Source organism: Lycorma delicatula, chromosome 5, assembly GCF_047948215.1.
Source record: "Lycorma delicatula isolate Av1 chromosome 5, ASM4794821v1, whole genome shotgun sequence".
NCBI classification, from domain to species: Eukaryota; Metazoa; Arthropoda; class Insecta; order Hemiptera; family Fulgoridae; genus Lycorma; species Lycorma delicatula.
In genome coordinates, this window is record NC_134459.1 from 166,967,685 (window position 1) to 167,039,773 (window position 72,089).

Below are 72,089 nucleotides of genomic sequence, written 5' to 3' on the forward strand. Positions count from 1 at the left end.
AAAATAAAAGAAATCAGAAATACCAGAGATCGTATAAAGAGAAGCCTCTGTATTTTTATATTGAATTACATATTTATTTAATGATATGTTAAATTAATAAAAACTGAAAAATAATTAAGAAAATAAAATGAAAATTATAATAAAAATCAAAGCTAAATGTTAATCGCTATTGTTTTTGTAAACATGTCAGCAAACAATTTTTTAATAATAATACTGGAAGCATTATTTCCAAAACAAATTAAATCATTGAATGTAGTATGTCAAGAGATGATTCACTGTACTCACATGTTTTTATATATTATACATTTTACGTAGTAAAGGTAATAATTGTTTAGATCTCATAATAACTTCTGATGAAACTTGGATTTATCATTTGAATCAAAATACAAATGTCAGATTATGAAATGAAATCACCCGAGTTCGCTCGCTAGGATGAAATTCAAAACCGACGCGTCAGCTGGTAAAGTGATCCTAATGGTATTTTGAAATTATAAATCCCCCGTTAATGCGTTATTTTAAACGATATTATTCGATCAAAAAAGTGGGTACCGTTTTGGCGTGCTGGAAAATAAAGTGAAATACAATAAGAAAGAAATATCGTAGTTTTCTGTCAAGATCCTAGTTCTTCTGCATGATAACGCCCACCCTCGTACTGTTCCAAAGACACGAGTTACTATTCAAAAGTCAGGTCGGGGTTGTTGCTACATCCACCTTACAGTATCAATCTCACCATCAGATTTTGTTGTTGAGCCTCTCAAACATTGTTTTCATAGCACCGAGTTCGCCAGCAATAAGCAGGTCGAGAATGCAGTATAAAAGCGGGTAAAACATTGAATTGAGCTATTCTTTACTAATTTAATAAGAAAGCCCACAGAAAAATGAGACAAGTGCTTAAATGTGGCCTGAAAGTATGTAAAAAAGTAGTGTAGTTTCATTGTCTTCAATGAATAATAATTTTTCTATAGCCATTTGTGTATTTGTTAAACGACCCCTGAAGAATAGGAAAAAATGGAAAAATTAATGAAAACAGATTACTACAGTTACATCGTTCTGTTTAAGGAACTTTACTGGAAGAAATCATAATAAACGGGTATGACTAAAATTGCTTCACAATCATACATATAAATGAATTTCTTAAAGATAGATTTAAAATACAATTTGCCATTACAAGATCAAAAATTTGATCATGGATAAAAAATGAGAGAAATTGTTAATTAAATGGTTCTTTAAGACAGCAAAAGGATAACAAAAAATAAAATAAAACCATCGTTTGTGGCATATTATTAAAAAGGAAAGTTATTTTCGAGAGAACTGTGAAAGTTTCAACGTAGATTCAAAGCAATATAAATACCGCAACATTAAAGGAACTACATCTTTAACAGAACATTATTTTATAGGTATTGCTTTAATCGGTTAGTTTTAATTATATAATTATTCTAAATAATAAAAGAAATTAACACCCTTTCATAAAGCAGGTTTTCTGGATTCGAATTTCGAATTCTGATTAGATATAACAATTTTTATACGTTAAGCATTTCGACGCTATTTCTCTAGCATATACTAAAACAAAGTAATTTCAGTGGTTAATTCTATATCAGATTGGGCATAATTTTATAATATGATTTTATCAAGTCAGATAAAATATAATAATATATTTAACAGATAATTATATTTTATTTTTTTTTCTCTTTTGATGGGTTTGATGCAGCTCTCCAAGATTCCCTATCTAGTGCGAGTCATTTCACTTCGGTATACTCTCTACATCCTACATCCCTAATAATTTGTTTTACATATTCCAAACGTAACCTGCCTGCACAATTTTTCACATCTACTTGTCCCTGAAATATCAAAGCGACTATTCCAAGATACCTTAATATGTGGCCTGTAAGTCTGTCTCTTCTTTTAATCACACTTTTCCAAATGCTTCTGAATCTTAATCACAAAAAAAAACAAACCTGAGTGGTTTAATCAAACAGAAAAAGATCTAATGAAATTCCAAATCACAGAAAGCACGCACCTTGACCAAACTAACAAAAAATCGCCAAGGAAAGGAAAACGAGAATCCAAACCAAAACTAAACCTAAGATCAAATTCTCCGTAGAAGAAAGGAAAGTAAAAACGGAAAGAATGAAACAATTCTGCGCATAAAGAAAGTCACAGAACACAAAAATGTGATCTGACCCTCAGCTCAGGTGAAACGAAAAAGAAGAAAAAATTTCTATGATTGAAAGAAGAAATCAAGAATTAGATGAACACTTTTATGATAATTTATATAATACAAATATTTGTAAAATTAGGAGAAAGTATACCAATTAACGAATACATAAAAAAAAAATTGAATGCTGTAATGGTATTTCTAATACTTTTATTACATTGAATTATTTTCAATTCTTTTATTTTACTGTTACAACAAATACGTTGATTGAAGAATTATTATTATTTATAGAGTGCTTCACAAAAAAAAAAAAAACAGAAAAAATTCCAAAATAGTTCTAAAAATGAGAATAAAGTACTTTTCACCATGTGTCCCTTGCAGAAATGGGCCCATAAAGTTTATAGTTTCTCACTTTTCCTGATTTGAAATATATATTAAAAAAAAGTTGCAAAACTAGTTGTCTTTTCAGAAATATTAATTAATTTTTGTTTCTTAATATTTTACTTTCTTTAGGAATAAAGATAGAATATTAAAGAAGAAAGTGTGGTGATCGTGTCAAAAATTTGGTATCGAGTTATTTGCAAATCTTTGTGTTTTAGGGCCTAACTTGTTCATCTAGACTAAAAAAAACATACGTATGTATGTATGTGCGTGCGTACGTATGTATATATATATATATATATATATATATATATATATATATATATGGCTTTTTATCTCAGGATTGACCGAACCAATTTTCTTCAAATTCGCCTCAGATATTTCTTATACGGGGGAGTGATCATATTCATTTTTATTCAAAGTTCATTAAGTGAGTGGGGGATATCATGAAAAAGACAATATGGATTTTTTTCATAGGTGTTTTAGAGAAAACGTTATAAGAAATTTGTTACGTAGAATGTATATGTAAAAAAATTCAAAACATTTTTTCAAACAAGATATTATATGACTATACATACAGTTCTACTTCCGTCGTAGTAGGAAAAGTAATGCAATTTTTGCCAGTTTTTAACATTAACATAACAGTTAGCATTAAGCTAACAGTTTTTAACATTACATTAGGTAATTAAATAATGCTATTAAAGTTTCGTTCTATTTTCTGTTTTATTTATATTTAATAATTAATTTTTTTGTAGATTTTTTAAATATCTCATCGATTTTTGTTTCAGTTTAAAACTATTTAACACAGAATTTGACTGGCACATATAGATCTGTTTTGTTCTTAATATAAATAAAATTTCCTTATCTCCTTCGCATGTTTAATTGAGTTATTTATGTAAACTTTCTTGCAATTAAATTCTCTTCTCACTTTTTTTTAGAATTTTATTTACTTTTTTTAATTTTGGAGGCAATTTAACAAGGTTATTGGACTACAAACTCAAAATAAGGGGGTTTTGCATTACCAGTATTTTTTTACAATAATTATCTTAAAAAAATAACTTTTGGGGTTTAATTTATTTAATTTTTCAGGTAAAACCTTTTATAAAATCCTTAAAATTTACACCGTAACTCAGGCTTTTGCTTATCAGAAATCACAATAAAATCTTTTACAAACTGTAACTGTAAAATAAAAACTTTTCGTGACCCATATTTATAAAAAATGTTTTCTTTTATAAATTTTTGAGTGATTTTTTTTCTTAAAAAAAAAATCATTTGATGACGATTTTTTCATAATTATTTGTTCTACCTTAGCCTAATTTTAAGGATAATGAAAAAACATGTCTTGGGCTTTTCTTCTGCTTTGTAAAGTATTTTTTTCTATTTTGTCTTAGACTAAAATTAAATAAGAAAACCTTAACGTATGTTACACTAATTGAATTTTCTAGTAGTATTCTTATATTAAGGACTTGTTAAGAAAATGAACTCCGATTGTTTTTACTTAGAATCTCTCCATTTTTCCAGAGGAATAACCGAAGAAGAATGAAATTTAGTATTTTTTCCTTAGGTAAGGGTTTGGACAAATGGATTTTAATGATAATATCAATTCGAGAAATCATAATCCATGGCTTGTTTTCATTTTAAAATACTGAAACAATTAATGGAGGAAAGCCAAGCAATGTTCAAAGGAATTATGATTGTTTATTATCCTACCAACTCTTATTTTAACAAGTCTCTTGTCATAATGGGAATTTAAATTCTAAACTTAGTTTCAGCTTTGTATTAAGGGTTGATAACATTAAAACTATGAGACATATAATAAAGTTGCAATATTTAAAAAAAAAATATCTGTAGTAATCTGTTTTTTCATTTACAAGATGAGTTCCAAAATTTCCTAAATTCCAAAAATACCCGAAACAACCTATAATTTAAAATGAAAAACCTAATCTTCAATGAAGATATAAAAATTCTATACGAATTATAAATGCTAATCTCTTACATTTTTATGGTCTTTTTGATAATATTTTTTTAAATTTCTATAATATAAACTCAAATATAAATAAAGAAAAGATGCACTGACTACTTAATTGATGCCAGAACAGTATTATTTTGACTGAAAACAGGATTAAACACTTTCACAAGATTGGCTTATTACACTGTTGTATGTCTTTTCAAAAGCAACATTTATGATAGGCATTAATTCTGGAAGAATTAGTTTCAACCTTCTGAAGAAGAGTTTATAAAATACTTATTACAACACTGGTAAAAAAATATCACATCATATGGCCTTTTTCCGGCTTTTAAGATACGATCAGTTGTTAAATAAAAATATAAAATTTTATATGCTAGGAACTCCCTTTATCAGCTCCCCTTTATCTCTTTATCTTCTTCCTGTCTGAATTTCGTGGACTAAAATAATTACTGACGTAGACATCTGAAAAGAGAAATTCAAGAAATTTTTTTTCGTTATCTTCTTTTGTAATAGTGAAAGACTGATAAGGTAGTTTTTTGGAAAAAAAATATTAATTATCCTTTTATAGATTTCTTTTATTATATCAATTACATCTTTAACCACCGGGTTAGTCTAGCGGTTAAACTCGTCATATTAAATCAGCTAATTTTCGAAGTCGGTATTTTTAAGGAAAGAAGAACTGTAGCGAATCGTGGGTACAAACCAAAAAGCCGGATAGCAGAATTCAGATGATGGAGATGAGGTTTTTACGATGGTAGTTGTAAAAAACAAAATTGAAGAATGTATTAAAGTTATTTTAGAAATATGTAGGAATATTTATTCCATAGTCCTGTTTGAAATGCGTACTTGAAACTCTTTTTCTAATGTTAAACTTATTAATTTAAAAAACCTCCCCTCAAAAAAATTTTTAATATGTTATTAAAGTGGATTATATCTATATAAAAAAATTATAATTAATGATTTTTTAGTAAAATTAATTAAAATAACTGACGAATTTTTACATTTGCATGTTTTCCAAAGAAAATGATGTACAATAAGCCTTCACATGATGTAGGATTTCTTCTAGTAATGTACTTTAGATTTTTCTTGTATTGTATGTAGTTTTTTATCACAAAAGACTTCATGAATAACCAAAGATGAAGATTGTTTTTATCTTTCTTTAATAAATTTAGATTTATAAATATTTACTACACGACAAACTTAACCAGATTATTAGCATACTTATCTACATTGGAAAGTAGGCAATAAAAAACTGAATAAAAATACAGAATAGGTTTACTATTTATTTGTTACAGTAACAACAAGCTGACGATTACTCATAGAACGGCGATGGAAAATAATGGTATCTTTTAGCGTATGAAAAATGCCACGCCTAATTGAGAACTCAATAGCTTCAGTAAGCTACTTTACCTATATTTGAGTGATAGCATTTTTTCTATCACCCATGTAAAAAAGTTCATATCGTTTCAATGAAACTGAGGAAATTTATTCTATTTTCACGTTGCTGTAAAAATCTTTCACATATTTTAATAAGCTAATATATAAGGAATGTATATTTTACTGTAATATATATTAAAATGTTATATTTTTAACATTCAGTACTTTTATAATAAATAATTAATGTAATAAGCTGAAATTAATTTAGAGTGAGTTCGACTAAATTAATTTTTATAAAAGGTTTTCTTTCTTAACGTATAGAACCAAACAGACTAAAATTAATGCTTCGTCTTTTATTGAAAGTTATATGATCTATGAAAAACAAAATTATTAATTAATTCATGACATGATATAATTAAGAAGGAAACAAATATTTCCCACTGATTTTTAATCATTATTTCCTACAATGGAATGATAATGTTAAAAAATTAATTAAATTTTTTTTTTATTGTAAGAAGTATAATAATAATAACCCTTTCGGCTTAATACCATTGGGTATGTGGAATTGACAGACAGTTTTTCTTAAATGAAAATAAAATTATATTTTACAATCTATAAATTAATCATTTTTAAACATTTAACCGATTTAATCGTTTTAATACATTATAACTAGCAATATATAGTTACTTGCATCTCTCATCGCGGTCAAGGGATATTTATCCGATCAGGGTTTGCTTCACTCGCCCTTCCCATCCACCTGTGTTTATTAAACTCGTGCTTGTGAGGATAATAATAATAATAAATAAAAATTAAAGCCTGTTCAATTTATAAAGAATATCAGTGTATTGTGATCTCTTCAGAGCAAGAGTTTGGTCAGTACAGGACCAGAAACTTTCAGTGATCTGAGAATGTGGGTTTCAAAGCAGTCGGCCTCCATTTTAAAAATATTATTTATACCTGGTTATCTGTACTTCGTACGGGTAAAAATGCATTTTGCCCGGTTCTTAGCGTTACTTTGTTTCCCTTTTGCCTTAAAATGGTAGGCATATCTTCTGTGTGTTGGACCCGTTTGTGAAGGTTCTCTCGCTAACCTCTGCGCGTCGACAAAATGTTCACCTCATCCGTCGTCGCAGTGCCGCAAACCGTTCAGAGAAGGTCCGCGTATGATCGTCCCGCCACCTTCACCAACACAGTCGCAGTTGGGAGCCCCCTCCGATTTCTTCGCTTGGGGTCAACCCCCCCCCCCCCCCATAGCTCCCAACGAAGACCCATCATAATGCATTCGAGGCTTAGTGGAACTCCTCCCGGTCTAGTATCCAGCCACTTTATTAATGTATTGCCCATCTTCCCCTAAGGCCCACAACACAAATTCTAGGATTTACAACTTACTTTGCGGACTCCGCGATACGTGAGACCAACCTCTCCTCACCGTCGAAGAGTGGAATGCTCTCACGATGTTAATTCCACCCACTGTTATCACCTCACCAGCCAGATCCTCGGCAGAATTACTAACAGCGATTATCTGTCCCGCCCGCAGCGACCCCGACCAGGGCATCTCCTCCAACATCTTTGAATCCGTCCAAGATTCCGCACCCTGGGCCAAATCTACCATCCAGGCTAGTTCATCAGCACCAGCAACATTCTCAAGAAAATATTCAGTAGCTACAAATCTCTCCTTGGGCTATCGATGAAAAATCCACCGAGGAAAATCCCCGTCATCCACTCCCATGTCCATTACTTTCCGTACGACCATGGGAAGTCTTCACCCCAAAATGGAGCCAGCCACTATCCTCCGTCTGTACGGCCTTCGATTCTATCACCACCAACGTTTGGGTGGCCACCGTTACCGCCTTCACTGGCGTCCTCGTCCCCGGCGAGGGTAGTTCCTTCAGGACATTCCACAATCGTTTAACCATTAACACAAGACTAACAAACAAATAACATTATATTATCTATATAATTATGTTAAATTATATTAACTGAAGCACATAATTTAGCTGCTTTTACTATTATTGCATTATAATATATTGATGAGTTTGTATTATTTTTGTTAGATAAATTTATTTATTTATTTTTTAATTTGATTGAACAGTAATCCCTCGTATAACACGGTTCACAGATTGAAGAAAGATTCGCTTAACGCGATTACAGTTTCCATGTAAAACAGTTTACAAATTCTTTTAAATCTACGAATTTATATTGGAGAAATTTTTTTGTCCTGCATATATATATATATATATGTACACGATTATAAACCTATTGTACCATTTTTGTTTAACATTTACTTGCTCAGCTAATTCCTTGTACTATACAGCGCCGGATATTTAAAAAGTATACTGATGTTTTAAGGTTTTAGTTTATTTACTATATTTATTTTATATTGAATATTATTTGTTAGTTATTTTTGAAGATTGTAGTATAATTTTACATTTATTCATTTCATACTTTTTAAAAATTATATATAACTATTGATTAAAGATAATTTTTAAATTTTCATAATTTAAGTTAACAGTTTAAAGTTTACTCGTTTAACAGTTTAATAAAAATGAGAGACAGAACAGTATGTTCTTACATAATTGTCTTCAAGAAGAATAAGAAGCGGCTATGTGTTTTACAAAACTATTTACATAAGACCCTTATAATTTCGTAAATCCTAGAAACCTGTCCGCATAAAATTTTTAGACACAGAAATCTATGGATATTGTAGGTACGCATTTAATCCTTTGCATTGGAAGGATTTTTTGAGCTTATAGAATAGAAATTAAAAGCAATTTAATCAAGATACACTCACAATTAACATAAACAATACAATACAAGTTAACACGTTGTTCCCGTATAGAAGCAAGTCGAGTAGAGAAACATATCATGTACTCGTACGGGGCTTGTTGAGTATATAGGATTTTGTATCTGTACCTACAGATTTCTATGTGTACAAATTCCTTCAGTAACAAATTTGTATGAATTTACCAAATTATATTAGGGGAATTTCCTTTAAGCGCGTAGATAACACGAATTCTTTTAGATTTTTTTATTTTTTTTTAAATCCAATGGACGACAAATTAAATCATGTAATAAATTTTGTTCACGTTGAATGGAGAGGAGGGCGTGTATGACATTGTTTGACAACGAGATTGTTCAATTAATTGGAAAGGAACTGATATAATTCAGGAGGGAACGGTGCAATTATTAGTTGATATTAAACCAAACGCAAATGACGGTAATAATACCGACGATTCTGGTTATAATGAGGTCATAAAATAATTAGCTGAAAAAAAAAGCTGAAGATCTTTAGCACGCTTTATTTTAAGGAAAATGATCCCTCAATAGAGCACTGTGGAAAAGTTTCAAGAAAATTGGATATTTGTTTAGCATCATATTATAAAGTTAATCAAAGATTGCAGTACTGTGATAAGTAAAGTCTTACAAAATAATGATCACCTACGAAATTTTATCCTGGAAAACCGCGATGAGGATTAGAAATACTTCATTCTGTCTGCAGTACATAATCGTATCTGTAATGAAGTGCAAGTACAACTTTTAATCGTTATAATTTCGTATTTCGTTTTTTAAGTTTTCTTTAGTTACGTGAATTATATGATTTAAATAAACAATTTACTTGTTGCATATTTTATTTTATTAATAATAAAAAAGGCTTCAGAACCTATCCCCCTTTTTTGTATGTAATGTGAGTCTAGTATAACGCGATTCGTTTAACGTGAAGTTTCTGTGAAACCAATCAACCTCTTTGAGCAAGAAATTACTACTGTATTTATATGGAGGAACGAACTTATTTCTTAGGTAATATTTTTTCACTTATCATTTTTTTTTAGCTTTAAACTGTATTTCTGGTTCAATATTTTTTTCTTTTTTGGATATTTATGTTTTATGCTAAAAGATAAATGTTAGTTTATTTAATATGGTTTTTTAGAAAAAGTATGATTTTTTTAAATTTTAATTAGGGTTTTGTACTAATTTTTCAGTTTTTATTAACTATGTTTTCTTTATTGAGTAAATAATCACCAGTATTGTTTAAACGTAAATTTTGGATTTGTTCATTATATATATGAAACTGATAAATCTTTAGTTACTTTTAAATGAATGTAATGCAATTAATTACTGTATTTATCTATGATAAGTTATATATCTAAATAAGTTATCTATAATAAGTTTAATTTTTGGTAAAAATAATTTGTTTAGTTATAATTATTTATTGGACTTTTTTTAAAATCAGGAATTTTATTACGTTTTTACTTAAACTTTCAGCTACTTTCGTTAAATTTCATGGTTTTTTTTAATGTAGAAGTTTGAGATTTACTATTTTTATTTGTCTTAAAAAAAACTAATTTATTACTTAAAAATTAGAAAATATTTTTCTATATATACTATTTAACACAAATTTACAATAAATTTAGTTTCAATTAAATTCTCTAGTCAATCTTCTAATTTTTTTGCCAATCCTTGAAAACTTTCATATCGTATCTTATTTCAAATTTTAAGAACGCATAGATACTGTATATTTTATGAAATTTTTATTATACAATCATCATACTTTATTATTAACATGATAGTTTTTTATAATAGAAATTATCAGCATTTCAAATTTCTTTCCTAGTAATTTCTAAAATATCATTGGAGTGGTCATAAATACGAAATACGTTGAAAAATTTTTGGTTCTATAAAACGTATTATTATTATTATTTTATACCTCTGTTGCAAATTAAATTTTATATTCTCATTATAAATTAGTCGTATTTTGAGGCAGGATTAAAATTAAATAAGAAAATTATTTTTTTATTAGTGACTGGTGACGGTAAAAATTCACTAACATTAGTGTCATATTGGAAGGTAATATGACATCTTAGGTAATATAATCTTAGATAATATATCTGAAGGTAATATCTTGAATTCTTTGTAGATATTAATAAATATTTATAGTAAATTAAATTTAAAAAAAAAAAAAAAATTATACCACTATATGATATTTTTTTTATTTCTGCATTTAATATTCACTCTATATGACGTAAATATAAATATAATAATATGCATTCCCAATAAACAACAATTTTCAATATTCAGTGCGACTAGAAATTATAAAATTTGAGTGTTTATAACTTTTTCGTCATGTAAAATACAAGTTTTGATGATAAAATTTTAGAGATCTGAGTTTTTATAATAGAAAATCTAACCGTATATAGAATTGCAAATTTTCATGTTAGCTTTTCATAAGATGGAATTTTGAATTTAGTTAAGTAGATAATTAATATGGATAATAAATTGGTCAAAATTCTTTTTTATATTACAAATATTTATATACGGTCACTTTAGTATACCATGAAAGTTTGCAAGATATTGTTCAATACAGCCAGGGATCTGTGAAGAAATTTTTATTTCGGTATTATTCATTGTACGTTGCATTTTCACTTAGGATTTAATAAATTAATTTAATACTTTTTAACAGAAACTTAAAATGTAAATTTCAATTTTATAAAATAGTTTAATTTTATCTTCTTTGGTCTTTGCACATAGTAAATTTATAGTCAAATATCTTTAGTATAGTTTTGACATTTAGATCTACATAGATTATAGTATTTTATGTTAACGGAGTGGAAATATAGTTTATGAAGTTCAAACACAGACTGTATTAGGATTTTGGTTTTAAAATAACTTTAATATTTTCTTAATAAAAATTATAATCCTTCATATCCCTTATCAGGGTATAATAAAAATAATTTGGATTATTCCTAATGAAAAAGATATTCCTTATCAAAAAATAATATGAAATAATATTCCTTACTGTAAAATAATTTACGTGGAATAATAATAATAAATGTAATAACCCTCCGCTAAATAAAACTTACTAAGTAACACAATTTTAACCCCCATGTAATTAATCTATTTCAGTCAAATAAAAAAAAGCGAATTCGTATACAGTACATCTTATTTATATTTAATTACATCATGTGAAATTAATAACTTCTATAAGTATCTATAATTATCTTACATTATTGTGACATCCAAAAATATAATAGGTTTATAATCGTTATCGAATTTAAAAGTAATTTATATATTTATCGTCTAGATAACATATTTTTAACAGTAGTAAAACAAGGGGTCTTTCAAACAAATTAAATACAAATAATTGACAGATTGTGGTGGAGAGAGTAATTTTTTTTTATTTTTATTTTTCAAGCGTCATTTGTTTTCAGTAGGTTATGATAAATCCTCATGGAACGTTATATCCCGCAACATAGTTTACAAATAATAAAAATTTATTATCGAAATATGGAATCGAATACACCTGTGCATTTTTTATGATATTTATGGGATTCATAATTCGCCAACCAAAAATACTATTCATCGTTAGGTAAAGAAGTTCAAAGATAATTTTCTCTACATCATGCTGAAACAACAAATCATAAAAAATACAAGGAATCAAAATAATATTACTGCTGTAAGTACAAGTGGTCGTGAAAATCGATATTTCATATCGTTCACAAGAACTGGGCATTCTTTCAACAACAATATGATAAATTTTACGTCAAAATTTTGGTTTATATCCATACAAGATTCAACCGACTCAAGGATTAGAGCTACAGAATCATTCTTTGCGTATACAGTTTGTCGATTGGACTCTGCAGCTCGAAGTGGATCCAAATTTTCATTAAAAAAAATTATCTTTTCAGATGAAGCTCGTTTCTGGCTTGTTGGCTTTGTATATAAGTAATATTGTCGTATTTCGTATTTAAAATGATTTCAATTCAGAAATGATTCAACAGTGACTATTACATCTGAAAAAAATCACTGTTTTGTGTGAGTTATAAACTGGCGGCATAATTCAACCATGTTTTTCGAAAATGAGCAAGGAGATGCTGTTACATTAAATGGTGAACGCTACCGAGCTATGCTTCGTGATTTTTTTTTCTGAAAAATTTGGAAAATTTTGATTTTAATGAGGTCTTTTTTTAGCAAGATGGTGCCACATAGTTGCTGAAACAATTGAGTTATTGGGTCAAAAGTTTGGTGGTTTGATGATTTCACGAAATGTCAACTGGCCACAAGATCTTGAGATTTGACTCCCTTATACTTTTTTCTCTGGTGTTATATTCAGTCTCAAGTCTACAGCAACAAGTTAAAAACAATTGATGACTTAAAAATAAATGTTCAAGCTGATTTGTGGGAATGAGTCACGCAAAATATTATTGATAGACTTACATTTTTAACGTCTCAAAAATCGTCGGCCTCAGTCTGTACAATATTACACCTCGTTTTCATGTCATACATACAATCCTTAGCTCATTGGGCCGTGGAAGAGAGGATGGTTGCTTATTCTTCACTAGATGAACAGATTGCAGCGTACACATTAGGAAAAAAAACGTATTTTGTAAAACAATAAAGTCAATAAAGTAACAATGCTCTTCACCTGATGAGAAAGTTCTCAACATGTCAAACAAAGCTGTGGAGGCCATATAAATGATATTGATTTTCAATAACATAATAATGTTATTGACATAACATAATTATAACATAATTTAATGTTATATGCTTTAAAATAAAAAACAACTTGTATGATATTACACTTCGTTTTATTTTATTGCAATTTTACTTTTTGCGCTGAAAATGAAAGACCCTATATATATGAGATCTGTAAATAAAGTCATGAGACTAGTTTTTTTTTTTTTTTGCCAAAGTGGCAATACTGTAAATTTACTAGGGACCATATTGTTAGATGAACAGCTGATTTATATTAGGTATTAATATTTTTACTTTCTGGCGTTTTGTCACGTGAGACGTAAACAAATTTTTTGTGAAACGAGTTTTTGTTGTGCGTTACAAAAATGAGTGATACTAATTATGAGCAACGTTGTGCAATCAAGTTACGTGTTAAACTCTGTGAGAATGCTTCTGAAACTTTTTCAAAATTAAAAAGGACGTATGGAGATGATGCTGTCACGAGCCCAACTTTTTAGCTGGTTTAAAGCATTTTCAGATGGCCGAAAATCAGATACGGACGATCCACGCTCTGGAAGACCGTTAACGTCAAAAAGTGACGACAATGTTGAGTGAATCACTCTCGCGACTGGCGATTAACTGTCAGAATGATTATAGAACAATTGAATTTGAACCGTACTACAGTCCATCAAATTTTGGCAAACGAATTGGACAAAATTTGTCCAAAAAACCTCACTGTTGAACAGAAAAACAACAATGTAGAAGTTTGCTGCGATCTTTAAGGGAGAATTGAAACAGATCCAGTTTCTAAAGAATGTTTATTACTGGTGATGAATCTTGGATATTTGAGGACGACCCAGAAACAAAACACCAGAGCAAGGAGTGGTTCACTTGAAACTCACCAAGTCCCAAAAAAGCAAATCAAAACCATGCTAATTTGTTTCTTTGATACTAATGCCATTGTCCATAAGGAGTTTTTGCCTACAGGACAGGCTTTAAACCGATATATTTACCGGGAAATTATTGAAAGACTGCGGAAAAGATTTTCCCACGTGAGACCAGCCATCAAAGACAACTGGATGCTTCATCAAGACAATGTACCTTGTCTCACCACACTCTCAATTAATGGGTTTTTGGCAAATAAAAATATTCCTGTAGTTCCTCAAGCACCTTATTCACACGACTTGAGTCTCTGCGACTTTTTCCTGTTCCCGATTTTAAAAAACACCTCAAAGGACACCATTTTGGAACAGTAGAAAACATTAAAAAAGTGTGACCGATTATCTGAAGGAGAATCCGGTTTCTGAGTTTTTGCTATGAAGAGAGGGAAAACCGTTTGAAGTGTTGCGTGGCTTTCCAAGGGAACTATTTCGAAGGTGATAGAATCCATGTAAAATTGGATTGTAAATAAAACGTTTTTCTGAACCAGTCTCATTACTTTATTTACAGACTTCGTGTATATATATATATATATATAGAAAAGAAATTAACGTACAATTAAGTTAATACATGATTTAATAGACATGATATATTAATAAGATATGACGATATATAAATATTATATTTATATTTAATATGATTATATATGATATATACTATATGAAGGTTTTTTAAAATCAGTCATTATCTCAATTAATTTTCACAGTGGAAAGACAGTTTTTAAATAAATCTTTTATATAAATAGTTTTTTTTTTAATTTTTACTGCGTTTTCCTCATTTTTGCTGTGGTTAGAAGAAATTAAACATTTAGAAAAAAATACAATAATAAAAAAACTTATAAGGAATTCTTATCATTTGAAATAATAAATTTATACTTTATTTATACTTTTTCTAACAGGAAAAATACATCGAGTAAAAAAATAGAAAATTAAACAAATTTTTATTTTTTTTAATTTTTTTTTTTATTATGTTCAGTCACTCTTGTTTATTACTTCTTTACTTCTATTAGATTTTAAATAAGTTTTGATGTAAAAGTTCAGGAACAAACAAAGTATAACAAAAACGTTACAAATCCAAAAAACATTATATACTTGCGATACTTCACACTTGTTAAGGTATAACAATCCAAGATATCCCATTACAATGATGAATTGACCCTGCAAGTAGAAAAAAAAATGAATTAATTATAGCAAGTGAACTAGATACAGAAAGAAGAAAAATTTATCCATATATATATGTTTACATATATTTCAATTCAATTACACTGATTTTCCTTTTATTAGTAGACATATAATCCTATTTTTCGTTCAAGAATATTTCCCCTTTTTACGATATACTAAATGCAGTCTGGAGATATCAGCGGAGTTTTAATTAAAACTATGGTAAAAACTTAAATAAGGTTTTTTGATAAGTATGAATTAAATGTTTCTACCTACAGTAATTACAATACTAGCCAGTGCAATTATTTAATTCAAAAACAAAATACTAGGTAGTACAACCTTGCCTGTTTTTACCATTTTATTTTAGAGGAGAATTTATTAACTATCAATAAAGAAGCCACTTTATTATTTCTTTTATTAATTTAACTAAACATGTATTAATTATAAACTCAAAAACCATGCCAGAAAAAATTCTCAAATATTAAAAAAAAGTAAAATTTTCACTAAATTCCAGGATATCAGTGTAATACTCCCAAGTTAAAACCTAAACATTTTATTTTATCAGTTAACTCTAAAAGTAAACAAAAGCCTGACTTTACAAAAATATATTTTTGGTTAAAAACGACTATTTTATTATCAAATACCGTAAGAGAAAACGAGTAATTGATATTATTTCTAATAATATTCTATAATTTTTCATAATATTCTTACATGTACTCGTAGACAGAGAATTATTTTTCAGCCTTCTAAATGTATCTAATAATACTCAAATCCAAATAGTAATGAACTATAATAGAATATCTCATATTACCATCCTGTTAATTTTTTCTTTTCCGGCTAGACCAATATGTGCTAGTGTAGCAGTATTAGCTATAACAGGAAAGCATATATAGCGGTAAAAAAATTATAAAAATTGGTCTTTTTTTAACATTTCTGCCTGAAGGAGACGATAAAAAGATTTAACAAAAAATTTAAATAAAAAAATTATAATCAGCAAAAGAAATTTGTTATTCCATTGCTCCCAAATCCTAAATTCTATTTTTATCAGACGATTTTTATGCTTACACACACACACACACACACACACACACACACACACACACACACACACACACACACACACACACACACACACACACACACACACACATATATATATATATATATATATATATATATATATATATATATATATATGTGTGTGTAGTAGTTGGCCTGTATTTAATCTCAAACCTCAAGACGTGTCTACCGATTTTCTTCAACTTGGCAGAAGTTACTACTTTCGGGGAAAGAATGTATAATTTTTTTTTTTTAATTGTAAAAAGGTATGATTGTGTTTTGGCCGAAATAAAATTTCAAATCTTTACTAGAGCATTTTAACAAAAAAATTTTCTTACAAAAATTGAAATGTTTTTTATAAAGATCACAAATTACCTACTACGTTTATTTAATATTTAGCTCCTGTATTGGTTTTGTAATATATAAATTCAAAAATTCATATTTATTTTTACATTTATATTTTCTTCATCAATAGGCTATAAAATTATTATAAAAGGTTTTTGCCCGACCCACTCAAATAAAAAATTTCTTTAAGTAAAAAAATATTTTTTAACTTAAAGGTTATTTTTAAATTTTTAAGTTAAACCAAGTACTTGGAAATATGTCTGAACCACAACCGATCGTTCACTCACCATGTGAAAAAGTTTAGCGAGAAGGCGGGACGAATGGTGCAGCGTCTGGCTAGGTTGCTCTCAAACATCAGCGGACACGAGCATCGAAAGAAGGCTGTGTTCACACGTGGTCAATGCAACACTTCTCTACAGCGTTCCGGCGTGGAAGAGGGCCTTGGCCGTGGGGCACAACAAGAGAATCCTGTTCAGGGGGTATAGCACAACATGGCTCTCAAGGTGGCATCAGCATATGCCTCGGTGTCGATAGAGGCGGTGCTGGTGATCACGGGGCAGCCGCCTCTTCAGCAGCTGGCAGAGGCTCGAGTGTTAGGCCACCGGGGAGTTCCTCAACGGGACATACTTGCGGCCCTGTTCCGAGATTGGCAAGCTAGGTAGGATGCGTCTACCAAGAGCAGGTGGACGCACCGCTTTATCGCGAATATAATGCCGTGGGCCAGTCGGAGGTTTGGCGAGGTGAATTACTGGCTTACGCAATTCCTGACCAGCCACGGGGTCTTCCACGTCAATCTGTGTGGTTGGAAGAGGGCAGATAACTCCTAGTGCCCTTACTGCGGCGACTGGGATACCCTAGAACACGTTGTATTCTGCTGACCGCAGAATTCTGCTGACCGCACGCTGAGCGATTGCCGGACCGCTCAGCGTGAAAAACATCATCGTCCCCATGTTGCGGAGCCGCATCGATTTTTGATACCATTGCAAGGTTCGTGGCGAGGGTACTTCAGAAGAAGGATCGGGGGAGTCGGTGATGAGGGAAAGCCCTCTGCAGAGCTGCCGTTCGCACGTTCTTGCACGAGTGGGCGGTAGCGTTGTGGCACGGGGACTCTCGCACTCCCGAGCGAAAAAGACCGAGTCCCGGCGGGAATGCCTCACTCGGGGTTTTCCAGTTAGAGGCATTGCCATAAAGACCGAGTCCCGGCTCCTGAAGTGGGGACTCAGGGACGGCATAGCCGGTCCTGGTGGATCCTACTCTGCGGGTTTAAGGCGGGCGCAAAGTGAATTCCGACCGGCGGGCTGACAAGTGGAGGCCCGTTAGAGTAAAGAACACTCCCCTTCTTTTTTTCCTGTTTTTGCCTCCGGTAACTACCGTTCAGATAACACTTCAGAAGATAAATGAGGATGATATGTATGAGTGTAAACGAAGTATAAGTCTTGTAAAGTCTCAGTTCGACCATTCCTGAGATGTGTGGTTAATTGAAACCCAACCAGCAATGAACACCGGTATCCACGATTTACTAGGACTTGAACGCTGGAAACATCAACTTCCAAATTAGCTGATTTGGGAAGATGCGTTCACCACTAGACCAACCCGGTGGGTCAAAGGACACTTCACTGGGCTGTGTAATACTTAACTGCAGGATCCAGCCCGGGGAATAAGAAGAAAAAAAAGAAATATTTTAGTCATTTAATTTTCAAGTGTAAGTATGGGATTTTAAAATAACATCAATTAATTCATCACCCTGATTAATTTATTGATTTGAGTGATTAATTAATTTTTTTTAAAATTACTTTTACCTGAAAGCTTCTCCTTGAGTATGGAAATCCCCATAATGAAATTGTTTTCGCAATTTCAAATTTTTAGTGCTCAAAACGTATATTTGCCCAACAGGCTGGTCTAATGGTTAACGCGTCGTCGCAAATTAGTTGTTTAACAGCTTACTTTCAAAGTTTAAAGATCTGAGGTTCGAATCCTAGTTAAGATTAATTAATTTTTTACGGCTTTCAACACTAGACTGTGTAAATCGGTGTAATTTGGTGGTTGGGGTTTAAATTAATCACACGTCTCAGGAATTTTCTGCCTGAGTCTGTACAAGATTACATCTCATTTACATGACATACATATAATCCTTATCTCATTGGGCCGCGGGTGAGGGGGTGGTTGCTTATTCTTCACTAGTTGAACAGATTGCAATATACACAATTGGAAAAAAAAAACGTATTTTATAAAGCAATAGAATAACTTAATACCCCTCACCTGATGAGAGAGTTCTCAAATTAAAAAGAAATTGCGATTTTTTTTTTTATTTATTTAAAATTAAATTTAGTGATTGGCAATAAATTGCCGACTTTTTACCTTTATTTTTAAAACTTACGATTTGTATCTTAGTCAAATAACGTTTCCACCATAGATATTTCTGTACTTCTGGTCCTAGAGCTGCTAGGAAGTAATATGCGTACATTATAACGTGGACAGCACAATTTAATGTACAAGGAAGAACTCCTTGCTCAGCTGTAAAAAGATTATTTTATTAATACAACATATAATATATATATATATATATTTAACGATAATGAAAAATTATTATTTTCATTAAATAGTAAATAGTTTAGTAAATTCTCCCCTGAACAAAACGAGAGGTTGGAAATATGCTACTTTAATCCAGCTTGACTTGAAGGTATACTGTTAACATTGCTTACAATCGCTAGAGCATTCTTTATTACAGAATATATTCATACTTACAGATAATTTATATATGCTAATATGTAACACCTTGTTCTGCGAAGATTAATATTAGATCTGATATTCGATTAAAATAAAATTCCTAGCAGAATTATTTTTGTTTCTTTCGAAGTTTTGGTGCCGTTTTAAGTAACGAAGAAAATTATCGGTCATTTAATTTTCAAGTGTGGGATTTTAAAACGGCACGCTCCTTTTTAATTAAGTAATGAATCCTTATACCTCTGTAGTTTTCCTTTGGTGCAGTCTTCCCAAATAGCTAAAATATCTTATTTTTTTTTTAGAAACTCTATTGCATCTAAAGAAAATTAGCTCCCATTTTTCGTAAAACAAATGATAAATATAGAATTTAATATTTTCCATTTTTCTATTGAAAATTGCAATTATATTGATTTTTAAACCAGCTTACCTCTTTTTAAAACTTCAACTTTTAATTTTTATGATTTATTATCAGGATGACACGTTAAAAATGTTGATCAAACAATAAAAACGTGTTTAATAAATCCCTATCAAAATTTAATAAAATATTTTCTCAAAAGCTTTAATGTTATATTTAAAATCATGCATGTTATTCAAAGCCATTTCATAGAACTATTATAAATTAATTAGTACAATTCCAGTATAATTCTTGATATTTAACTGTAGTGTTAATATCAATTAAATTAAATGTAATAACTTTTCCTTACTTAAAATAATGTCCAAGCTTCGTTTGATATTAGTTTTCAAATATAACAGAAAATGTTTCATTTCGCTCTGTTTGACTCTTCTGTTAATTTTTCCTAATGATTAAAAATAATCATAAATTCCTTGTGAATTTATGATTAAATTCTTAAAGTATTGATAAAATTCCCCTTCATTAAATTCTATTAGTATTGATTAAACAAAAAAATTCTAATCTATATGCAGGGTTTGATTTTTGCAGCTGAACCTCGAAATTCGTGATAATATACTTAGCAGTTTATAAGAAATATAACTTTTTGTTTCGGTTTATATTAGTCAGAGAATCTTTTGTCTAAATTGATTGGTAAACAGTATTTTTAATTATAGAAATAATTTTTTTTAAAATTACTCTTAGTTAGAGAATGTATTATTTTAAAGACAAATTATTTAGAGGGTGGTTTGGATTCTAAGTGAATTTTTCTCCCCAATTATAAGGAAAATTCCTATGAACCCTAAAGAAACTAGTTTATTAGAAAAAGGAAATTAGAAGATTTTAATAATGCTTTATAAACTTGATAAGCGTTTTAATATACTTATAACATGATTTTTATTTTTAAATACCTCTGATATATTTAATGCAGGTCCAGGTTGCAGATACCATAGCTGTATGATGGTACACGTGCAAGAATGTTATATGGGAATTCTTCTTTTTAAGCACCATAAAGACCTGTAAATTAATTCAAAATAGTTATTTTGTTATAAAAATTAAAATAATTTCAAATCCGGCCTCCGTGGCACGAGTGATAGCATCTTAGCCTTTAATCCGGAGTTCTCGGCTACGAATCACGATCAGGCGTGGCATTTTCACACGCTAAACAATTGTCATTTCATCAACATTTTCTTAAATTTAAAAAAAATAAAACTAATTGTAGTGCATTACGCAGAGTGTACATAAATAAGTCAGTGCAATTTATTAGTTAATAAAATATGAAAAAAGGAATGTAGCGCCGTTAATGTTTTCAAACCATAGAGTGTAGGTACTTGAGTTACTAATGAACTTGAGTGAACATGCCAGCGCGATGTACATTCAGTGGGAATTGTCAATTGAGCAATGGCTACCGTGCCGGAGTAAGCCACGTGCGTAATATGTTTTCATGAAAGCGGATCTGTTATTACAGTTCATAGATGTTCTCGTTTACAGTGCGGCCGTGATCCTCCTAATAAAGACTATATTAAACGTTGGGATCAGCCGTTTAAGAATACAGGAATACACAAAAACGTTGATGGCAGACCTCCCGTCACCAAGGAAGTTGTCAATCGAGTAAGAGAACTTTGCAGAAAAGCCCGGATAAATCGACTAGTCTTGCGAGTTTAGTTTACTGGAATACCGTAATCGACAATCGTTGAAAGTTCTATGCAAGCGGATAAAACTTCATGTATAAAATATTCAGTCGGTTCATGGAATTGGAGATGACGATAAACCACGCCGTTACAATTTTGCAGAGGATATTCTTGACAAAGTAAACGAAAATAATATTTTAAAAAAACGTAATCTCTGACGAAACTATCTTCCATTTTCTGGTCATGTTAACCGTCATATTTATTGGCTATGCGATAGCGAAAATCCTCATGCGTTCAGCAAACACAACATAATAGATGGAAAGTTCATATTTGGTACACTTTAAATGCTTATGACGCGTTCGGTCGAGATTTCATCATCTCAAGCTACTAGCGCTAGTTATGTAGGCATGTTGCAAGAGTATGCTGTACCACAGATTAAACATCGGCAACCCAACGTTTACTTCTAACAAGATGTTTCACCACCACGCTTGGGTTTACATACACGTATTAGCGACTACCTACTAGAATAATTTCCTCAACGTGGTCGTGACGGATCAATTTTCTGGTCACCTTGATCCTTTGACATTACGGCAGTCGATTTCTTTCTTTAAGGTTTTGTCAAAAACACGATGTAGGCAAATTCTATAGAGCAACCATAAAAGAAGAATCAAAGGTGTAATTAATGGAATAACGATAGACATTTATCGTAATCTGTGGCGGGAAATTGAATATCGTCAAGTCGTTTTACGTGCCACAAAAGGATCTTATGTGGAATTTGTTGAAGTTAATAAGTGTTGTAAACAGTTTAATTTGCTTTGATCAACAAAATAAATATATATACGTGCATGTAAGTAAATTACTTTATTTATTTTTTTTTATTAATACCTACAATGTGCTAATGATCACTCACTTATAATTCACTAATAACTTTATTATTTAGATAAAATAATTACTAGTATTTTACGGCTTTGTACAGCTCAAACTACTGTTTACAGTTATCCCAAACTCCATAGATCTTTATTCTCGAGTTCTCGGTTATAGCTTTGCAAGCTGTACATTGCTATTACTAAGGTAATCTTCACCGACTTAATTTTTCATACGGAACTCGATTTTCCCGCCTCTGTTTTCTATTAAAGTTTATTAACATAATGGGCCGTTCAACCACCTCTTATATCTTAATCGTTGTTTCTCCATATAATTCGAGTTTCTACTCCCATTTTTATCATATCTTAAAAACCTAAATTTTAATGACATTAAAATGAGAGATTTGGCAAGTAAGCCTTAAGAAATCAACTTTTACAGATAGCAACCGAAGCGTATTTTTTTTCATCTTCAGAATCCCGTGTTATTCTTCTGCAATATATAACCATATCAGTTCTTTTATGTTCTTCCTAAATTCTTTAAAAATGCATTGAGTTTAACTCGCTGAAATTACTGAAAAAAAATCTATGATCTAGATTAAGTAAATATCTCTGCTTAATTCTACAAATTTGCATTAAACAGGTTCCTTCGCTAATGTACGCAATAAAAAAAAAGGAATAGTAGAGAAAAATAAGTGTTAGAATTTGTTGTATATTGAATTAAATATAACCGTTTTCATTCGTTCTATCTAACAAATTTGTCAAAACCCTAACGCGGAATCCAGCTCGAAATAATGACACACTTTTTTTTCTGTATAATGAGTTATAATAACTTTGTTATAATTCATGTTATAAGGTAGAAGTACATTTTTTGGGGGCCGCTTCCTCCATCTTTATTTTTGACGATTTCTATACAATTTTAGATTACTCTTATCTTTTATCAGCAGAAGTTGATATTTCGCAAATTATCTATTTACACAATCCACTCCGTATTGCGAACCCTAGCCTTATAAATTTCCTTCCAATCTTTCAGTATTACACTGATGTAAATTTTCAACAACGCTACCAAAATGGAATAAATAAATTTTAATTATTTATTCGACTATAAATCTTCTGATTATCCGTTATTTATTTTAATTTTATTCAAAGTGTTTTGATATGAATTTTGGTTTGCTTGGCATTTCTCATGCTACCACCCCATTCGGTCGCCCTAAAGTATAAGAACGAATATCTGTTACACAAACGGCTACTGAGCCTCGAAACAATTTAGCGATCAGTGTCCTAAATAGCTTCTAGAGCTTACCTAACAGCAAAAGCGGACTATGTGCGGTGCCATACACCACCGTCTTATGTGTCCCAACCGCTCACTTGTCATATACTTACTAAAATAGGTAGGCGCACCCCGTCAACTACTAAAAATATATATGACATCCATAAATTAAAATTTACTTCGTCTAGACAGCAATTCGCTGCCACCCCTAGGTTGCTTAATTGCAGCAAATACCTGTCTTCCATATTAAGGCGCTTGGAGCCTTAATTTGGAAGATTATATCTCTAGGTTAGCTTTCCATTGCAGTGCGGTAGGAGTCTTTCCCTTAAGTAAACCAGTGATATCGGTTGAACAAAGCAACCGCATCAAGAAACTCCCACACGACCCAACAATCCGGCTCTCGCCACATTGATTCGCCGCTTGTCAGTGGCCAATTTTTTCCTTGACCTTTAAGTTCCAGAGTGGCCCGGTCTCTGCCCCAACCCACAAGAGCAACTGATCATTTGACTGAACCTCCCTGCAGCTGCACAGTTCATCAGCTGCCAGGCGAAACCGAAACAGAAATTGGTTCAAATTAACATGGCTGGTGAGCACCTGAGCACCCGTTGCCCTTAAAAATGAACTTGAGGCATCCTCCCAGATTCTGTATAAATTTATACAGGGAGGGATCTTCCCTTAGTAGTGGTGTCCCATTCCAGATGCTGTGCTTCTATCGCCAGGCTTTGCAGCCTCTTCCGCAGGTAGGAGATGGGCATCCGAACGAAATTTAAATTCGGTTCATTGTAAACACCGTTACGTTTCGGTACTGGCCCGGCCCGAAACCACATCCCAATACGGTGGTAGCCTCTTACGAGGTTGTTTTAAAAACACCAGTGCATACAATTAAGACTCTGCGTTGGGTACTCCTTAAATTTTGAAGAAGTGCTCTATTTACATCAAATCTATGCGCCCAAACGGGCGCTGTGTAAGAGAACATGCTTTCGAAGACACCTCGGTATACTATGTTCATTTGACGGTCAGACAACCCATAGTCCTTCCGAGCAATCCTCCTAAGTTTGTGCATCACGGAGACGGCGTCCACCGCTACTTGCCTAATGTGGTTGCTAAACAGCAACTTCTAATCAAACAAATCACCTAGGTACTTATGAACTCTCACTCGGCTGATTATACTGCCTTTATACTTAATGTAGGGATTTCGACTGTACAGTAATTTGTCTGCACCCTTTAGAAGGATAAATCCAAAGCTGTGGCTTTAGAAGCTGTGCCCAAGACTAAGCATAAACGTTGTCTTGGGCACAGAAATCTTAAATTTTGAATGTCCATCTAGTCGTCCGCGGTTGACAAAGCCGCTTGCGCTCGATCTTCCAGCTGCGGTTGTGAATTACCACGAACTAAAAGCAGACAGTCATCAGTGAAAGCCTGGGCCGTGACCTCTTCTAGGAATTTCAATCCCAGAAACCTGTCAAATACCAGGTTCCACAGCAGGAGACCGAGAACAGAACCTTGCGGGCAGCCTTTCGTGAAACCATACTGGCCTCGGTTTAGAAAACAGTTCACCTCAATGCTTTCCCAGCGCCGTTTCACAACCAGCCTTTCAAGCAACTTGTCGATTACCGGCAAGAGGCTGATGAGTCAAGAACTGTCGATCTCACTAGGATCCTTTCCTGGTTTTAAGAGGATTCTCACCAAAGCCACTTTCCAACAAGTCGGGAAGCAGCCCCAGCTAAAGCACCCCGTGAACAGGCTGTCAGGCGGCTCTCTTATGACAGGCAGCAGATGGTAATACGTACGACAGGACCGTAATATGTACGGGTGACCCGTACATATTACGAGTCAAGCTGTTTTTATCTGAAGCTTAAAATAGCAACTGCAATTAAAGAATTTAAAATCTCTTCTCAAGGAATCTTACATTATAGTTACCGAGACCTTACGGCTTTCGCAAATTCAAGATACTGAGGAGATGTTCTTGAGAAAAAATGTGTTTATTAGTTTAGTAATTAACTTTTTATTTTGAAAACTATCACTCCCATTTTACGAAATGAAGCACGTTCAGTTACATATTTCAACCAATAGTTGTATATATTCTAGTTCTAGAAGATTCCATATCGATTGAAATTTGATCGATGAAAGGTGAAATTTCTTTTAATAACTGGGACAGAAGGTTAGACGGATGGGTTTTTGATATTCCAAAATAGACAGTTTTTTGGTAAGGTATATTCAAAATGACAGAAGACTGCTTCTTCCAATAGAAGGTAGTTTTTGACCACATGCTTACATCTCATTAATTCAGAAAAATACTATGGTTACTATTGGATCGATGAAGTTTAGACTAAAAAGGAAATTGAAGTGAAATGATTTCTTACACATAAAAAAAATTATAAAATTACGTTAATGATACTCGTATCTTTAACTTTACGGAGAAATTTAGTTATTCTATGAAATAACAAAATTAAAGTTCCTATCATTAATATATTTAAAAAATTATTACATAATAAATATTTTACCGTGTCTAGTAGATCACCAATTTTTGAGAAAAGATACGCCCACGATGCAAAGTAAAACTGAAAAGAAAAAAAAAATCATGATCCATTTTCTTTTTTTAATTGAAAATTATTATTGTTAGAAATTATTCGTGTATTGAAGATATCATTATTTTCTAAATCTGAAGAGTATATGAAAGAACAACCTCCGTTAAATTAAACGCGTAAATAAAAACATATGTTTTATCATGTCGAAGGTTTTATGTTAAGGAATTTGTACAATTAAAAGTTTACCTCTTAAAATTATCTGGTTATAGTAATTACTATAAATTCATTTCATATATAATTATAAAAATATTAAAATTGTCACGATTTGGTAATTAACTAAGAATAATTAGCACTGCTAATAGTAGATAATATTTATAGAAAACGAATAAAGAGAGCGTGTTGAAGGCACAATACTGGCGGCAAGTTAGACCACAAAAGTTATCAAGATTCATGGTTTGAACACAACTCAACATGTTTATGCTTGTTTGTTTTTCATTGGCTAACTCAACAGCCCTAAAATAAATAACTTATTTATAGTTATATAAATTCATAATCGGATATTCAAAACGCTTTTTTTAAGTTTATATCCTATTTGAATTTAAAACAATAATTATTTAATAGTTTTTTCTTCTACTAAATTTATACAGAACTTCTGTACACAGCAAAAATATTAGTTTACCTTTTATTTTACTATTTTGCCGTTCTGGGTCAATAAGAATTATAATTATGTTAGTTTAATAACTGGACATCCATTTTTTCATAAAAATTAATCACACATTTTTAAATGAATAAAATACAATTATAAAATAATCAATACCAAAATTCACAATTAACAATAAACGTGCTTACAATGAATAGCTATACAAACATATTCGTTATATTTTGTAATTAACGAGAATTATTTCTAATTATAATTATATATTTTTTGAAATATATATTTTATCGTCAGCTTCAATAGAACAAAGTATAAAGTTTATTATTTTAGATTAAGTAAATTTTCTATTTATAAATGGTTGATTAATTAATCAATGACAACTAATCAAGTTAAGTAAAGCTTTCTTTTTCTATTTTTCCAAAACATGTTTCCTTTTGCAAAATTCCAATTTGATTTTCCTATTTATTTATGTTGATCAAAAACGTGAACAGTAAATTATAGTATAACTCATTGCTCGAGAAAAGCTAACGATAAGATTGTCATTTTACTATTACTTATTACCTATTACTATTTATCAATAACATGTTCATACATTTTCTAACACGGTAACAAATTTTATTTATTGTTTTATGTTTTTAAATAAATAAAGAAATAATATTTTAAAAAAGTCAAAAGTGAAAAAATACACAGTTTACAAACTTTACTTTGGTAAGCAGTCATATGTTTCGATAAATCACCTTATAAAATTAATTTGAGTTATTTTAAAATAACTTGAATTAATTAAAATAATTACATCACAAATATATTTACATATTTTTTTTAAACTGTAGAATTGATACTTACTTCATTATTGAATGGATTTTCCGTATAAGGAACCGGTTTACAGGTATGGGCAATCAAATATTTCTGTGCATCCCTGTTGATTATAAACTGAAAGTTAATAGTAGAAAAGTTGTTTAACTGCATAATTATATAGTTACATAAGAATAAAATACATGTTTATTTTATATAATACTTGTTGATACAACGTTCCTGTTTAAATTTATATGCTTTTTTCTTTGCTCTGATTCAATCTTATTAGCTTCTGTCATTCTTTCACCTATTATTTCATCATTCCATCTTTCAGAGTTATCCTTTTGATTTTCCGAAATTTTAAAAATAAAAATAATAAAGGCGTTATTATTCCCTTTCGTTTTATAAAGATCAAAAAACATTCCCATCATGTTAATCCTTATTGTGATAAACAAATCGAAATTAAGTTAAATTACAACAGGATGTAACTGGAAGTTGAACAATTTATAGAATTGCAGTTTTTCAAAATACTGTTATACGTAACAAAATATTAAACAACTTTTTTTTTTAATTTTTTATACGCTATAAAGGTGCATGAGCAAAATTTTCATATCAATATCGTTTTGAAATATAGATTATTACAGTATCTTTATACCCCTTTACAAAGTTTTACCCCTATTTTAGGAAAGTGGTGTAAAAAATAATTCTTAAATTAACTTTTACTATTAATTAGATTTCTTTTGATATTTAAGATATCGTATAAAATTTCAATAATTATAATGAAGTTCGTTAAGCAGTGTTAAAAATTAATGTAATAGTAACAAATTAAGTAAAATTGGGTGAAAAATGATTTAATTGCATAGACGATACAATGTTTAGAAGAAAAGTAGGATTTGTGGATAAAAAGGAAGTACAGATATAGCGTAGCTTGAAAAAAAATATTACTTAATGAATTATATAATAAAGAACACCAATGTCGAAAAGAAGAAGACGGAGTAAATATTAGATTGCTGTATAATGCCATGTTTAATATATGAATGTAAAAGTAAACTCTGCTTGAAAAGATTATCATTAAGTTAAAACTGACACAAAGATAAATGGAAATAAGTATGAAAGATGAGGAAAGTAATAAAGACATTCTGTTGATAAAGGTTGGAACACGTAGTGAGATATAATGTTGGAAGACGGAGCAAACACGATGCGCTACGAGTTCTCTACTATGACAAGAGAAAGGTTTCCATTAAAAAAAGATTCGATGATAAGATGACATGTAAAAAATTCACTGATACTCATTATCTTTCGGTTTAGGTCATAGATATCTTCCATACCTCCAGCCTTTCCTCGGACGTCCTCTTGATCTTCTTCCAACGATTGCGTAGTTAAGGTTTTTTTTGTATTTTGTAGTGTTCTACAAAATTCCTGCATTGCAACAAACGATTCGCCCGTTTCTTTCTTTAAGTCAAAATCTTGGCATCGGTAGGAAGTACGTTTAAAGTTTTTCGAACATCTTTGTTTCTTATTCTATCCAATCAGGACACCTTGACACTCACCAGAAAAGATATCTCGGCGACCTCCATAAAGCTCAGATGTTTACATTATAAAACCAAAGTTTCACAACCGCATAAAAGCTCTGGCATAGGGATTTTTTAGCCTGTCAATTCTTGCCTTATTATTTAGGTTCACCTTATAGTTCCACACAATAACCTAAAGGTATTAGTGTTATTTTTAATGTCGTTATCTTTATCATAAGATAGGTGACAACCTAGGAATTTAAGAGTCGAAATTGTTACACAATTTTTGACCTGACAGGTTTCTTACCCTTAAAAGTTTCATCACCTTCTTCGATTACTTTACAATTTACAATTAAAATCTTTGCTATCTTGCTGAATTTAAATAAACTAAATCGCATATAATTTTCATTCTCACTTAAAATAATCAATTCATCAGCAAATACTAAAAGCCTTAATATAAATTTCTTCCAGCAGAATACCCACAGACAATTTTCGTTTTCTTATATAAATTAGTTCATCAATAAATTTGTCCAAGCATGTTCAACATGCTTGTAAACAAATTAATTAACCCTTGTCGAATTCCTAAACCGGTATTTACAATTTTTTTCTATACTGTCCATCTTCACATCAGTACCACTGTAAGTAAACTCTTTGTAACATTAAATAAATGTAAAAGCAAACTTTTATTTATAAAACTTTTCTAATTGTCTTTAAATCCTTTCAAACCCTTTTTCAAAGTTAAGAAACATTTGTTATTGGAGTAACACGTAAATCACATAAATTAGATTAAATTCTACAATCTTAAGTATAATATAATATTTGAACTATACTTGTCTACTTATATACACTTTTCTATACTTAAGTCATTACTTGTATGTTGCTATATTAGATTTTTTATCGGATCGCTAATTTAAAAGATAACCTCAAATCGATTGAGTGAATTTATTTTGCCGAAATTTATTAGCACTTGAACTATGTTAAGCCTGATCATATTTACAATTTAAGATGAAAGGGTGAGACGATACAAACGAAGATAGTGGCAATTTTTCTTTTGTTAATTTTAGGATTGCTATATTTTAAAATTGTTTAATGTTTGTAAAATTACAGAATCAGTTCAAATCATTTGAAAATGAAATATTTCGTAAATATTTATGAAATATTTTAGTTTACTCACTTAATTGGATGAATCTACTCCTTTTGTCTTCGATTTTAATAAATCCTGATGAAGATATTTATTTTCTTCTTTTTAATATTATTTTTTTTTTTTAATACGAATAAAATTAATTTTAAAAATACTGTTTTTACTTACCATTGTGACTAGACACCCGTTGTACATGACTTGATATAAGTTATAAATCATCATTACTTTGCGAAGATTATAAGGTTGTCTTTTTTCCATAAATTTTGGACCTAGCTTAAAAACAAAAAGTAGATATAAACCAAGAATCGTAATAACTGGAATTGGCGATGCCGTTAAAACCCATTTGTTTAGTAACGTATCTGAAAAAAAAACACAGTGAGTAAATTTAATGTGTCTTCAATAATATTTCAAGAAAAATGAACAGATTAGTAAGTAAACCAATACCAGTAGAAATAAAAAAAAAACAAAAAAAAAACAATAACATATAGTTATAAATAAAGATCAATAACATAATGCCAATTTATCAAGAAAATAATAAGAAATATAGTTAGGTTTGGACTTCGTAGGTTGTAAATATGATTAAACCGTAGTAAAGGGAGTTTCATTTTTACGGATTTCAATACTAGATCGTGGATACCGGTGTTCTATGGTGATTGGGTTTCAATTAACCACACATCTCAGAAATGATCGACCTGAGACTGTACAAGATTACACTTCACTTATTCATACATATCATCCTCTGAAGTAATACCTGACGATGATTCCCGGAGGCTAAACATAAAAAAAAGGTTGTAGGTATGAGATTATGGTGAACTAGTGGAGTGAAAACATGTTTGTTAGAGGTCCTGCTTTTAGTGCTTATTTGAGTGGTTTTTTCCTAAATTTTAGCTAATTTCGTAGTTAATTATAAATGGTTAGTATTAGAGTTTCTCTTTAAATTGATCCATTATTAGAAACGATCAATTAGTTCGGAAGATATACTGTTTTAAATTTTAGATACGGGCCACGTGTCATTATCTGGCTATTAATGTTTCATATTGTGTAAAATGCGATGTTAAGTGTAGTTTATTGAGTTACATTGTTATTTCTAGCTATCGTCTTTATTTTCAGGTATTAATTACAGCGATCGGACGATTATAGTTTTAATTATAGTGCATACAATATTACATACGGATCACGTGGCGGTTAGCCGGATGTTAGGGTTTAATAGTGTCGTCATTGAAATTGTATCTTTATTTTGTGATGTTCACTGATAGTATTAATAATTGGCTTTATTTTGGTGTATGGATTATTTTATTTGGATCAATAGTTTCGTAGTTACGGTGTTTTTAATATTAGACATTTGCACGTGGAAAATAGCTTCCGGCAATTAATTATAGGTTTTAACTTTAGTTGGATTCGCACTTCAGCGGTATCGTCTATTAGTAACGGTTCAGTTAAAGATAGTATATGTACTAATGTGCAAATTATACCGGTTTGTTGCGGCATGTAGTCTAGTTGTGCGCCAAATTACTGCTTAGGATACGTGTAATTGCCGTTTAATCGTTTACAGTTATTTTTACATTAAAAACCTGTTTACAGTCAATTTGCGAAATCCGGTTCACCACGTGGTGACCATATTCGTTGTATCGGGCTGATACACTGGAAGTGAGTCAGTTGATTGAAGGATTATTAGGATCTTTACTTTATTCTTTTATTTAAGTACTTTTATTAGTTGGTTAGTTAGTAAATAAATATAGAAATTAGGATAGTTAGGAAACTGTTGGCGGTTGTTCTGCTTTCTGTGTAGGAAGTAACAGCTGATATTCCTTCTTACAGAAAACCTTCTTGGTATGTTGGTGTATAAGCGGTGCCGGCCAGACCTTACTGAGTTATGGAGTATCTCCTACCTTTGACAAGGAAGGGTCGACATCGTTCATCGACGTTATCTTTGCTAGCGAGTGCTAAGCCGTGGACTATCTTAATGTGATGAAGGTGTGGTTTGAAAAATATTATCTCACGATAGTTATTAAACCGGTAATTTATATTATGTCTCTATGAAGTCCTACGCAAGAACTATCGCATGAAAATAAACAAAAACAAAACAAAAGTAATGAAATGTAGTAGAAATAACAAAGATGGACCGCTGAATGTGAAAATAGGAGGAGAAAAGATTACGGAGGTAGAAGAATTTTGTTATTTGGGAAGTAGAATTACTAAAGATGGGCGAAGCAGGAGCGATATAAAATGCCGAATAGCACAAGCTAAACGAGCCTTCAGTAAGAAATATAAGTTGTTTACATCAAAAATTAATTTAAATGTCAGGAAAAGATTTTTGAAAGTGTATGTTTGGAGTGTCGCTTTATATGGAAGTGAAACTTGGACAATCGGAGTATCTGAGAAGAAAAGGTTAGAAGCTTTTGAAATGTGGTGCTATAGGAGAATGTTAAAAATCAGATGGGTGGATAAAGTGACAAATGAGGAGGTATTGCGGCAAATAGATGAAGAAAGAAGCATTTGGAAAAATATAGTTAAAAGAAGAGACAGACTTATAGGTCACATACTAAGGCATCCTGGAATAGTCGCTTTAATTTTGGAAGGACAGGTAGAAGGGAAAAATTGTGTAGGCAGGCCACGTTTGGAATATGTAAAACAAATTGTTAGGGATGTAGGATGTAGAGGGTATACTGAAATGAAACGACTAGCACTAGATAGGGAATCTTGGAGAGCTGCATCAAAGCAGTCAAATGACTGAAGACAAAAAAAAAAAATATTATGTCTCTACACAATATAAATTTCCACAGCTCATTTAAAAATATGGACTAGCGTCCGTATTGCGGGAGGATCCATCTATCAAATTGATGCAAGTTATCAACTAATTGTTCTCTTGTTTTTGTTGATAATGAGAAAATTTTTTTCTCCTTCGGTCAATCTTGAATGCAGGACTGCTGTAACAAATTTCCTGCCTGTATAACAAGAGTTGAATTTCCTTCACGACTGCCATGCTCTTTTGTAAAATCAGTAACAAGAAACGTTTCTGCAAAATGAATGAACGTAGTTTTTTCATTCATTTTGTACTTCTACTCTGCATGTAACCTTTACATACTGAACGGTCATTGTCACAATGAAACCCGATCACAAAATGATTACGAAACGATCGATAAAAATGTTTTTGCATGAAATAACAATAGCCTATGTGTCAGAAAAATGCAAAGCACATCTTTCGCTCCAAGTCTGGCGCCAAGTCTTGGGCAATAGTATAAGTTTCTAATACCGATAAATTCACAGCAAAGTATTTTTTTTTTTATTTCACTGGATGTAGGTTTTCAATCAAAACAAAGCGTTTGTATTAACATTTTATATGGATTGATTTATATATATAAGTTTAGTTATTATATCCTCTATGTGAAATCTTATAACCCATTTACGACCCACAGACTATTTTTGACCCATCATTCCAGACAAAATGGTGCACGTGGTGCATGACTGTATACGGTGTATACATATATAACTTGTTTTTTAAATTAATGTTTGTTATTTTAAAACATACTCATATATATATATATATATATACATATATATAACATACATACTCTCTCTCTATAGATATATATATAAGTTAGAAAATAAGAAAAACAAAAGCAGAAAACCTCGACTTTTCGTCCAAGACGTAGGACTTTATCAAGACAAACCACAAAAAATTTATTTTTTTATCTATTATTATATATTTATTTTTTTTTGTGGTTTGTCTTCATAAAGTTCTACATCTTGAACGAAACGTCGAGGTTTTCTGCTTTTGTTTTTGTTATTTTGTTTGGTTGTTGAACTAATGAATTTCATAAGAACATTTTTTATTAATTTGGATAATTTTCTAACTTAATTAGTTTAGTTATTATTTTATATATTTTAAATTATATGTCAATTATAAAAATAATGAAAATGTCTTTTAAATCTTGATATAGTTTCAGTGAATGTGTGCGAATTATCAATATGCGTATTTGTCGCATAGCTATAGACAGGTACACATTCTATCATCATACTTATGCGATATTATTAGATTAAATTCAAATCATAAGTAAACAGAAAATTCCTTTAAAAAAAAATAGTATTTTATTTCTTATTGATACAAAAATAACAGTTACATCCTCTCTAATAAATACGTTTTAAAAGATATGGGTATTTTTTATAATTTAAAAAAGTAATAACTGGAGCAATATTAGTCATGTATTAAAACAAATGCAATAGGATAAAAGAGACGTTGTAATGATTAATATATTTACTAATATAAAAAGTTAGAAAAAAAACAATAATAATATAATAAATGTTATTATTTTTTACTAATTGTTTTTTGTACGTACGGTGGTTATTGCGTTATCCTATCTTGAGAATTTAGATATGAAGTGAAAAATATGTTCTACGTATTTTAGACTACATAATAATAATATTTAAATCACAGTTTACCCAATTCGCCTTATTAAAATTAATGTATCGTTAATAAACTAAGTTATTAATTGCGTTGTGTAGTTAGAAACAAACAAATAGTATATATAGAACCCACCGGGTTGGTCTAGTGGTGAACACGTCTTTGGAAATCAGCTGATTTCGAAGTCGAGAGTTCCAACGTTCAAGTCCTAGTAAAGGCGGTTACTTTTATGCGGATTTGAATACTAGATCGTAAATACCGATGTTCTTTGTCGGTTGGGTTTCAATTAACCACACATATCAGGAATGGTCGACCAGATACAGTACAATATTACACTTCACTTACACTCATCCATGTCATCCACATTCATCCTTTAATACCGTCGAGTAATTCACCGTCAAGTAATACCTGATGTTGATTCCCAGAGGCTAAACAGCAAGAAAAAAATAGTATATGTAGAATAATATTAAAATATGGAAACGGATATATATTTCAAAACTGTGTAGGTAGCATCAAGTGCACAGCTACATAATTAAAAAATTACTACTTTATGGTGTTTGAAATTTTTTCCACCGTCTTGGATCTGCCATATTGAATCAGATTTTCTTCTTTTTTTTTAAAGGATATATGATACATGATTTTAATGGACAATTTTACGAGAAAAACGAATGAGAAAACCGTTTATCGATAAACGCCATTGTTTCGAGATATAAGTAATCAAATCTGCAAAAACGGGAAAAATTGCGGTACTAATAAAACGTAGTAATTTTTTATTTCGTATTACGTTCTGAATTAAAACCAATAAAAAAACTTTAAACTATTAATGATGGAATTATCCGAAAATTAATAATATAATAATAACAACCTTCTGAATGACTAAAAATGTGCAACATTAGTATAATTTTTATGGCTAGGTCAACTGATATTGTTTACTTTAAGTACTATGATATTTAGTTTTTTAATTTAGTTAAATTTTTTTAATGGTCCTAAATTACTTAATACAATAAATTTTAAAAATCAATTTTTACAATTTTAAAATTTTGAAATTAAAAAAATATGTTATAAATTTATTGCAGTAAATCAGCTATTCGTTTACAAAAATGCAGCTTGTATTACACTGCTACAATGCAAGTTATTAAAGTTTCATTTTTCCTTCAAATGTGATCACAGTTTTTGATAGTTTTAAACTAATTACTTGGAGAATTAAGTTGTTAGAATAAATGAATAAAAATACAAAACAAGTTTCCTATATCACCCAGATTATACGTATATATAGTAACATTAATTTTTTACATCATTTTTATGTAGTTTATAATAATATTAAATTTTTTATTTGAATGATAGAGAAAATTGAAGTCTTTATTAATTCAGTCATACTGGAAGTGGGCGTTTACTTATTGTAAACGGTCAAATATATATTTTATACGTATCGATAGTTTATATCTCTAAATTCCCATCAGTTTTATCTTTAATTTATGCCACCGTTAAAAATGTATATATAAATTAAATTTCTGAGAGTAGCTTGAGAATAGATGATACATTACATTCAATAAGCCACGTGTGTTACCTATCCCTAGTGTTCAGGAAAAGCCACCGTGAGAAAGAATGTAATGCAGCTGCATCCAAACCCTCGTAGGGGAAGACACCACCCGCCTTGTGACGATTCCACAATCACCCCGCTCCTATTCCTGATGGGCTTTAACGGGATAATGTAGGTGCAACCTATGTTTCTTTATTCTTAATGTAATAACAATTATTGAGTTCTACACCAGGACTCGTTTGATCAACGTCTTCTTAGAGATCTAGCTAGACTCTCGTGGAGTAAAAATGTCTTAAGTTAGGAACTCGTTCGATACTATATCATCCTATTGTGTAATGTTAGGACGTACGCATAACTTATATTTGTATTGTTTAATTAGTATTTGCTTGTATATCTAAGAAGATTGATACATTGTGTTTTTAAATAAAATGAATATTTTTTTAAAAACACATCGGAGTTGTGTTTCAACATAATTGGCGCAGTCGGTAGGACCCTTCAAATTAGATCAGCGCGTAACATATAAATTTCGATTTCAATTACTGAAGGGGACTAAATAAAAGTCATCTCAAGACGTTAATGAACATAATCTCTTCGATTATCGAATCGTCAACGCGGTTCAATGGACGACGAGAGTAAGAGAATATTATTTGTGGGAGTCAATAAATAATATTGTTGTAATAATGTACGATAAATATTTTATTTATGTAAATTAATTGAATATAGAAACAATGCAGCATTCAGGCTTATCGATTAATGTAAACAGTTTGGAATTAGAAAATATAAATAATTTTTAATGCTCAAGGAAAATAATATTATATATTATTTATAGGTAATATATCAATTTGAATTATAATATTCTATTGTATATTGATTGTAATTATTATTATTGTTATATTGTATGTTATGGTATTAAACAAAAATAAAAAATACCTGTAGCCGGTGAGCTACCTTTGAATTTTTATATGGTGACCAGGCAATGCTTCGGTATTGCCAGATTTAGTATATATAGATTAAATGAACACAACTGAAAGTTTGATATAAAAATTATCAATTTTTTCAAAAAAAAAAAAACAGCCCTACCTATCGGATTTAATTCAAACTATTCTCTAAATGCAGTAGTCGGTTCAAAATACTCTTAACTTTCTTTCTATTGGTCAGATCGAGGATTTCATTAGCTTTAAACACTCTACGGACAATGCGGACCATTATGCAAAACCCGCGCGTAAATCGGTCCAATATATTTTATATAATTTTTAAAATATATTTACATATTTTATTTTGTCTATAGCGGACACTCAAAAGAACTGTACCTTTTGTATATATAGAAGAATAAATTTGATAAATATAGAAGACGTTTGTATATTTGTTTGTTTCGTAAATATTTCGACACCGGTGCCACCTAGCGGGTATAGTTTTTTGTAAAAACTTTCTTATTTTGACGTTACTAATATACGAGGGTAAGTCAATTATTATTCGCAATTTAGTTATATTTTTATTTATGTTGGTATACTTTCGTGGTGCGTAGATGAAACATGCGTGGTTTAATTGTTTATGTTTGTGCAGGTTTGATGCTGCTAGGTTAGTTCCATTATCGCTGCCCTGCCGTTAACCATGGCTGCTCCGCTTTCTGTTTGCACCAAAGAAAGAGCAACGTTCAGTGATCCTTTTTTTGTGGTCGGAAGATGCATCAGAGGCCAAAATTCATTGAAGCCTTTCGGTACAGTACGGGAACAGTGCGTTGCCGCAACGCAGTGTCTACGAATGGATTGAAAAATTAAAAAATGATCGCACAAATGTTACGCACGACGAAGGAGCCGGACGACCGTTTACGGCCACAAATGAAGAAAACATTGAGCGTGCACGCGACATGGTTTTCTTAGATAGACGAGTAACTATCGATGAAGTGGCACATCGTCTGCAAATTAGTTACGGTTCTGCCTACGAAATCATTCACAACAGACTTGGGTTTCATAAAGTCTGTGCAAGATGGGTCCCAAAACAACTCACACAGTAACATAAACAAACGCGCTTGGACATCTGCCAAAAACATATGGATCGCTACGGTAACGAACGGGACATCTACTTAGGCAGAATCATCACCGGTGACGAAACATGGATCCACCATTACGAGCCGGAGAGTAAACGGCAGAGTGTGGAATGGAAACAGCCAAAAAAAAGTTCAAGACTCAACCGTTCGCAGGAAAACTGATGCTTACGGTTTTTTGGGACTCACAAGGCCCAGTACTGGAACATTATGAAGAAAGGGCCACGATAGTAAACAGTGCGCGTTATAGTGAGATGCTTACTGCCGATCTGAAGCCTGCAATTCGAAGCAAACACCGAGGACTGCTGTCGAAAGGTGTTGTGTTGTTGCACGACAATGCCCGTCCACATACTGCTGGCCACACTGATAAAACGCTCCAGAAACTCAACCTTAAAGTCTCATGCTCTGACTCATCCTCCGTGTAGTTCTCATCTTGCCTCTTCTGAGTACGACTTGTTTGGTCCACTCAAAGAGGCATTAAGGGGCCGTCGATTTACCTCGGACCAAACAGTGAAAGAAGCATTTCTGGCTCGCAACTCAACCGAAAACCTTCTTTTATGAGGGCATCAGGAAGCTTGTACAATGATGGACCAAGCGCGTTGAAATGCAAGGGGACTAGGTTGAAAAATGAAGTACATGTTAGTTTCCTATTTGTATTGCAATAAAATATATAACTACATTACGGATAATAATTGACTTACCCTCGTATATTCTGAATATGAGCCAAATCGGTTCATAAATACAATTTTTCTAAATATATCGATCCCAGCGTCACCTAGCGGGTCCAAAATAATTCAGTAACCTTCGAGGACGTGCGCAGAACAACTCGCCAAAGTTTCATCGCAATCAGATAAATGGTATACGCATACGGGACAAACAGACAAGCAAACCATTTTTATACACGAATATGTAGAAGATATATATATATATATATATATATATATACTAGAGACGACTGAACTTCCGTTATATGAAGATGTCAGTTGTCTAATCTGAAATTATTTTTTCAGATTACATTAAGATTCTTCTAATACGTAGATGATAAATTTTTGTTTGGAAACTCTAGTCACTAATTTTTCTCTATGTTTTATTAAAGACATAAGGTGATATTTCACACTGTTGTAATACAACATTCTACAAATCACAGTTAACCCCGTCAAAAATTAAATCACTATTTAGTTAATGGTATCTCTGTTTATTCTTTAATAACCAAACGGTTATAAAAATATCTCATTGTTTCTAGTCATATTTATTGTAGTTTGATTAAACAACCCTTGTGATTCATTTATGAATATTACGATTTATCATCATACCTTTCTAATACCGTTCAAAATTAATCCATGGCAATGATAAATTTCAAAAGCAAGTCAACGAAAAAGTGACCTGCCTTAGGTAACCAAAGGCAGGCCAAACACCGTTTTTTTGTTTTTTAAACGCACCAGTATATTATTTTGTGTTTTATTACCGGAATTAAAGCACGCATACATCATTATTATCATAAATTATTATTTACGTATAATTAATTATTAACGCCATTAAAAGTTAAATAGACTAGCAATTTAAAAGCTAAATAACTCAACCGATTTTTCACTTTTTTTTCAAAATAATAAAAATGTGCTTAAATAGTAAAATGGGAGAACAAGCTTATTACAAAAAAAAGATAATGATATACTCGTAGGTTGGGATTACAGAGCTGGAAATAGACTATTTAACGTTATTTTGAACATGGCTCTCAGATCTAACCTATTCTTATATTCTAGGATTTCGAAGGCAAGTTATTATTCAACAGAATGGTGTTAGTAAGGCTTCTGACCACCAAAGATTTAATAGAAAGATATAGATTTCCAGGTTTATTTATCGCCAATATCGTGTTTATTTTAGCAACCAATTATTTTACAAATAATAAAATTGTAGAGAAGTTCATAAATAATAAAGTACTTTGTAATCTTTTAAAACAAATTCACCTGCATTTAACATAACGTAATAAATCGCTAACCATTAACTTCTTTTCATAATTTTCCAACGCTCAAGGGATAGTCATCATTTGTTTATTCTCTTTATACACTCTTTGTTACTTCAAACTGTCCTCGTTATCGCTTTATTCGGGTAAGTCTGAATTGAAGAAGACGCATAATCATGAAAAAATCTTAATACAGGACGATTTACAACATCGGAGTTAACTCCGATGTTAAAAATGAAGACAAGAAAACTCGATTATTTTGCATTTTGTCCTTAGAATTATATTGAACCCGTACTTACATTCTCTACAAGTTTTCCACCGTTTTTTTTTTTTTGGAAAAGCTTAATAAGTAAATCTAAAATTGTTCGCCGTATTAGCCATAAACATTTCGCACCTTATTAAACAGTAGAAATATTTGTAAATGTTTTAGCTAAAAAGAGCACAACTTTGGTATTCTCAAATATTCAATAGAAACATAAACGGTCTTAAATCTCGAAAATGGGACTTCAATATGTTAATCCATGATTACGTACCGACTTTTGTATATGAACTTTAAGAATTTTCTTTCGTTAAGAATATACTAATTCACTTTACGTTTTCATGAAAAACAATCTAAACATAAATTATGTAAAGGTGTAGCTGGCTACCTGTAAATATAACGAATGCAGGGCTTTAGAAAATCAAATTAACTCTACATTTAGAGACTCATGCTCTCTTAGTATCGATTTCAAGATATTTTTGTACAGTATATAATCTATACCCTCCGACTTATACACCTTTTTTAGTAAACAAATATATCGATCATTTTAGAATTGCTTCTAAAGCTTTATTTGAACTTAGGTAAATTTAATATCCACAACTATTTCCGACGATGTTTCAAACAGTATATCAATGGGAAAATAATTGAAAAATTTATCTTCCGTTTATCGCCATTGCTTTATTATACTCGTATATTTTACGTTCCTGATGTCATAGCGCAGGGATGTGAAGAGAAATCGGTGGTGGAGCTATAGTGTGGGAGGGTGTAGATATTGACCTTGCTCCCTAAAGTGGATTATGAGCAGAGAGAGGTAGGGTAAGTTTTCATTACAGGTATATTAATTTGGTGAATCTATTTCTTTCATTTTTGAGTAAATCAATATGGCTTTGAGTAAATTCAATTGTTAGACAAAATTGTCGTTGTTGCGATCAACGCTTGTTTTGTTTGTATGAGAACAGAATTTTTGGTGTTTAAAGATTCAATCAAGTAATAATCTGAATACATAGTCTAATTGAAGTTAAATATGAGAAAAGCTTTTTCTGTGAAAATTTTATGTTAGAGGAAGGCGCGAGTATCGCGCTTGCGCTAATCGGTTAATTTGATAGTTAAGGTTGTATGTTATGGTAGATGGTTGAGGTTGTAAGAAGCCATAGTAGGTTGTCTAAATACACTAATGGGAATATCTGCCGAAGAATTTGTAACAGTGGCATCCTGACAAAGACCAAACTGCTGACTGTGTTGTTTTAGCGGATCTAAAAGACGACCTCCGGTAAAGCCCATCAGGGCTAATGAACGGACAGGTAGTGTGACGACCGGAATTGTCACAAGGCAGGTGTCTTCATCTCTACCGGGATCAGTATGGTAAAGTTTTGGGATAAATATTTCCAGAGTGTGGGGTATATAGTTTTTCTCAAAAATTTTGCAAACATACCCCGCTTAATATTGTGCTCAGTACATGCATGCATGCTTATCATACCATTCTTAAATAAGTGTTGTCTTAAAATTCCCCCTTCCTCAATAATCGAAAAATGTTTTTCATTATTACCTACCTTTAAACGATATTCTTTTGTCTTTCTAGGCTTAATAGTAGTGAAAATGACCCCAAAAAATATTATACTCAATATTGCTTTGGGCGCAATATGGAGGTGGGAAAGCAGATGAGATTTCAAAAATATTGTTTTTTTTTTTAATTTTGGTTTATTTCCATATATCACTTTTTATACTAAATAAGAATAAATAACCAATGCCAAGAAACTATTCCAACTTTTTTATCAACTTCTTTTTGCTAATCGCAATAATTTTGTTGGAAAACTATACAAGTCCATTGTGGAGCGAAGATTTTCCAATCTTAATTTCAAGAAAAATTATTTTACTATACAAAATATATGTATAACGATTTTATTTCTGATTCTTATTTTATTTACAATGGAATGAAAAAAACTCTTAACACTTGATATTTGAATCTTTGTAATTACGCTTATTTTAAATTAATATTTACAAAAAAAAATAATTATTTTGAAAGACTGCTGATTTTGATATTACTATCAGCAACACAGAGACTCCTTACTTTAAAGTATTTCTGTACACGATATCCTACAATCTCTTTTAGACGAATAGGAATTTTAAATAATTTTCCTGACGATTTCAAAATAGTATTGACTTCAAGATTAATTTTAAATTTGACAATATGTTGAATGAACTTAATAAATGAAGTTATTCAAATTACCGAACTCTAAATTAACAATAAAAGTTTTTAACATACAAACAGACTTTTTTTTTATCGTTATTTTAAAGTATCCTTGTTCCTTTTAATTTTCAATGTCATTTATTTCTTCGATTTAGTTGTTTGTTACGATATTGTTTATCTGTTAGAATATATACGCATAATTATCTAAAAACTGTATATATATAAAAATAGTTATGTTACTTGAAAACTATGTGGTCGCTGATGTCCTTGTTCTTCGTCAAACCGATGTAAAAAAATCCAATAATTACTACTTTATTATGTTTTTACTAATCTCAAGGCAATATTGTTGACATGAAATTAATTTTTTTTTTTTAAATCGAATCGTTAAAGATAAGCGTTACATACGCAGGTTGAATTTCACTAATGCGGTTTTTCTTCTAGAAACTTGTATTTCTAGTTTTAAATACTATTTTATTTGTTTTTCTAAATAATTTTTCAAATTATCAATTTTGACTAAAAATTAAATTTTTAGGGCCTGAATTTTGTTTATAAAAAAGGCTAAAACATATAATTCATTTTATCTATTATAAATTTACACGGTTTAAAATATAATGAGCAACAAAATATTATACCATAAAGTAAAATAATATTAATTTATGTAACGCAAACATTATACTATTTTTCAATTCTACTTTTTACGTGTCTATTTTTGTGTCTCACGCACAAACCTCAAGCTTACGTGGCGATATCAAAAAATTATAAATAAATACTACAGCAAAGGCAGTATTGAAGTAATATTTTTTTACTTTTGATTATCTGTTTTAGTTAATATTAGTGTTTTTAGAAAAATAAAGACATTTATTCAGAAATAATGTTTATATTACGTATATAAAATTAATACTATTTTGCATAAATAACTAAAATTTCTGCTTTCCATAAAGAAAATGAGTTATTTCATGATTAATTAACAGTAATGGTTAACAGAAATTTCTTTCATATAAACGTTATATATCATTATACATAGTAATACATATAATATTACAAAGTTGGCTTCTCTTAAATAACTTTCAGAAGTTAGAAATAGAAAAATGAAATCTACCAAATGCTCCTATATCGAAAGGATATTTTTCAGAATGAGACCACCACCCCAACAATCACGACGTCTTCCGGGACGGATGAACAACTTAAAGGTTTTCAACAAAAAGGCGTGAATTGAAAAGTATCGTTATGAAAAGGTTATTTTCAAGTAAAATCGATTTGGGCTATTACAACCGTAACAGAAATCGGTGCTACTTATTTTGTTTTGCCTATAGTTTCAAAAGTGGCCTCTTAAATAACAGTACTTCCTACATAATTGCTCAACATGGAAACATTAAAAATATAAAATTTAGAATATTCTGCAATCCAAAATGGTTTATTCTACGGTATGAGACCACGACTTGGAACGTACTGTTACCTAATTTTGTAACTACTTGTGAAAATATTAAATGGCCGCAGTTTTTGATAGAACTGTCAAAATCCGAAGATTTTTGGTCATATTTTTGTTTTCTAATGCCCTTTAAAATGATCTATTACAACTCTCCTTCTTCCGATTTCAAATTATTAAGCCTCAGAATTAATTTGATTTGCAGAATTCATGATGGGCTATTTTTATAAGCTATTTTTTATAAGACTAGTTATATTTAAACAATTTTTTTTTATACCATAAGCAGAATAAGACAATGGTTACATTAATTAAACCTTTTGTTATGTCGTGATGAAGTTATATTTTAAATAAATATTTTGCAAAAATTGAGTCCAATGTGCAGCTCACAAGAATATTTTAAACCAAAGAAGAATATTATAAAACAAAGTCGTGCTTTACGAGTCGCAATTTAATTTAGCAGTTAAAATTATGTGTCGTATTGTTGTACTACTTAACATTGTTTTTTTACATATCAGTAATAGTTATGAGCTGTTTCTTTTATGCAGAATAAAATAAAGATGTTATTTTATCTTAAAAGAATATATCTTCAAATTATATACCATTTAATCTTCTGCGGAATAATTTCATTTACTGTACACTTTTTTTTTAACAGCTTATTAAAACGATGCAACATTATTTATATATCTTACATATATCTGTACCTATTAAGCAACTTCTCTTGACACTCTCTGACTGACCCATTCATCAACTCCCAGCAAAAATTAACGAAGATAAATTGATGAAAGTTTTTATGCATCTTCTTCTTACGGTGTGTAATAAGAATGTATTTTTTGAAATTCCGAGTTTAAAGGATTAAAATGGAGTAACAATGAATGAAATCTACAATTTTTTTAATTTCACGGTAATAAATGAAGGTATTAATTTGATTTTTAGTATTTGTAATCTTGATATGAAAAAGGAATTTCTAGATTTTTGAAATTCCGAGTTTAAAGGGCTAAAATGGATTTTTATTTTTATTGCAAACCCGGAAAATTTTTTTTTATTTATCGGTAATAAATAAAGTTATAAATTTGATTTTTGGTGCGCGCGTGCGTGTGTGTGTGTATGTGTGTAAATAGTAATTGAATATATAAAAACAAATTTCTACATTTTTCGAAATTTAACCTTGAAAGGTGTGAAGAAAGGTAAAAAAGAATTGAACACTAATTGTAAATTTTCCACATTTCTGTAATAAATGAGACAGGGATTTGCTTCAAATAAATATGTAAAAACCATTTCGGGCATTTTGAATTTCGATTTTTTAATGGATGTGACGGTATATGGCGCGGCGGCTCAAACAACATAGCAACTGTTACCGTGTATACAACACGATTGGCTGCATCTGCCTCCGGTTACTGGAATAAAAAACATAAAATAAAAATAATTTAAAAAATGAGGAACTAAGTAGATCACTTTCTACTAGTGTTCTTCGGGTGACGTTAAGAACCGGACAAAATTCATTTCTACGAAGTATAAGTAACCAGTTACATTACATTAGTTAGTTACAACTAACTAATATTTTTAAGATGGAGGCCGACTGTTTTAAAACATACATATATAGATAATTGAAAGTTAAAACCTGTACTGATCAAATAGTTGATGTTAAGAAATTATAAAACACTGATCTTTCTGTTTTTTAAATTAAACAGGCTGTAATTTTTATTTGTTATTTTTATTCTCACAAGCAGTGATTTAATGAACATAGAGGGGTCCAGGGAGCAGAGCCCCTGGCTGGACGGGAAGGGCGGGTGAAGCGAGCTCTAATCGGCTAAAACATCATCTGACCGAGACGGTTATACTAGTATGTATATATATATATATATACATATATACACGAGAATATTTCTCCTGACTTACTGATATAATCAACGCCCAGCAAAAACAACTGCAGAAGAAACTGCTGAAAATTTGTAAACACGTTATTACGGTGAAAGTGCACGCTATGAAAGCAGCTTTTGAAATTCCGAGTTTAAACGGTTAAAATGAAGTAAAATTAAATTTTACTGTTTTTTTTTCTTTTTTTCTTTTTCTCAGAAACAAATGAAGATATCAAATTGATTTTTCTTGTGTGTAATCTCCACGTAAATATTTAAAAACTAATTTTAGATTTTTTTTAATCCCGATTTTAAAGGGTTACAATGAAGAGGTATTAAATTTCACTTTTTTGGCGTTTCTCGGTAACAAATGAAGATATCAACATGATTTTTGTTGTCTGTAATATTCGTGTGAATATCTAAGTAAAATACCTTCTTTTTTTGTGATTCAACCTTAAAAGCAATGAATAAAGGTAAAGAAATTTCAAACAATGATATTTAACTTTCTATAATAGTTATGGCTTATTTTATTACTGTACAATCGGATCATTAACGTATCCTAATCAAATCGTAAGCTTAAAATTTAAAAAACAAATGAAGTTGTCGTAGAATAAAATAATAATGGTGAGAAAGTTGTAAAGCGGGTTGACAAAGGATAGTTTTATAAGCTTTCATTAAGGTTAGAATATAGGGAAGTGCTCTTTGACACATGAAAGCGAAATAATGAAGGTCAAGTTGTAAATCAAACCAACTGTTGTGACGACCTACATTAATGTAAACAGTGACTTTTTTCCGGTCAAGGTTTCCTATTACACGCATATCTATGATGCGTGTAAGCTAAGGCAAGTAAGTTATACAAGCTTATACAAATAAGTTGCCCTAGAGGTTCTTCATTGACAAGCATGTAAATGAGGTCTTATTGAAGAAAAAATCCAAAATCCAAATTTTTGGGGAGCTTTTTTAGACACTTTTGGTTGAGGCGATTTTGGTGGTACATATTTTCATTAATTCTAGAGTTGTAGCCAAGTGAAATTTTAATTAATGTACTACTTGGATCTTAGAAGGCGAAGGTACAACGGTTTGAATCAAACTTCATCTCTTTTTTTAACTTTTTTTTTAATTTAAATGTATTGATTTATTTATCTATGATTTATTAATGATTATCTATGATTATTAATTATTTATCTATGATTCTTTAAAAAAAAATTACGATAAATAATTATTCAATAATAATAAAAACAAAAGCAAAAAATATGAAAAAATATCAGAAGTAAATAAGGAAATAAAATTTTATACTGTGTTCATTTGAAAAAAAAAATATGTGTATGTAACAGAATATGCGTACAAGGACGTCTTGGAGTGGAAACATCAGATAATTTATTCTGTAATATTTTAATTCTATAATAACTTTAAAGGAAATAGACGTATTGTGTGCATATCTGTTTACGCTTATAAATCAGGTTTTGTGTTTTTTCCTTTTTTTATCAACACTATTTTTTTATTTAATAAAAAAACTATTAGATAATTATTATAATTAGCTTATAAAAATATCAAATTATTTATAATTATAATTAGCTTATAAAAATATTAATAAAATCAATTTTTCAAGGATTACTAAAAAAAAAAAATTTTTTTTCTAACTATTTTTTAAATATAAAATTCTTGAAACCACTGTAAAATTAAATCTTCATCAGCTTTTTAATTTTAGTACGCTTTTTTAAAACGTTGTTTTTATAATCTTTTTTACAAAGTTCGAACGCCCCGAAAATGATTCGATTAATACTTACATTCCAAAATAAGCGGTTTGCATGAAATTTAAAGGCGAAATATATTTTATGTTGACAGTGAGAAAAAATTACAGGAAAACGATGTAAAGAGATTTCTATCGAGTAAAACTTAAAATCTACATTATATTTTACAATACATTTATAAATTATTATTTTTCTTGAAATTTTTTTTGAAAATAGTTTGAATATTTGAAAGATAAACATAAGTCATTAACGCCATACCACTTTAACATTAAACAAGTCCATAAAAAATAAAATTCTTAATTCTAAAAGAGTCTAGGTAAAATAAAATCTGATTGGACCAAATAAACAATTGGTATTTAGATGAAAGGTTAGGATTAATCAAGCAAAGTCGAATTGTATTACATTTGCAGTGAGGAGAAGACATTGCCTAAGGGTCCACCTCGATGGCGTATTCATACCGCATGCTCAACACGGTGCCTAGGTCTTCACCTTGATAGTATTAGGTTTAAGTAAATATAATGGTTGCTGAGCTGGAGATCATAGCTTTCATTACTTAACAAGCGGTTTTGTTCACGATTATTCTGAAACCGGTTTGGACTTAGAGGATCCAGCTGTAGAGTATTACAAGCAGCAGCGATATCGAAATATTACAGCCATGCCAAAATAAATTATTAAGGATCTTGAAAGAAGCGCCTTGGTTCATAAGAAACAGTGAGATACAGGAATATTTGGGTTTTATCATATATTCGAGAAGAAATACACCGATTCGATACAAAGTATGGATATATGTAATTTGAGTTTGAGCTGCATCAACGGAAATAACCCTTCAATTCATACAGTTTTATTTTTTATTTTTTCGTTATTGTTTTATTTTCATTTTTTATTCTCTCTACGTTTCATCGTTTCTCTTGTTTATTAATCCTTTGATTGTTTTGTGTTGAGCCAGTAATGGTACTGTTGTCTGGCTTAAGTTTACCTGTGTGCTTACGTTTAATAATCTGTATAGAAATGTTAGTGCGAATTTTTTGAGAACCTTCGAAAAAACTTCTCTGCACGTGACTGTTTGTGACCGCTTTTACTTATGGTTTATTTAACATTGTACATTTTATTTTGAGACAAAAACTTCGTCTAAGAAGGTTTTTCTCTCATTTTCTCATATAGACTGAATTGAGAACCCTCATGTTTTTTTTAAGATAATTTTATGAAAAATTATTTAAATTATAATAGTTTCTAATCTTGGTAGCGAGAACCAAGACTCGAAGACTACATCTAGACTCGGTGGAATAAACGTAATACTATAATTAATATATATCACATGATACAATCAATTACATACTGAAATGTTAACTAAAATTAAATTATAATAAAAATAATTAAATTGCTACACAGAACTACTTACCATCAGCTGCCTTTGTATTATCTAATACAGAAATAATTCTTTGCGCCATTTTGTGTTCCTGAAAACAATTTTTATAAATTTTAACATGAAGTGAAAATAATTAGATACTATAAAAGATTGTCTATTTAATTTTTTTTTTTTACTTTCGACGTAAATCATCCAAACTACTTCATAAGAATCAAACTTTCAGAAATTTCAAAAGACGATGTTTTGAAAGAGTGTAAATATAAACATTCTCATATAAATAATTAATAAATTATTATTACAATAAATAATTTTAAAAAAGTATGTATTACATCCAAAAGCGCTTACTTAATTTCTCTTTTCAGTTTATCTCGTTTTATTCACCCATTCGCACAATATACAGGTAGTTTTTAAAATGGTTGCCTGGCTATACTTTTTGGGATTCTACTTGTAAAACTAAAAAAAAATCCTTTGGGAAAATGATAATTTTTCCTTAGTTCTCCCACTGATCGCCATTTTGTTATTTTTATATAAAAATTTATATCTCGAGTTCGGATAGATGAATCGCATTAATATTTAGTAATTGACTCAATAATAAAGTTTTAAAATTAGCAAAAATTAGGATTTAAATACCTTCGCAAATTAGAAAATGGCGGCCGGTTTTTTTTTCATTCTGATATATCTCCATAAGTATTAGTTTTATCAAAATTTATGTTATTCGCTAAAATATTTAGCTTTATATTTTAAAGAAAACGACATTTTATTTTTTTTTTAAATCGGTTTCTCAAATAGCTGAGTAATGGCTGAAAATTATTATAATTTTGTGTCTGTTTTTATATACTCCACTTTACGTTCAATTCGATTAAATATTAATTGTTTTTATTTGTCGTTAATTTTAGTATTGTAACTTACTATCAGGTTCAATAATAATTTTCTCACAATAATAAACCTAATAATTATGACACAAAATTACAAAATCAGTTTTTTCCCGTAACTCGATATTTTATAACCGAATTCAAAAAATAAAATGTGATTTTGTTCAAAATTAATATTTTAGCATATATATATATATATATAAACTAATATTTATGGAGATATAACCGATTGAAAAATAAACATGGCCGCCATTTTGTAATATGCGTAGTTATTTAAGTCCTGATTTTTTGCTAATTTAAAAACTTTATTATCAAGACGCTTACCAAATAATAATGTGATTCATCTATCCGTAATTGAGATATCAATTTTTATATAAAAATAACAAAATGGCGGACAGTGGAAACAAAAGAGAAATTTCAATTTTTCGTAAGCATATTTGTTTGTTTAATTTTACATCTAGAATCCGAAAAAGTATAGCCAGCCTACCAGCTTTTACGAATCGAGTGCAATAGATTGTTTAAATACTCTGTATTTATATCGTTCACCATATTTTTTAAATACGCTTTAAAATAACAATGAGTTTTATAGTATAATATTAAATATTTATTCTTATTTTTATAATAATGATTTTAGTATTTCTGTGTTACATAGAAAAATAAGAATTTTTCATTTAATTACTTTTTGGTTTCAATTATTATTTCCTAATGCTTCAATCCATGTTTATTTAGTAAATAAAAAATGAACTTCATATTTCAAACAAAAAAAATTATAATATTCAAGGAGGTCGTTCATTTCTAATATCCTAAAGTAGCTACATACGGTGTTCGTCTTTTTAGGAATAGGATGAACAAATAATTAAAAATCTTCCAGAAATATTAGTCATTGCAGGTGTAATTGAAAGGTTTCGTATGAAATATATAAGATATATAACATTAAAGAAATAAATATCATGTAATGTCATTTATATTAATGAACTCAAATAGTTATCAACCCTGAATAACTTCAGTTTTTGAAAATATATCTTCAGGATACATATATATTCTTATTAATGAATGTTAAAGAATATATATATATATATATATATATATATATATATATTACTTCTTCTTCTATTTATTGTTTGAAGAAAAGAATGCGGATTGAAAGGAAATTTAACATTCTCATTTACAGACATACGAGTACGTATTTAATATAGAATTATGTAAATCCAATTTCGTGAATTACATTTTTAAATGGAATTGTAGATTTAATTAAAAATTATTTAATTTTATTTTTATTTTAATAGTAGTGTTAATATTATTTTTAATACGTATAATAAATTACGGTTGATTATGATTAATAAAAAAAAAGAAAATCTATATAAGGTAGTAGTATATACAGATAGATATATCAACTTTTTTAGTATATTTTAATATATATTTAATTTGTTACATAGTATAATATTGTGTTAGTTTTCGTAAATGTATTAAAAAATAATTTATTGTTACCTTAAATTAATAAAAAATTTACGTGTTATCCATTGAGGACAATAAAACTAATAATGATTTTCGAGGTTTGTTTTTCTGGTGGAAGGATTTATTACTAAGTTTTTGTTTGGTAATATTTTTTTATGAAAAATTAAATTTATTTGTAATCTGTAGTAATTAAAGACAGGTCCGCATAAATTTAAATAAACTAAGATTTCAATGATGATTAAATTTATATTTTTCATCATACAATTTTCATTAAATTTATTCTTATCGTTCTTACGTGATTCCTGCTCAAACAGAAGGAAATATCTAATTTTTTCTAATATTGTAGGAAACGTAAAAATGGTAATTAAAATAATTTATATATAATATATATAAATATATATATGTGTGTGTGTGTGTGTGTATTTGTGTGTGTGTGTATAAAAACTTAAAACCATTTTTAATGACCATTTTTACGTTTAGTACAGTATTAGAAAAAATTAGCTAATTTTTTCTAATATTAGAAAAATATATATATATACATAGTAAGACATAAATCTCGTCGATTTATTACATTTATCGCCTTACGGGTTAATTGTGAACCTTACTAGTTAATAATCTTGGTATTAAATGATTCATATACAATACTGAATTAGGCTATTAACATTTACTCTACGTACCTTGAAAATTCTTACATATCGTTTTTATTATTTTTGGAAAAAATAATTACATAAATATTTTAATTAAATTGCTTAAAAACAGTCCTCATTTTTTAGCTATCAAGTCTTAAATGATATTAATGAAAATAAGAGCATGCTTTGGCAAGTAGGTGTTAATAAGCACCGATAATTTTTAGACTTATCTCAATACTAGTGCAAGATTATTTAATATTTATCTTTTATTATTAAAAATTAATAAATCCTCAATTTTATAATTAAACTTGATATAAATTTTCTTAAATTCTATTTAAATACGTGAAATAATCCTTAATATTTACTTAGATATATAAAAATGTTAGCTAATTCACAACCGTGAAGAGAAAAAAAAAAGTCATTATTTTAAGATCTACCCCAGTAAATGTCTAATTAACTAAGTTTTCTATTGCAAGCGGGTGTACGGTTGTTTGTAAATTATAAATTTATTTGAGATATAGTATCGGTAACTAATTTAAAGAATAATTTATTGCATTTGCAAGAAAAGGATGTAGAATATTTTGTAACAAGGAATTAATTATCATACATTTATATTTACATTGATAAAAATACATAAATATTTAATAACGTGTTATACAAACCTATAATAATAGAAACAATTGCTAGTTTTATAAAGTATTTATATTCCACAAAAATAGTTCACTGTACACTAATGAAAATTTTTCATAAAGGTGAAACAAACATTTATACAACTGTAGTATTATCGAAAATCTTAATATCCAATGAGGGAAGCTACACCTGTAATCTGCTCAAAGTAACAAACGTCTTCCAACAACTACACAATTCGTGCTGTACCTTTATATGTAACAGGTCCTAATAGAACCTGTTCTACGTCCGTGACTTTTAAAATTGTTAATAGAAATAGTTTGAATGGGATTCTGTTTTTTGTGTGGTTTAGAATATGGTTTGTTTACATTTTTTGTTTCTAGATTTAGTGCGTATGTTGTACAGCAAGTTATTTTACTTTTTGTAATAAGCGGAAATCAGTAAAAAAAATATTTTTTTATTATTTATCACTTATCTTTTAAAAAATTAGGTAAATTTGTTTACTTCGGTGAAAGAAAGTAAGCCAATATTTCTGTCCTTACCAATATGAAGAATTTCCTGTTATGCTTAATATAATTTTAACCTTCCTGAAGGCAACATCTAGTCTAGTTCATTCTAAACTTTTGTTTGTTTTTAAAACAATTTTTTTTAAATTTACCTACACTTTGTTGCTTTCTTTTGATTTTTGTTTTTCTTTAATGTAGTCACATCAACAATTATAGTCATTAGCGACTTAGATGTAACTATATGATCGTAAATAATAAAAAAAAAGTAATAAACACCATAAACAAGAAACAATAAACACAAACTAAGCAAACCCGCTAAATTACGTTATTCATCCCACTATCAGTGAAAAACTGCAACAGTCTTTTTATGCATTCCTTATTGTTTAGTAAACACTTCTGCTTGAACCCAGGTATAATTTTTGTCGAATAGATCCGAGGATTGGGCAATCTATGAGCAGGTGGTGTATGGACCATTTTATATTGCAGAGTCTCACAGTTCTGCTGGGGAGACCTAAATAGATGGGTGTGGCCTAGTGTAATAGCATGTGTGCCTAGTGTGTCCAATCCTCAGCCGAGTTAGGATGACTTGTCCTTTTGTTGCTTCAGATAAAAGGTTTCTCGAACACGTTTTCACAGATGCTATGTAAGGCCGTGGGAGGACTTAATCCAGCTAGAACTTATTCCACTGAGAACGTAGTTTAACATGGACTATTCTCATGAAGTCGCTCTTACTTGCTAATTCTACTCGGAGGCCATTTATTGCCGCTCTCTTGACAGCCTCATCAGCCCGTTCGTTCTCGAGGATGACGTAATGCCCAGGGCCCATACCAATACCACTTATTTATTCTTGAGGAGGTATGATAAATTATTTGTGCGATGGATTCAGATCGTCTAGACCGCAGGCTCTCAAGTACCGACTCATAGAGTCGGTAATCACCAGGAAGCTGTCGTTACTACGGGACTCGATAACTTTCAAGGCGAAGTAAATTGGGTAGGCCTCGCAAAAAAATGCAGAGGAATATGCGCTAAGCTTACATATTATCTCGGTGTCAGGAAGTATAATTGAACAGCCACATCCGTCGTCCGAGACAGAGCCGTCTGTATAGATATATAAGTGTACTCATTGTACTTCATGGCCATTTCGCTAAATTGGTCTCTAGCAGACTGGTAACGTAGGTCCCTTTTACGACTTCCACACGGTCAGTACTCGATTTTTAGAGATGTGCGCAACCAAGGAGTGCCGCACCCTATTTCCATTATGAGAATCCTCGGAACAAGCAGATCCAGTTCCTGGAGATAGCATAGCAGTCTGAGGTGGAAATACTGCGGTATGGGCTTTTCCCACGAGTAGTAGAATGCTAACGTGCTTGGTTGTTTGCCGTGAGCAGTTGGAGAGACGGGACTTACTGATTGCGTACTTGATAGCCTGGTATTTCCTCCTGTAATGAAATGGGAGTTCATAAGATTCACCAGTAATCTTGGTATAGGGGTAGTGGTAAATGCTCCTGTTGATATGTGAATGCAGATGTTGTGCAAGGAATCTAATAGGCCCTTAATTTTTTCTCTCGTATAGTAATACAAGATAGACCAGTATTTTAGCTTTGGCAAAGAAATGCTTCTATACGAGAACGTGTTCAGAATGGTGTGTTTGTCAGCACCCCAATTGCAAGATGATATGAGTTTAAGAAAATTAATTCTCCTTACATATTCAGCCTTATTGTGGCTCGAGAAAATCTGCTTATCATCAAAAGTCTCATCTAGAAGTTTAATATCGTTTGTTCCCTTTATCTCATCTTCACCTAAGTTTAACTTCACCATGTTCTTGTATCCGTCTAGCTGTCTACTGAAAACAATAAATCTGGATTTAGTTACCGACAATTCGAAACCACTACATTGTACCCATCTTTACACTGAGTTCAGCGAATTCTGCATTATTTACCGAGTAATTTCAATTTCCTTATCTCTATAGGTGATAGTGATATCGTCAGCAAAGTAATTTTTTTACGGGCGATGTGATCACCTCAGATACCTCATTCATAGCCACGAAGAAGAGCATCACAGTTAGGATAGATCCCTGAGGAACTCAATTTTAATTTCAAAGACTTTTGAAAGTATCCCATTAGTTCTAACACGGATCGTCCGTTTGCTCAGAAAATTAGATAAAACGTTCGGTAATAAGATAACTATTATCCTTTCTCTACAAAAATCTCATAGGCCTTCTCAATATCTAAGGTCACGAGCAAGGAGTTATTCCTTAGAGGCAAATGCCTCAAACACATCTGACTGTATAGATACAAGGTGATCGATCAATCGATCAATGGTAGATCTCTTTCTCTGAACATTTATTGGTATTGGGAGAATAATTTAATTCTTTCCAGATGCCATTTCAGTTTATTAATTATATTCTTCTCTATCACCTTGCAGAGGGTACATATTAAAGCAGTCGAAATGTACTTTCTGCTAACGTGATTTCTCTATTGGGCTTAACCACAGGGATGAATACAGCCTCCCTCCTGACGTCTGTAAACTCTGCTTTTTTGAAGAAATTGTTGAACCGATGTAAGAGGTAGTGGAGACCTTCATCCGAGAGCTCCCGTATGAAGACATTTAATATTCCATCGGGTCCAGGGCTGGAAGGCTTTAAATTTGCAAGTACATTCCATAATTCTTCAAAGTTAGGGTGGCGTTCAGCTCCTGGTTGATGTTAGAATTCCGCAGAAGTATATCCTCTTAGCTGAATTCAGGACTATTCTTAATCTTCGGAAAATTGTCTTCAAGGTTTGGGTCGCTCGAATTTAGTGAAAACTTGCCCAGAATATTCGCTATGTGGTAAGAGTTGTGTATCATGCGGCCATTCTCAACCAGATCGTGTACATGGTTGGACTTAAAGGTTCCTTTAATTTTGTTGATTCTGATCCATACTTCACTCATGGGATTGTGACTGTTAAACGAAGCAAAGTAATTGCACCTTGCTTGGCGATTACTTTCTTTATATGTCCTCCTAGCCTTCGAGCGACGTATTTTGTATTCCACAAAGGTTACACAGAGGTTTTGGGTATACCGTGCTCAGTAGCGCGAATTACAATATCCGCCATTTTACACCATTTTATTTCTAGTTTTTTCTTTCTTTCGAAAAGTTAGATAATAATGTAATAGCACCCAAAGTAATAAGTTCAATCATTTAATAATTCCAATTTTTAATTTATTAAATATAAAATTAACGGTAATTCCTATGTAGGATTTTCTTAGGAGTACCTAGCTCTTATTATTTTACGATTTAAAAATTGTAATTTATCAAGATTATGTCAGGTAATTTTCTTTCATCGTTACAACAGTATTGTATATATATATATATAATTATACGTGCATATTTCCATGTAGCTGTGTATATTTTATTTGCCTGTATAAGTGTTTTTATTTTATTTGAAGTTTGCAAGAATTGTTACTAAGGTTGCATTGTATAAAAATCTGATTTTCTAGAATATAATTTATTATAAAAAAAGTTGTTGTAAACACTACATGACTTCCTTGTACGCCTATTAAATTACATATACACATTTTTTTTTAAAATGAAAAGTAAATAAAATTTTATTTCACTAACTTCTGAATTTGTTCATAGATTTTTTTTATTGGATTATTATTTATTGTAATTTTTTTTTTACAATTAGAAGTTATTAATTATTAATAAATAAATCAATAAATTAAAATTAAAAAAAAAAGGAGATTAAGTCGGATTCGAACCGATGTGCCTTCCCCTTGTAAGATCCAAATATTAATTAATTAGAATTTCATTGGGCTATAACTCTGGAACCAACAAAACAAGTACCACTATTGACATATCGTTGAAAAGTTCTCAATGAGATCTTCTTACTGCAGTTAAGAAAAAGTCCCAAATCCTGATTTTTGAATTTTGGACTTTTTTGGACAACTTTGGCCAGTCTATTTCAATCAAAATGGTAGGTTCACAACTAGATGTTACAACAGTTCTAAATCCAAAGTTTCAATATCTTACAATTATCATTTTTGAGCTATGCTGGTTACATACGTAAGTACAGGCGTCACGCTGAAACTAGTCAAAATGGATTCAGGGATGGCCAAAATGAATATTTCCATTGAAGTCTGAAAACCGAAATCACAATACTTCCTTTACTTCATACAAGGATGTAAAAAATCAGTAGGTCTGGAAATATATTTCTATCTGTATTCTAAGTATGGTGAATTTCTGTTAATAATGATTTGACTTTGTACAATATTATGTGTTTTACCTCTGAGATTATTAAATCAGAATTTTTCATTGGATTTTTTTTTTTATTGATGATAAAAATATATTTTATTGCGTAGTAGTATTGTATTATACGTTTAATAATGTATTCATTTATAACCAACACTACAAATAGACACGGAAAATGTAGATATTGCAGGAATATTAATATCCTCAAATAACACTTTTACTTTTGATAATATTTTCAGTTAACGTTTACAAGTTCACTTCAGTGACTAATTTAATATCAGTAGATGATTTATTTATGTATTATTCGTACATTATGACAATTTCTTTTATCATTAGCCAACTAATGACCAGGTCGAATTGGAGTACTCATAGGGTGTACACCTATTGTTCCGCGATTTTTGATATTTAGTCCGGTTTTTTGTTTGGTTTGTTGGTTGTACATTGTTGGTTAGTGAATTGTGAACGTGCTTGTGAATTTTCATGAATTTTGGATATGGATTAATACAGCTTTTCTGATTTTTTCTTCGGGTTTGTATTTCCCATAAGAAATACATTGAAGTTGGTTCTACGTAACTTGTTACTTGGTGAATACTATTCCAAGTCGCTGCAGGAAGAATAATTCATCATCTTTCTGGTAAATAAGGACTTTGAAAATTTTCCTGAACTGGTGAGTACAGAATTTTTTTCAAGTCCCACAGCGTTACTGATTTGGCCGGGGAACTTCTTTTCCTTGTAACTCCATATCCGTACCCACAATCCCAAATCCCTCTTGGATCTACGCGATCCATACCCGACCGCATATTTTACCCCTCCCCAAAGTTTTCCCCCTCCAAATCCGAGGTCAGATTTGGAGGAATACATTTTACCTCCCCCTCCAAAATCCCAGACCACCAAAAAAATATCGAATGGGGCTCAAATTCTCAGGAAGTTTGCCCTCTTTCATTATCTGGCAAACTCTCTTTCCTAGGATGGCTGAGCCTCCTGAAGAAATGGAATTTGAGGCTTCCTTTAGAAGATATAAGAAAACGATTAGATCACCCGTCATTATGCCGTCAACTAGTACCGCTGATCTGTCTAAAACTGGTGTGCATGATAAGGGGTCCGAGGAGAAGCCTACAAAACGAAGAAGAATGCCTAGTAGTGATTCGAGCGAGGAGGCTGCGTCGGAGATTGAAAGATTAATTGAGGAGATAAAGGGAATTCAGATCTGTGTAAAAGTCATCCCACGACAAAGAAGACTTTGTCGGTGAACAGAATCCTTAACCTCTCCAAGGATCTTAAAGAAGTCATTGAGGATTTGGAGGTCAAGAAAAATACGTCTACCAAAAATACGCAAACGGTTAGAACTGATCTGAATACACTGCTGAGCATGTTTAAGTCCGAGGCCATCGAGGGGTTTTTATTATTATGTGCTTACAGGGAAATGGCCTAATCAGGCCTATGAAAGGGTGTCAGAGGAGAAGGGGCTACCTGACGAGGAGGATCCCAACCCAAGGTATACATCCTGGACCTTACTGGAGATAAGCGGACCCCCTTCGCGACTCATGTTTGTGGGGGTCTGCCTGGACCGAGGCTGAAGCTCAACAAGAGTGCTTTAGCCCCTGGTTCTGTCATTCGCAGCGTGGGTTCTGTAGAGATACTAGGTGAAGAAATCACTTCGGTTGGCGATACCTTTGTTTTGGCAGTGGGCGGTGAAGGAGAAGACATCGTCCACAGTTTTCTGCTGGGTCTTTATAAGATTTATGCTGTGGAGAATCGCCCGTTGATTTTCTCTACAACTAAAGGAAAACTAGGGACAATCGTTAAGAAGACATTGGGGTATTGGGCCAGACGACGGTTGATTAACTGTACGAATCGGATAAGTCTGCTAGGCGTGATCAACCTAGAGCTACCACTGTGTTTGTAAGACAGGAAGGAACGGCTTATGCTGATTTAGTACGCAAGGTTAAAACTTCTGTTGGGGATGCTATGGCCAATATACTCTCAGTACGTCAAGGACAGGGTGAAGATATTGAAATCCGGCTGGTTGAAGGACACAAGGCGACTCCCAGCCTTAAGTAAAAAATTGCTGCTCAGACTCCTGACATTGTTCATTGATAAAGGACTCTCAACCAGGAGGGCGATAGTGCACGTAAAAGATTTGGACGCTGAGGCGACCGAAGAGAAAGTACTGTTGGCCGAGAATAAGAAATTGGGTGGTGACTCTACTGCAAGAGTTGCCTCATTGAGATCTGCCTTTGGCTGTACCAAGCAAGCAACAGTGATATTGTCGTCTGTTGAGGCAGCCAAATTGACTGCTGGTTCCCTTATCCTGGTGGGCTAGCAGTCCTGGCGAGTTGATTTGCAGAGGCCTTCTACCCATTGCTACCGATGCTGGGAGGGTGGCCACATCACCTTCCAGTGCAAAGGGCCTGACACGAGTAATAAATGCTATAACTGCGGTGGTTAGGGTCATCCAAAAGGGAATTGCTCTGCGCCCTCCAGATGTGTTGCTTGGGGTGTGGTCGGTAATTGGATTACCGACCTCACCACACTATTACTTGGGCAGTAGGGATTGCCGGCACTCTCGCAAATGAAAATAATGTAGATCAACGCCAACAGGAGTACCATAGCTCACGATCTCATTTTGAGGTCATCGTTAGACCAAGATGTTGATTTTCTTACGGTGGCTGAACCCAATGTGAGAAGAGTGGCTGCGCTACCACGGGTAATGGACATAGATTCGGATGCGGCGATTTTCAATGTGTCGGGTAGATATGCAACATCTCGTATTACTATATGTAATGGTGTTGTGACGGTTTAGTGACTTGAGGACTTTGGCCTAGTTTCAGGCTACATCTCCCCGAATTCTGTAAATGAGAGGTTTCAGCAATTTATTGATGACTTAGAGGCCTGTATACGCAGTTCTAGGAAACCTGTGGTACTTATTGGGGATTATAACTTCGAATGTCGAGATTTAGGCGGTGTGAGATGTACTCCAAGAAGCTACATACTTGCTGCTATGTTTAATGAATATATTGTTTTTAATCGATTAAAATAAAAGATGATATTTTAGAAATTGGTATGGTTACCTGTGTGATAGAAAATTGTTGTACACTATTCATTGGTTTTCGTTGTAGTTTTCAATAATAATATCCATTATCCTTTTTCATTCACGAGGTCTGTTCAGAATATAACCGAATATATTTCTTTTATCTTTATCAATAATTTTACAGATTATTGGTCCTTGAAGGGATCCTTGTTCCCTTTGCCTTTCCTCACCTTTCCTATTCACACACTTTTCCCAGCGATGTATTCACTTCGCGAAGCAGTCCTGGAAAGCTTCATTTGAAATGACTTTAAAATCAGTGACGAATTTGTTTTAATAACATCAATAGTCTCAAAACAGCATCAGACATTTGACATCTGGTGTTTTGGCACAAAACTAACAAATTGACAATGGTGAATGTGCGAGTGCATCGTCGTGGTGAAGGAATCATGAGTTGTCTCGCCACTGCTACGGTCGCTTTTTGCGGATTTTTTAACGTAACCGTTGTAAAACAGCTTAATAATACGCCCGGTTCACTTTTTCATCTTGAGGCAAGAATTCAAAATACATAATTCAAATCAAAATTAAAAAAAACAGAGAGCATCACTTTGACATTGGATCTAGACTGACGTGCTTTCTTGGGGCGTGGAGATCCCTTGCAAATCCATTGTGGTGATTGAACATTTGTCTCGATGTCGTAACCATAAACCCAGTTTGCGTCTCCAGTTACTATCCTTTTCATGAATGATTCATCGTCATCGGGTTGTTCAAGTAGTTGCCGGTAAATCGTGCACCCGATGTTCTTTCTGCTATTCGGTCATCAAACGAGGAACTAACTTTGCTGCAACTCGATGCATGTTCAATTTATAGGTCAAAATGTCATGCATTATCCAATCAAAATACTAATCTCTTCTCAAAATTCTCTGACAGTCAATCGACGATTTGGACGCAATAAATTTTCTGAACGCAGGTGTCATCAGTTGAAGACAAATGGCTTCCTGGTCAAGGGTCATCTTCAATTGACTGATGACATCTTCAACATAAACACGTTGAACTCAAATAATAAAACGGAAACTAAACGAAATACCAATAACCCAAGAACATGTGGTTACAAGGAGGTTATGCGGTATCCAATACTGACAACCGCACGTCACTAAATATCTTCGTTGGCACATAATTAAAAATATTCTCTTATTTTCTGAATTGACCCGCAGGTCCTTTCCATACTTGGATATATTCTATGTACTGATTACCATCTGTTATAACTAAACTCAGTTTCCTCAATTTACAAATGGCATCTCAGTTTTAATTCATCTATCCAAGAATCTTTGATACATTATTTTGTGTTTTAGTTTGATGAGAAAGGGAATATCTATCAAGAAGGGAATTTACCCAAAAGCATCTAGGATTCTGATTTAATTTGAAGCAGTTACACTTGAAGAAACGTGATAATATTTTTTTGAACGTAGGTTTTGTACGCATAAGAAAATAAATAAGAAATGAAAAGTTTAATGTAAACTAAAATGAAATAATACTCTTACTTTTTATACAGGAATGAAGAACTAATAGTAATGGGGAAAAAAATGAAAGGGATACACGAACATTTGGGTTTGGCCTTGTCAACAAAGGAAAACAATTTTTTTTTTAATCTTACAAATTTAATATAATTTCGTTTGTCTGAAATATCTTATCTTATCTTATCTTCCTATCAATAATTAAAAAAAAAAAATTAACAAACTTGTTTTTGTTAATAGAATGTTTATATGCTAAACAGTTTTTTTACAAAATTAAAAAAAAAAACTGTTATTAACTGGTAAAGAGATATATCTAATTTATTTTTATTTAAATTTAATTAATTAAATGATTATCATTATTTCATATAATATGTTATTATTGTATTATTTTTTAATATGTATTTAAATTAATTATTATAATTATTTCATATAGTATATTATTATTGTGTTATTTTTTAATATGTATAGATTCTATGTATTTATTACGCACCCAAATATTGTGTTCTTTTCTATTGTAACACGTCACAATATTTGGTAGCATTTTATTTACAAAAAAATACTACCTGATTCAGAAAACTGTTAACAAATCAAAATGAAATCTGTTATTTTTTAAAAGGTTAATTTGAAAATAATTATATAGTTATTCTCTTTTTTTGTGTCTTCAGTCATTTGACTGGTTTGATGCAGCTCTCCAAGATTCCCTATGTAGGGTTAGTCGTTTAATTTCAATATACCCCCTACAATCCTACATCCCTAACAATTTGTTTTACATATTCCAAACGTTGCCTGCCTGCACAGTTTTTTTCCTTCTACCTGTCCATCTAATATTAAAGCGACTATTCCAGGATGCCTTAGTATGTGGCCTATAAGTCTGTCTCTTCTTTTAACTATATTTTTCCAAATGCTTCTTTCTTCATTGATTTGCCGCAACACCTGTTCATTTGTCAGTTTATTACCCATCGGATTTTTAACATTCTTCTATAGCACCACATTTCAAAAGCTTCTAATCTTTTCTTCTCAGGTACTCCGACCGTCCAAGTTTCACTTCCATATAAAGCTGCGCTCCAAACATATACTTTCAACAATCTTTTCCTGACATTTAAATTAATTTTTGATGTAAACAAATTTATTTCTGACTGAAGGCTCGTTTTGCCTCTGCTATTCGGCATTTTATATCGCTCCTGTTTCGTCCTCTTACTCTTCCTATTTTTACATTCAGTGGTCCATCTTCGTTATTTCTACAAAATTTCATTACTTTCATTTTTTCTTGTTCATTTTCATGCGGTAGTTCTTGCGTAGGACTTCATTCATGCCATTCATTATTTCTTCTAAATCATTTTTACGCTGAGCTAGAATTTCTATATCAGCAGATCATATTATCTTTACACGTTGTTCTGTTACTCCGGATCTAAAGTTTTCTTTAACATCATTAACTGCTAGTTCTATGTAAATATTAAACAGTACCGGGGATAGGGAATATCCTTGCCAGTTTCGCATTTTTATTACGGCTTTTTTCTTATGTTCTTCAATTATTACTGTTACTGTTTGGTTCCTGTAAATGATAGCAATTGTTCTTCTATCTCTGTGTTTGAACTGTAATTTTCTTAAAATGCTTAACATTTTATTCGTCTACGATATCGAATGCCTTTTCTAGGTTTATAAATGCCAAGTATGTTAGTTTGTTTTTCTTTAATCTTCCTTCTAATGTTAATCTGAACGCTAAAATTGTTCCCTTTTACTACTTTTCCTGAAAACAAACTGATCTTTTCCTAACACTTCTTCCATTCTCCTCTCATTCTATACAGAATCCTAGTTAAGAATTTTGATGCATGACTAGTTATGTAGTTATGTTATACTGATTGACCTATATTCTTCACATTTATCTGCTCCTGTTTTCTTTGGTATCGTGACTAAAACACTCTTTTTGAAGTCTGACGGAACTTCCTATTTTTCATAAATATTACACACCAGTTTGTATAACCTATCAATCGCTTCCTCACCTGTACAACGCAGTAATTCTGCAGGTATTCTGTCTATTCAAGGAGCCCTTCTGCTATTCAAATCTTTTAATGCTCTCTTAAATTCAGATCTCAGTATTGTTTCTTCCCTTTCATCCTCTTCTTCCTCTATTACACTTTTCTAATTCATTTCCTCCGTATAACTCTTCAGTATATTCCACCCACCTATCGACTTTTCCTTTCGTACTATAATTCAGTGTACCATCTTTGTTTAACACATTATTAAATTTTAATTTATGTATCCCAAACTTTTCCTTAACTTTCCTCTACGCTCGGTCTATTTTACCAATGTTCATTTATCTTTCAACTTCTGAACACTTTTCTTTAGTCCACTCTTCTTTCGCTAGTTTGCGCTAGTATTTCTTAATGGTCGATTGTTTCTTTTACTTTCTTCAAAACTAGCATTCTTAAATTTTCTACGTTCATCGAACAGCTGCAATATATCCTCTGAAATCCAAGATTTCTACCAGTTCTCTTTGTTCCGCCTAAGTTCGCTTTTGCTGATTTAAGAATTTATTTTTTAACATTCTCCAATTCTTTTTCCATATTTTCTACCTTATCTTTTTTACTCAGACCTCTTGCGATATCCTCCTCAAAAATCTTCTTTATCCCCTCTTCCTCAAGCTTCTCTAAATTCCACCGATTCATCTGACACCTTTTCTTCAAGATTCTAACCCCAATCTACATTTCATTAACGTTAAATTCTGGTCGCTAGCAATGTCTGCTCCAGGGGAAGCTTTGCAGTTGACGAGATGATTTCTAAATCTTTGCTTAACCATGATACAATATATTTGATACCTTGCAGTATCACCTGGATTTTTCCATGTCTATATTCTTCTATTATCATTTTTAAACTGGATTGACATTTACTAAATTATACTTCCTGCAAAACTTTATAAGTCGGTCCTCTCTTTCATTCTTTTGCCCGTATTCATCCACTATATTTCCTTCCTTGTCTTTTCCAACGGTTGCATTCCAATCTCCAACTATTATTAAATTTTCATCCCCTTTTAAGTGTTTAATTGCTTCGTCAATTCTTCGTATACACACGCTGGTCCAGCTACTTAAATAATTATTAATAAATCAATATATTTAAATTAAAAAAAGCTAAAAAATAGAAGAAGTCGGATTCGAACTGATGTGTCCCTTCTAGGATCCAGATATTTCATTAAGTAAAATTTTATTTCACTGTAACTCTGAATCCAACGAAAATAAGGACCACTTATGTATATCATTGAAACGCTCTCAATGAGGAATTATTGCAGCAATTAAGGAAAAGTATAAAATCCAAATATTTTGATTTTTGGGGTTTTTTGAACACTTTCGGTCCAGTTGATTGCAATCAAAAGGGATGTTACAACAGTCCTAAATCCAAAAATTTCTACATTCTACGGCTAATCGTTTTTGAGTTATACGAGATACATATTCATACGTCCATACGTTCTTACGTACGTATACACATACGTAAGTAAAGACATCACGCCGAAACTAGTCAAAATGAATTCAGGGATGGTCAGAATGAATATCTCAATTGAAATCTGGAAACCGAATTTTTTCGCGATTATTACAATACTTCCTTTACCTTGTACAAGGAAGTAAAAATAAAATAGTATAATGCTGCTCTTTTACTTATTGTCATTTCCCTATATTTAAAAAAAAATCTTTTTTTTAAATAAATAGAATATACAAAATTTTAGAGAAAAAGTAAGACATTTAAATATTTGTCTAGATTTTATCATTTGACGTTTCAATAGTGGTAGATTTAATAATCAGAACGTGCGTATCTATCCAGGAATGATGATTTGAATGAAACTAGCTAAAATGATTGTCTGTTTCCCTTTTAACGTTAGTTCAAATGTTGATATGAGTTTCTACGTAAAAACATTTGAGGTAAGCGATATATATCGGATGATAATTATGTCGTACTTGGATTGTCCTAAAGTTTTGTATATGCCGTTACATTATAACTCAAATTAAACAGTGGAAATGAAACAAAAGTACAATTACAGAAAGGTAGTGCGTTGCACTTTCTTTAATACCAGATGAATTTTAGAGAATATGAATAATATACTGAGTTTTTCACGAAGAATATAAAATTTTGGGGCCCAAAAAACGTTTTGGAACCAAATTAACGTGAAAGTTTAATGGTTTTATATGAATTCTAATCTGAATTTATCATGTCTTTTAATATACTCTACTTTGAAATTTTTACGTTTGTATTTACTTTCTGTTGTTTTTATGCAGACAATTTTACTCAGTATCACATTAGATAATGTGATACATTAGATAATGTAAAAACATAGATATGTTTTTACCGATTTTTTAATATTTATTGTCAATGGAAAAATACAATTTTATTTAACATATTTATCATTGACACAACTAGCAAAACAAACCTTGAGCTCTAGTCGCCAGTTCATATCGTTATAACAGGATGTTTAATACAGAAACTAATTAAAAATATAATATTTAACTAAATAAAAAATATGATTTTTGTAAAATGATACATAAAAAAGAAACAAAAAATTTTAATTGAAAAATTAACTTAAATAAACAAACTAAAAGAAAAAAATACATTGAACCAGAAAGTAAAGTTATTTGAATTTACTTCGAAATCAGATTAAAAATGGGGGAAAAAAAATCGATAATTAAAAAAAAAACAAAATACTTAAGAAAACAGACGGCAACAAGAAATATACTCATGAGATAAGGCAAGTGAATAGTATTATGAATTTAGACATTCTTACCAATCACAAACATTCACAGTATTATATATGTAGATATTTTAATGTTAAGTAGTATATTAATTTATTTTGTAATATGCTATTCATTATAATAATATTTTTATAATATTTTTGTTATTGGATTTCAATTCTGTAAGTTAGAATACATATTGTGATTCACCCATTCATCTGTTTCTTTGATTAGATTACTATTTATTATTTGGACGTTAAAATGATTGGGGAATTTGTTAGAAAATATACTGGATTAATACGAAAATTGACGTTTGTAAACAGTTAATTTTGAAAAGAATGTGATATAAGCATTTGTTCCTGCTAAATGAGTATTGTACGGTGTATTTTTAAATTCAAAATCATTTATATATTTGTTTATGTGTAGTATTACTTTCTTGACATATATTTTTCACAAAGTAGGTATTTAAATTCTTCAAATAAGCGTGTACCGGGATATAACCTTGGTAGAGCTGCTCTAATTAAATATTTCTGGAACATAAATATTTTATAGTGATCATATGTTCCTACCCTAATCTCGATTCCATATTGAAAAAGTGAATGAGCATATACAAAATATATGATTCTTATTATTTCAAGATCTTTAATTTTGTCTGTTTTGTAAAAAGTATGAATAAAGTGTTTTAATCTTGATGTTAAATACTGTACACGATGAATTTTGACATTCACGTCGAAGTTGGATCGGAACACTAAGGAGTCCCTGTCGACTTTTTCCTTGACACTGGATATCGTTACCCCAAATAAATGCGGGATAATATTTTGTATTATGCATACACTATTTAATACTTCAGAAGACCCTCCCGTTAATTTTTAATTCAAGTCATTTTATATTTGTTTGCCATAATAAACTAAGATGTTTATTTTAATTGAAATCTCCGTAGCATCGCCTACGCCATAGGAAAATTGTATTCAAATAATTCAGAGTGGTATACTTACGATATAAGAACCACAAGTAATTTAGTCTCAGTTTACCATTGGTCATTTATTTATATAGGTGAAATATTTCGTGTTAATCAAATTAATTTTATGAGTTGTAAAATTAACTCTTGAAACTTAAGCTTGAAACCGCTTCTTTCTTCATTTAATATAAACCTCCTCAACAGTTGAGTACAAAATTCAATTTTTTTGAATTTATTTTTTAATGTTCTCGTATTATATAGTGAAAGACTTAAATTTAACGAATATAACTTTAAACGTAAATAATTTTCATTTAATTTTCTGATTTAATTTTTTTTAAACCGCAGTATACGTTTTTTCTTCCAATTTAATTAACTGACCCTTTTTATATCAACGGATCACTTATTACTTATTTATTATTATTTTTATCTGTTTATTTCTCAGAACTGTATTAATTTTTTATTTTTTTTATTTATTTATTTATTTTTTTAATGTTTTTAGGGGCATCGACTACTTTGGTCATTAGCCCCATAACACTTCAAAAAAAAAATAAAATTAAAAAAAGGTTCAATGATTCACAATCTCATGAATCAAAAATGTTCAAAATTTTACATTTTCCATAACTTCTAATCCAACAAATTACTTCCTAGGCATTCCTTTCGGCCATCCTTTCTTACACCGTTTTTCCATCCTGCGAACGGCCTCAACTTCTGACGAGTGTCTGAGGCCTCGGACATGGCATCGTCTTCTCTTTCTGATGCCGATGACGTTCGTCGGCTTACATCAGGTGATGAAAGCTTCATTGGTGCTGTTAACATCGTTGCAATTGAATCTAAACTAGCAAGCGATGCACTTTCCGCGGCTGATGAGCTAGATTCTATTTCTACTGCAGTGCTGGGTCCAGCTGAATAGATGCTCTCACCGAAGCTGTTCTTTGAGCTTTTGCAGCCTCAATTGTTGCAGTTTTTATGTCACCTGCGTCTGGTCCTTTTCCAATAATAACTTGCACCTCCATTTCGGTAGACTCGGATTTTCTTGTCACAATTTCTTTAGGCTTGTGACTAGTCGAGTGATCTGTTTCTCATTGTCATATAAGTCAAGATTCTTAATTTTTACACTAGTTGGTGGCTTTACGATCGCAGATTTGGCCGGTTTTTTAAACGGCGCTGGTGCGTCTCTCATGTCAACAGCGTCAGTCCGGGAATGAGCCGTCTCATCTTTACTTTGTTTTCTCTGATGAGTCGACTCAACCTTTGAATCAATGATTCTTTCAATCATTGTCGCAAGACTTGGTGCCATCGTGTCAAGCAACTGCTTCACATTAATTTTAGATGTGGAAGGGGCAGCCGCTGCTTCTGCATAAGAAGTCGATGGTCGTAGTGTACGCTGATTAACAATTTTCTTCGCTTCAGGATAACTGACCTTCTGAAGCGTTTTAACTTTCTGAATGGCTGTTTATAATTTATATGTAGGCAGTTCCTTGAAAGACAGTTGTGATGCCCTTTACAGTTAACGCAGATTGGAGGGTCTTTACATGGGTCACCCTCATGTGTTTTCTCTCCACATATACATATATCCTGCGCTTCACATCTAGCTGCTGTGTGTCCGAATCGTTGACACTTAAAACATCTCATTGGCTGCGGAATGTAAGCTCGTACATCAAGCCGATGGATGCCAGCTCGTACCTTTTCAGGAAGGTTCGGCCTATTTAATTTTAAAACATGCGAGGCCGAAGGAACAACTTCAGCATTTCTTCGCATGGTTAGTCTTCGACACTGAGTCACTCCCTGACTCGACATTTCTTGTACAATTTCTTCTTCTGTACAATTAAGAAGATCGCGACAAACAACAACTCCTCTGAATGAGTTAAATGTGCTATGCGGTTGGACAGAAACCGTAAATTCACCGATATCTTCTTCAACGCCTGAACTTTCTGGCTTTGCATGTCGTTGATGGTTTCGACATGCAACCCATTAAAAGTTTTACGGATTTCCTTGACAGAACCACCAGCACAATTGGTTTTCTCTTGCGATTAAGAATGGACTAACATTTTGAAAGTTTCCATTCTCCTTTGTAATAATTAAAAATCTTGGTTTGGGAGCAATGTTTCCAAACAACGACTTTCTCAATTCCCTACTGATTTTGTCAGCATCTCTCTTGATTTTATCTGACTCCTTGCTCTTTTTCCTCTTCGCTTGTGGCGAATCGGAGGTTTCTAAACGAGGGTGTTCACGTGCACCCTCTGCCACGTTAGTTTGTTCAATATTCATGAACGTTTATCCTTCTGTAGCAAGGCTAGCCGCTGGGGTACTACCTCACTCCAGGGCTACTAACCTTGGAGGTCCGATCCGGTACTCCGGTGGAACCGGCATATATCCTGGCAGAGAGCGGATGCGCAGTCTCTGCACTGACTCCAGGCTCCTACTCACCGAAGCTTTCAGAGCCCCCATGCACCGACATATATGGGCACCATTGATTGCTCCATGCTTGCCATCGCAGGGGGCATGTGGACAACGGAAGGGTCTCCGTTACACCTGCAATAACATTGACCCTGGCCGCCACATCGCCAGCTCTAAGTTTGGTATATGTCCACTTCCTAATCAATTAATTTTTCATATCCTGCAGGTAGCCGAAAAATCCGATCCTTCTGTTGACCTGAAGATGGAGACAGGCCAATAAAGTAATACATCCGAGGAATTTACTTGGAGCCCCGTTAGCCAGCTATAAGTATTGTACATAAGTACAGCTTTTACCGCCCTGGACGTGGAACATAGGTGTTGTGTTCCGGACGTGGGGATTACCTACCTCAGGGCAAATTTTTTAATTATTTTGTGTTAGCAGTATAACGAATTTTTATAAGTTTTAAGTTAATCTTCATCTAAATTGTATATTTCCTTTTATTTATTACATTTATACACTTACTACTTTTTTTATACACTTATATCTCTCCGTAACATTAACAGAACGCGGACGAGAAGTTTTCAGGAGAAGGCGACCTTATTTGCTCACCACTTTTCCAACGTATCATTCTCAGTTCCGGAGATCACAGAAATTTCCGATTATTTGCCTCCTCCTTTCCAAACGTCCTTGCCGATTACGCGCTCTACAGTACACGAGATCTGTTCAGTCATTAACGATGAAATACATCCAGCGAAGGCGCCGGGGTATGACTTGATCACCGGTCCGGTTCTCCAGGCAATACCTCGGCATGCGATACGTTTGGTTACTTTGATTTTCCATGCTATAATCCGAATTGGTCATTTTCCTGGTCCGTTGAAAATTTCACAGTTAATTGTTATAGCAAAACCGCGTAAATACCCCACAAATATAACATCTTATAGGTTTATCAGCCTGCTTCCTGTGTTCTATAAGGTTTTTGAAAATACTGGAGCGGTTCGTGAACGCATCACATTTCGGTCTTTACGAAGCAACATGCTCCTGTGGAGCAGGCAAACAGGATTGTTAACGTTATAAACCATGCTCTAGATGAGAAACAGTACTGGTCAGCGGTTTTCCTCGATGTCAGTCAGGCTTATGACAAGGTTTGGCATGTAAGGTTGCTCTATAAACTGAAAAAGGTTTGACCGCATGTTTTCGATGTAGTACTAAAATCTTACCTAGAATGCAAGTGCTTTCAAGTTAAACACGAAGAGGTTTTGACGGATTTGTTCCTTATACAATCAGGGGTACCTCAAGGAAGCCAATCTTGGGCCCATCTTTTATGTTTTGTTTACGTCTGACTTTAACCAATTACGGCAGATACCACAGTACCGTCAGTTTGCTGACGATACTGCAATTCTTGTTGTCCACGAAAATCCGACTATTGCGTCTCGTTTTAAGCACGATTATATCACTCGCCTCGAATCGTGGATTACATTTTGGAAAATAAAAAAAACGAAAAAATCAAAGGGCATCACGTTCACCCTTCGTAAGAAACACTGTCCTCCTGTTTCTATCTTCAATGTTCCGATTCTGAGATCGCAAGGCTTTAAATATTTGGGTTTTCCTCTCGATCGACGACTTGCTTGGATGAAACAGTTGGATCTCAAATTTAAACACATGTACTGGCTGATAGGATATAGATCTCGGTTTTCAGCAGAACGTAAATTATTGATTTATAAATCCGTTTTGAAGCCCGTTTGGACTTATGGTCATGAATTGTGGGGTACAACGTGCAACGCCAGAATTGACATACTTGAACGCTACCAAAGAAAAAGACTGCGGAAAATACTCAACATACCGTGGTATATTTGTATTAGCCTTATATAGAATGATCTTACCCGGATCGGCACCCGAATTATTTGGCGATCAGTTTATTATATAACACGATCAGTGATTTTTCAATATTGTTCAAGAACAATATTCTTGGTTTGCCTTATCGTTTCAATTAGGTGACTTTATGGTCTGGCCGTACGGAGTGCTCTTTTATTTCATTA

The 72,089-nt window shown here is 31.5% G+C and overlaps 1 protein-coding gene across 1 annotated transcript; it reads right to left on the minus strand.

Annotated features, from left to right (window-relative positions):
• Positions 1 to 15,241: 15,241 nt before the first annotated feature.
• Positions 15,242 to 30,626, minus strand: LOC142325790 (very long chain fatty acid elongase 7-like). The gene is made up of 6 exons (XM_075367821.1): positions 30,503 to 30,626; positions 27,734 to 27,820; positions 26,212 to 26,268; positions 20,858 to 20,963; positions 19,212 to 19,348; positions 15,242 to 15,427 (listed from the first exon to the last, which is right to left on the minus strand). The coding sequence occupies exons 1-6, from the start codon at positions 30,590 to 30,592 to the stop codon at positions 15,242 to 15,244; spliced, it is 663 nt and encodes a 220-aa protein (XP_075223936.1). The 5' UTR covers positions 30,593 to 30,626.
• Positions 30,627 to 72,089: the final 41,463 nt, after the last annotated feature.

What these genes read in the sequence shown, in the direction of transcription:
- LOC142325790 (XM_075367821.1), bottom strand. Translation starts at nt 30,592, where the DNA reads ATGGAAAAAAGACAACCTTATAATCTTCGCAAAGTAATGATGATTTAT. An exon ending in AAAATCCATTCAATAATGAA is followed by an intron (nt 26,269 to 27,733) that starts GTAAGTATCAAT and finishes TTTTCTTTTCAG; the next exon opens with TTTTACTTTGCATCGTGGGC. An exon ending in CTGCATTAAATATATCAGAG is followed by an intron (nt 19,349 to 20,857) that starts GTATTTAAAAAT and finishes ATCTTTTTACAG; the next exon opens with CTGAGCAAGGAGTTCTTCCT.